The 72,089-nt window shown below is 37.7% G+C and overlaps 3 protein-coding genes across 15 annotated transcripts in view; 1 reads left to right on the forward strand and 2 right to left on the reverse strand.

Annotated features, from left to right (window-relative positions):
* Positions 1-6,818: 6,818 nt before the first annotated feature.
* Positions 6,819-36,433, forward strand: LOC103705618. 11 transcript variants are annotated; one of them, XM_008789411.3, is made up of 11 exons: positions 6,819-7,217; positions 13,237-13,397; positions 13,923-14,067; positions 14,770-14,860; positions 19,501-19,698; positions 19,833-20,071; positions 20,504-20,584; positions 25,455-25,586; positions 27,158-27,225; positions 34,573-34,634; positions 36,037-36,403. In XM_008789411.3, the coding sequence occupies exons 2-11, from the start codon at positions 13,249-13,251 to the stop codon at positions 36,168-36,170; spliced, it is 1,299 nt and encodes a 432-aa protein (XP_008787633.2). In that variant the 5' UTR covers positions 6,819-7,217; positions 13,237-13,248; the 3' UTR covers positions 36,171-36,403. The 11 variants fall into 11 exon arrangements, with proteins under 11 accessions (XP_008787633.2, XP_008787634.2, XP_038972610.1 ...); XM_008789412.3 differs by having other exon boundaries at positions 6,819-7,180; XM_039116682.1 differs by lacking the exon at positions 6,819-7,217 and adding an exon at positions 7,224-7,371 and having other exon boundaries at positions 36,061-36,433.
* A 3,265-nt stretch (positions 36,434-39,698) lies between these two features.
* LOC103705619 (translation initiation factor IF-2, chloroplastic-like) lies at positions 39,699-52,443 on the reverse strand. 3 transcript variants are annotated; one of them, XM_008789418.3, is made up of 13 exons: positions 52,279-52,442; positions 50,482-52,080; positions 50,342-50,374; positions 50,070-50,183; positions 49,728-49,877; positions 49,544-49,642; positions 49,383-49,445; positions 49,130-49,285; positions 48,894-48,959; positions 47,212-47,448; positions 46,781-47,056; positions 46,487-46,675; positions 39,699-40,323 (listed from the first exon to the last, which is right to left on the reverse strand). In XM_008789418.3, the coding sequence occupies exons 2-13, from the start codon at positions 51,961-51,963 to the stop codon at positions 40,162-40,164; spliced, it is 3,027 nt and encodes a 1,008-aa protein (XP_008787640.2). In that variant the 5' UTR covers positions 51,964-52,080; positions 52,279-52,442; the 3' UTR covers positions 39,699-40,161. The 3 variants fall into 3 exon arrangements, with proteins under 3 accessions (XP_008787640.2, XP_038972615.1, XP_038972616.1); XM_039116687.1 differs by lacking the exon at positions 52,279-52,442 and having other exon boundaries at positions 50,482-52,237; XM_039116688.1 differs by lacking the exons at positions 46,487-46,675; positions 46,781-47,056 and having other exon boundaries at positions 52,279-52,443.
* A 6,680-nt stretch (positions 52,444-59,123) lies between these two features.
* Positions 59,124-72,089, reverse strand: part of LOC103705620 (syntaxin-52-like) — a 13,283-nt gene continuing 317 nt past the window's right edge. The window contains exons 2-7 of the mRNA XM_008789420.3: positions 70,826-71,045; positions 61,453-61,554; positions 61,127-61,227; positions 60,949-61,049; positions 60,747-60,791; positions 59,124-59,469 (exon numbers count right to left, since the gene is read on the reverse strand). Of these exons, the coding sequence (XP_008787642.2) occupies positions 59,338-59,469; positions 60,747-60,791; positions 60,949-61,049; positions 61,127-61,227; positions 61,453-61,554; positions 70,826-71,043 (699 nt within the window). The 5' untranslated portion in view covers positions 71,044-71,045 and the 3' untranslated portion in view covers positions 59,124-59,337. The remainder of the gene's footprint in view (positions 59,470-60,746; positions 60,792-60,948; positions 61,050-61,126; positions 61,228-61,452; positions 61,555-70,825; positions 71,046-72,089) is intronic.

Below are 72,089 nucleotides of genomic sequence, written 5' to 3' on the forward strand. Positions count from 1 at the left end.
ATAATCCTTGTTCCGATGTTCGTGGTGAATTCCTTGCCCTAGATTCCCCCAAACTGATATCATTTTAATTGCATTTTCTTTTATTAAATTTTTTAGTTTAATTTTCTTCACAAACTCTTTCTTTTAAATATTTTTATTTTTAAAGAAAAACAACTGTACCCCAATCTCTGTGGATCGATATCCGTAATCACCATCCTACCAGATACGTGCTATTGCGTGGTCTTTAAAGTTGACTATCATGTCCCCATCACCCGAGCTGTCAAAAATCCTTCTAAGGAGAAAATATGACTAATCTCTGTCGCCTGTGCTTGGGCGCTCTCTGCCACGAGCCTTGGCGACATGCTATGTTCGCCGAAGGTTCGAGCATTTCTTGCCAGCCATATCTGGTATGCTGTGCAGGTTGCTCTAATTGTGTCCAGGCATGTCAATGGGTTGTCCAACCACCAACGGATGGTTCGTAAGAACCGGTCCCCTTGAGACCAACCCTCCCACAGCAGCTCCGCCGCACACCATGCCGCCCTCGCCTATGTGCACTGAAACAATGCATGGTCCACCGACTCATCAGCTCCGCATGCCCCACACTCAGGGGGCAGCCTCAATCCCTATCCACTGAGTACTGCTCTCATCGGAAGTCGATCCCAAACAACCTTCCATAAGAATAGTGCAACCCTCGGATGGAGGCCCAAGCGCCAAACCCAGGCACACTCCAGACCTGGTTCATGCTCTGGCCGGAGCACTCAGGAGAGCTCCCCCACCTTAACGTCGGTCCTACACGACGTGCTCCACACTCGGGTATCCAGACCCGCATACCCTGTAATCGGAAGGGATCGAACCCTCTCAGCTAGGTGTGTCCCAAACATATGACCCAATCTAGCCTCATCCCAACACTACAGGAAAACCAAGCTATCCCGGCGCTTTTTGCGACTTTTAGCAACGCTTATAAGCATCGGCTAAAGTTCCGCCGACGCTTCACGAAGCGTCGCCAAAGCATCGGCGATACCGAAGTTGCTAAACTTTTTGCCGATGCATAATGGAAGCATCGGCAAAAAAGCGTCGACGATAACCCGACGGACAAATTCCTCACGGTTTTCCTCCTGGTTTTCCCCGATGCTTTAAAGCGTCGACAATTGCTGACGCTTTGGAGCGTCGGAAGATCCGCATTTGCCGATGCTAATGTAAGCATTTGAAGCGTCGGCATAAGCATGCCGGGGTTGTGCCACGACGTCTTTTACCGAAGCTTAAAAGTGTCGAAAGTCATTTTTTTTAAAAAAAAATAAAAGTACCAATTCATATTATAAAACACACATTATAAAACATACATTATAACAATATAAACCTGTATTACATTGATACATTGACACAAACACTCAGATCATTCGAAATATGAATATTGTTATATCTGATTAAAAATTTGCTTAATAAGTTTAGAATTACAATGTACTCTGAAAAATAAGAAACATATACATATCAAACTCATAAAAAATAGTCTAGAAGGCATTAGGGACGAGAAAAAATTTATTTATTTTGAATATTATATCTGATATGACAGTAAATTGTGATTTCTTATAACCATACTGACCTGCGATACTCGGATATTAAGTCATTGTGAAGTAAAACATAACGATGTGCCTATGCCAATAATTTGTGATGAACTATAATACTTTCAGCTTTTTCCAGAAATCTTCCACTAGATAAGAACTTGTACTCCTCTGCATTCTGTATAATATCGTAATTCCTTTGTGGTCGATTAAAAGCAGTTTCAACACCTTCAAGGTATCTCGAGCAAAATGTCAAACACTCATCAACAATATATCCCTCAGCAATCGATCCCTCGGAATAGGCTCGATTGCGTACATATTCGTTTAAGCGCACAAGATACCTTCAACAAAAAATTTTAATGCTCAATATCAACATCGAGGAAGATAATAGGATATATATTCATATTAATAATAAATATGGACATTCGAGTTTAAGAATATCACCTCTCAATAGGATACATCCAACGATAGTGAACCAGTCCACCAAGTTTAGCTTTCCAAACCAAGTAAATGAGTAGATGAACCATAATAGTAAAAAACCTAGAAGGAAAGATCTTCTCCATATGGCATAGTGTTAGTGCAACATTAGACTCCAATTGATCAAGCTCCTTGGGATCAAGAACTTTGGAACATAATGCCTTAAAGAAGGATGATTACTGAGACACAATTGCAAGAATTTGTTTCTGTATTGACGATCTTAAAGCCAATGGAAAGATATCTTGCATCAAAATATGGCCATCATGACTTTTAAGATTCGAAAGTTTTCGTTCTTTAAGATTAACACATCTTGAAATATTCGATGCATACCTATCTGGAACCTTCATATTTTTCAAAACTATGAGACAAAGATCTTTCTCTGGAGTAGATATTGTGTAACATGCAGGAGGTATAAAATATTTATCATTGAGTTGTTCTTTCGGATGAAGCTCTTGTCTTATGCCCATGTCTTTCAAATCAAGACGCGCTTTCAAGTTGTCTTTGGTCTTTCCTTCAAGATTTAACATTATTCCAATCAAATTATCACAAACATTCTTTTCTATATGCATGACATCAAGATTATGTCGAAGAAGATTATACTCCCAATAAGGTAATTCAAAAAAAAATGCTCCTTTTTTTCCTTAATTGCTTATGTGTAGATATCGAGTTTGTGCCATCGTCATTTTCTTGTCCATAAACGCTATCATGATTCTCGAAGTTGTCAGCGTCTTCAAAAACCTGTGTCATTGAGCTGCCAACATCCCCCCTTCCCCGCTTCTTTGAACTGTTGGATGCCTTACCGGGTATATAGTTAGTGCCATGAGTTTGTTTAAGAACTTCAGTTCTAGTTGGCGGAATAGGGGCAGATCGCAACTCTATGGTACCATCAAACTGATTTTTTCTGATGTTGAAATGGATGGTTTGCTTCTAACCATCGACAATGACCCATATAACAGAATTTTTCTCCATGTTTTAACCAATATGAATGAGATTCAAGGGCATGCAATACACCCCTTAGTGCTCCAACCGGATAAATTAGCATATGCAGGAAAATCATTGATTGTCCAGATAAGAGCTGCACGCAATTTGAATGTTTGGCCAGTGAAAGCATCAAATGCATCAATACCCTGCCATAACCTTTTCAATTCATCTATTAAAGGCTGCAGAAAAATATCTATATCATTACCTGGGCTCTTATCACAGGAAATAACCATTGACAGAATGAGTGAAGATTGTTTCATACACATCCATGGTGGCAAATTATATGGAACCAAAACAACTGGCCAAGTGCTGTATGTAGAACTCATCGTTCGAAATGGATTAAATCCATCAGTTGTCAAACCCAGCCTAACACTGCGAACATCAGAAGCAACTTCGTAATGCCTATCATCAAATACTTTCCATGCTAAACTATCCGCTGAATGTCTTAACATTCCATCTCTTGTACGTCCTTCATCATGCCATCTCATTAAGAAAGCCGTCTTTGATGATGCATACATCTTTTTCATCAGGTATGAGAGGACAATACCTCAAAACTTTAGCCGAAATTTTTGTAGACTGTGCAGCATCCACTTCATTCGACAAATCATGCTTGTCTTCATTTTATTTTTTTCATCGTGAAGATCCATATGTTCGGCACGAATCTTCATTAATATTTTCACCATGGTATAAAATACAGTTATTTAGACAACTATGTATCTTCTCATATCCAAGATTCAAGTCTTTTACTAGTTTTTTGGCTTCATAAGAAGTTGACGGCAAAATAACACCTTCTGAAAATGCATCTTTTAATAAATTGAAGAAGCATAGTAAAAGACTTTCCAGACCATCCATTCAAATATTTCAAATGGAATAAATGCACCATAAAAGAAATCTTCGTAAAATTCTTACAACCCGGATATAGTTCTTTATCACAATCTTTCAGCAAGTTATGATACCGAGTTGTGTTATCTTCAGAGTCTATAGGTTCCTCAACATGTATAGATTCAGTAACGGTATGCTCATCACCTATTGGAGCTCCTTTTTGTTCTCCACTAAAATCTGTTAAATTTTTAATATTATGTTTAAGAGCATCTCTGAGTAAGCCCCTCATATCATCTTCTACAACAGGATTTCTGTCTGTGTTACTAGATCCAATACTAGCAGTGTGTTCTATAATTAAGGGTTGGTTAAATGAAGACGACAATTTAGACTCTCCATAAAATATCCATTCTGTATAACCCTTCAGAAAACCATTCCATACCAAATGTTCTTCAACAATTTGTGGAGCGATAGCAAAATAATTTACACATTTTTGACATGGATAAAAAATATTTCCATTCATTTCAGATTTTTCAAAAGCAAATTTAACAAAATTCTGAACTCCATTCAAATATTCGGCACTGGATCTCGACTTATTTATCCAATTTTTGTCCATTCTATTAAAATACTGATTGAACTGCAACTAATATAAAAAAATAATAAACAAAATTAGGGTATGAATCACCAATATGAACTCATGGTACAAAAAAGGGATATTGATCCATTGCATTATTGTTGCATGTGCTGCTAAAAGTAGTCATATTAAAGTGAAAGGGTGCTATACTAAATCCAATTCTTAGCCTGAGGCCTTATGAATCATCAACCTTTACAAACACTGAGGACATGTCATTCTAAAAAAATGCCGGCATGAAAACATAGAGGCATCAATGATCTCATAGGCCATTTTAAATAATCTTTTCAAACAATTATTAAAAAAAATTCTAGAGGAGGAGGAGATCATCATCAGAGCTGACCTCAAGACAAGCTAAGGTGATTAACTCATGATGGAATATGGAGGTGTGGTCAAAAGAGTTTGTTGTTTATAATATCACTATTAAAACAGTGATCTTACTCTAACAGTGATCCTCATGAATTCTAGAGGGTGTATTTTATTTGTAATAAGAAAGAATAAGTCATCCTATCTAAAAATCTGAATGAGAACATTTTATGGACTAATGACTGCTATGTAGGTCACACCATGCCTTTCATTTTATCTCACTTTAAAGTTAAAATACAGATGGATGTGCTGATGCTCGATCGAGGGTAACATATAAAAATTATTAAAAAAAATTATATATCAATATCTTTACTTATCTCCCCCATCCCATTCATTCACACCACTTTAGCATCTACCAATGCAATTAATTATACAGAGTGCAGCAAAAACCAGATATTATGAGAAACACAATGGATTAATGATGGTCCAGAGTTGACCTTAGAAACAACAAATAGGAAATATATGAATGACATGAATATATTTAAACATGTATATTCTTGTAAAATTATATACAAAAGGGATGGTTGTATACAGAAGAAATGTTAGACACTAATCTTCATGTTAACAGAGAGTATGAGGATCATGCAATTAATAAATGCGAAAATAAGGAAGAACATTACGAAGGACTTGGGAAATGTGGATAAACTATGAGATCAAACTCCATGCCACTGTAGGAAACCGGTAATGAGGAGGAGGAGGAGGCTTACCTCAGACGATGGCGAGGTCGACGGTGGCGGAGAAGCTAGGGCTCGGGATGGAGGTGCAATGTCGGCGCGCAGCTAGGGCATCGACCAAGAGAGGATGAGGAGAGGAGGCCAGGCGAGCGTTAAAAACAAGAAGAAAACAAAGAGGAGGAGAAGGAGGAGGAAGAGGAGGAGGAGGCTTACCTCAGACAACGGCGAGGTCGATGGCGGCGGAGAAGCGGAATCTTCGATCGCCGATCGGGGCTAGGGATGGAGGTGAGATCAGTTTGATGTCGGCGCACAGTTAGAGCATCGACCGAGAGAGTATGAGGAGAGGAGGCCAAGCGAGCATTAAAAACAAGAACAAAACGAGGAGGAGGAGGAGGAGGAGGAGGCTTACCTCAGACGAGGGAGAGGTTGACGGTGGCGGGGAAGCTAGGGCTCGGGATAGAGGTGAGAAGTCAGCGCGCGCGCAGCTAGGGCATCGACCGAGAGAGGATGAGGAGAGGGGCCGGACGAGCGGTTGGGGGGTTTTATGTTTTCTAATGACGCTGTTAAGCGTCGTCGTTTCTGGAGATTTACCGACGCTGGGTGAAAGCGTCGACAAAGGTTGGCGCTGAGCCAAACTTTTCCGACGCTTTCTCCTAGCGTCGGAAAAACACAGTCGGCAAAACTCACATTTGTTGTAGTGCAAGCGGCTCTACCAGGGACAAAGAGGTCGCAAACCTGCAGTCCTCCACTGCCTCAATGTCAATCATAGTCGACCAGAGTCTTAAAGTTAGGGCATCCACCCATAGGTCGCTAACGACATCGATACTTCGCCCATCGCCTATCAACCATCTAGTATTCTCCACAACTGTTGGTAGATATCTTGCGATCTTTCGCCACATAAATAAGCAGCGACGCCCACTGTGAATCGCCCCTACAGTGCCCATCCAGTCATATCTAACAGCCATGGTTTGACTCCAGAAACTCTGCGGCTCCAGTGTGAATCGAGCTGCATGTCGGGCAATCAGCGCCTCGCGCCTCTCTAGAAGAGACAACACACCGATGCCACCCTCCCTCACCGATAGGCAGACGCTCTCCTATGCCACTAAGTGCATCCCGTGACCCCCTCTATACGATCCTATAGGAAGCTCTGAAGTAGCCGCTTGATCTTCATCCGCACTATTTTCGAAACCACTGTGTTTGCCATGAAGTGGACTGGCATGAAAGCTAGCACTGATCTAATCAGCATCAATCTATTCATCATAGAGAGTGAAGATGCCCTCCAGCCCTCTAGTTTGCTCTAAATCCTTTGCACCAGACTAGAGCACTCGGCCATCTACAATCTTTTGCGTGTAATGGGTACTCCTATATAGCTCCAGGTTACATCTTTAGTATCCTTCGAATCCCGTGTCTGACCCTATGTTCAGTGCCAGGGCTGAATAAGATGGTAAAGAAACGAAGGCCGATCTCCTCTTGGAGGTTTTTTTGTTCCTCCCTCGTTTGAAGGGCACGGAGGATCCGGAGGCGACTTCTTTGAGCCGGCACCCTTTGAAGGTTTGGGAAGCGCAGATCTTGACGGCGATCATCGGGCTTGCGTCATCCCCGCATCTTCATCGTATCTCTGCTCTGTCTCTGGGACACATCACGCCCTCGTTGAACCGTCGCCCAAACTCGCCCGTGCTCGCCACCCTCGACAAGTCCGCTGCCCTTCTTTCTTCTTTTAAATTACCACCGGTACTTTCTCTCCCTGTGTGTGCGTTTATGTGTGTGTGCCGCCGCGCCCCCGAAGGTCTCCATTATTAATATTGGCGGAGCAACGATGGGAGGCTGCGGCATGGTGGCAGCGGTGGGATGGGGAAGAAAGCCGCAGAGGAGAGGCGTTCCCTCAGTATTTTGCTTTTTTTCCCCCAAAAATAAATGATTTTTTGAAGAGTTTGAATGAAGATAGACTGATGCTTGTTATATGCTTGATGGAATGCGAACATGGTTTTTTTAATATTCTTGAATGGAAGATACAGAGTTCTGTTTGTAATATGCCTGATGGAATGCCAACATGGTTTTTTAATATTCTTGAATGAAGGTACAGAGGTATGTTTGCCATATGCTCGATGAAACACCAATAAGGTTTTTTTAGCATTTTTGCAGGAAGATACAGAGTTATGCTTGTTATATGCTTGGGGGAATCAAATGTGTTTTTTTTGGTTTTCTTTCATTAGAATAATGCATGTTGGTTATTGGAATAGTAAACCAGAATTAAGGCTCTAAGGTTGGAGTGTGCTTGATTCGGAGGTTATATGTGATGAGATTTTGTAATTTAACTTTTGAATTTGAATGGTTTGAGTATATTTTTGATTTAGGTTTTAGAGTTTGGGTAATAGTGAACTTGATTGGAGTGTTATATGGAGAATGATATGATTTTGGGTAGTTTAGGTCTGTATAAAGGGGAGGGGTCCTAATTTGCAACCCAACTCATCAGAGTAGAGAGCATCCTTGAGAGAGGAAACTCCCCAAGTATCTTGTACTCTTCCTATTCGTAATTGAAGCCCTTTTCGAATCTTTGCCTGCTCTCTCTTCCACTCTCTTGCAACTTCTTTTGAAGCTTTTCCCTAAGAGGTGGTGAAGCCTAAGATTTAGCTATGAATTTTCCACATCTAGTTCCCCTTAAAACTTAATGCTTGTTTTAATGCTGCATTTAGAAAATGCACACACTTTGACCTAACAACTCTGCTAAGAGGAAAAAATCTCTAGCAAGCCAAGGATGCTTTGCTCCTAGACCAACTAGAGATGTCAGTGGGCCGAACACAAGTGATCTAGGTGTAGCTCAAGCTTGGCTTGTTTTACAATCGAGTTGAGCTTTAGCAAACTCATTTAATTCCAAGCCAAACATGGGCTGTTTACGAACAACTCTTCTAGGAGATCTAGTTCTAGGAGATCTAGTGACAGCTTGAGATCTTTCATGGCTTTCATTTATGTAGTTTTGTCTCTTTTTTTCTGATCATGTTTCAATCTTATAGTTGAAATATATTGTACTCTTCATACACTGCATTAATTTATAATATCAATAAATTTAAAAATTAATTTCTTATATTAATAGTAATTATTAAAATATATTTTATAATATAATTTGTTCATATTTCGAGCTACATTGAGCTTGAGCTTGAATAAGCTAAGATTGGCTCTACCTCGACTTGTTTGCTAACAGAGCAAGCTGAACTCGAGCCAAAAATGAGCTGGTACAACTCGCTTTTTTTCTAGCCTTAACTTAATTTTCAACCTAACATAAATTGCATCATCTAGGTTTGGTTGGATAAAACAAGGTTTAAGGTATGTTGGGTCTAAAGCTTAATTGCAGAAATATGGGTTACATTCAGGGTTTGTTTCGTTGCAAGGAAATATGTGGAGAAGGAAAAGCAAAAAATAGAAATTTTCTATTAAAAAATTGTCCCCAAATATAGTATCAAAATTTCTGATTTTTGTTAGTTTTTCTAAGGAAAGCAAGCTTTCTATATAATTTTCCTTGCAACCAAATAGACCCTTAGGTTTCTTTGAGCTGAGAAAACTATAAATAATATCGGTTAGGATCATGGTATGCTGAACCAGCTGGTACGGGCCGGTTCAGCCAGTACCGGACCGGTCCGATTTTTGACCATCCGGTTCAAACGTGGAAAGGGCCGGAACCGAGCAGTACAAGCTCGATGACCGGTTCGCACCAGTACGCGCGCCCTGGGTAGCGCATCCGCATGGGTGCAACTGGGAACCGCACCCGCGCAGGGCATTTAATGCCACATAGTGGCATTAAAATGCTGTTGCACTTCTGTGGACTTTTTTTCGTGCGTTGCTACCCTCTATTGGCACCGGTATGTGCACCCTGGGCAACGCACCCGCATGGGCGCGAGCTGGGAATTTAATGCCACAGAATGGAATTTAACGTGGCGCACGCTACTGCGGACTTTTTTTCCCATGCCGTGCCCTCTGTTGGCCGGTTCGGTACTGGTTCAAACTGGTCCGAACCAGAACTATACCGATCCGGTAGGCGACCGGTATGCATATTGGTACCGGTACGGCATACCTTGGTTAGGATAGTGGTGGGTTTGGTTATTTGGCATGGGTTGGGTTTGGGGTGGGTTGGTTAAATTTTCAACCTGAACCTCAACCCAACTATAAATCTGACGTAGCATTTTTTAATCCAAGATCAATCTGAGTTAGTTATATTATAGCCAACTCAACCAAACTACAAGATATGGTTTGGGTTGCCCAGCCCAAGTTGTAGTCCTTCATGAAGCCTTTCTCTAGTCAACACCTAAGAAAATCCAAACAGAAGACTGTAAATCACATCTTTATTGGATGTGTCTCTTCATCCTCTGAGTTATAATGCTGTTTCTCCAAGTCGGTGTGTTCTCCAAAAAGTCTCTCTACATGAAGAAATTTCTATGGCATGCTAGTTGCTTTTCTCAATGCCTACTGATTTTCGGGCATAGAGATATGTTCTCATTTAGATTTAAAAATCTGTTTCATCCTCTATATATATTTTTTCTTTTTTCTTTTATTAAAATATTATAGTTCTAGATTGATGACTGCTTGGGTAATGATAGTTATGTCCAATACCCTATGACATTTAAGAATCCTTGTTAGATTTTTGTTCATATATACTTCCTCACTTAGAGAAAGTGGCGTATCAATACTCGGCATGCCGAACCAACCCTCATTCTGGACATATCGATATAATAACAGGGTGTATGAGGCTCGATAACGAGACGACATACCTTGGAAAAGAGGAGAGTCAAACAACAGATCATAGGCTTCATGCACCATTTTTTTGGGTGAAAAAACTTTGTTGTATTATGAGAGTTCCTACTAGTGGTCAACATGCATAGATTTGATGCCCATGGATAAAATGGTTTATGGTGATGCAGTTATAGAAATGCAAGTCCCATGTGAGTCATGGATGTCATGGCCATTGTTGTCGAGATTTTACAATTGCGATTAGGATTGTATGATCCAGATCAAGTTGACTTTAGTGCTAGATTGGGTTCCTAGATTGGGATCAGTAGGGATCTTGTGATCCAAAACCAAATCAAGGTCGTGCTTTTGCAAATTAAAGCTATTAACATATCCATCTTTAAAGATTTTTTTTTTTTGACTTTTAAAGTGACCAATTCTTCCTTGATAAACTTCCTAAAAATCGAATTGTTAGTCTCATCTAAATATTTGACTTTTAAGAATGAAGAAAAAATACATTTAGCTGTCTAATTTATATGCTGTCATTGCAAATATTGTCTGAGAATGCCACATTTACTTATCCACCTATAGACATAGTTCATAGGGTTCTCCACATTTGTTATGTTTGATAGCCAAATTTACTTATCCGCCTATAGACTAAACAGACCACATATTCTAAAAATAACTATCTATTTGTATTTTTAAGACAATTTCTAAGCTTATAATTTTGTTTAATAATTATTAGTTAATTTTCATCAGCATTTATAAATTTCTCCTATGTGAAATGCTAAACTTTTAATTAGAAGTTTGGTTAGTTAAAACAACTTTGGTGACAATGTGATCAGGAGATCACATATAATTCTAATAAAAAAAGAGAACATGTTAAGACCTTCTTCACAAAAATAAATATCTTATTCTCTTTAAGGTCTCAGGTTAAAATACTTTTTTTTTTAATTTAAAGTTAATGATGAAACTATGATGTCAATATGGATGTAAATTATGAGTGTTTTAATATGAAAGTAAATTTTATGATTTTTATCTAGTTGCTCAATTTGCACCAATTTTGTATCATCATGCTTAGATGGGAATAAATCAAATTTCTTGGTAATGAAAGTACAAAATCATTGCAAAAGGTTAGATAAAGTTCTGTTATGATGTTATTAAGGTTGTCATTGCTTATTTTGGTCTTTTAGTTTATCAGGTTTTTGCAGAGTTTAGCAGTCTACTATGATCTAAGGGTTTGTTTGGTTGGGGTATATTAGATTATGAGATAATCTGACAATTTCTGGGAATCATTTATCTAGAAAAATGTTTGTAGGCGAAAATAAAATTTTTACCACATTTGGTTGGTGGAAAAATTATTATGAAAAATGCCACTATAAAAAGATTACTATGTTTGTTTGAAGGTAATCTTATATGGGAAAATTGCCAAATTTTCAATAATGCCCTTGAATCAACAATTCAAGTAATAACATTTTTTCTCGGTCCATTTGTTGGCCATTTATGGCCCACTTATATAAATATTGTCAATATTGGCTACTTTGAATATTGAAATATATTTATATGAGTTATACATATAGTTATATAAACACTATTTAATAGAAATATTTTTAAATTAATTATAAATATATTAAAATATATATTTCTTATTATAAATAAAATTTAGTATGATTTGGTATATAAATAAATATATTACTTATTAATAAATCTTATGTTAGGTTTATTGATAATTAATAACTACATGTTAATTATTTATTAATAATTAATATTTATTAATAAATAAATTAAATATATTATTATTTATAAAATATTATTATTCAATATATTTATAGTTTATTAATAAAATATTAATATATTTAATACTAATTATGTAATATAATTAAATATTAATATAATATAAGTGAGGCATTTTTGTCAAAAAATGATATTTTCAGATTATCTCCACTTGGTAATCCAACGTGGAAAAATAAATACCACTCTTCTGGTGGTATTTGTTTTATCTTCTCTATCAGAAAATAGACATGAGACCCATTATTTATTTTACTGTCTTTTATTTACTTTTCGTACCAAACATGATAATCTAATATAGAATTTATTTTCCCATGCTAGATTACCCCCAACCAAATGGGCCCTAAATGTTTTTGTTTTTTCCCTGGTTCGTGGTAAATATATCCCATTTCTTTGAAAGATAATTCAACCAACTAGTGCAAAAGGCAAGAAAGCTTTCAATTGTTTTCCTTCTCATATAAACTAAATTTCATGATCTTCCATGTGCATCATGTGTGGATATACCAGTTCCTGAAAAGGAGAAAAAATTATCAAAATTGCAGACAGACAAGCCTTTTTTTTTTTTGAAAAATCCCCTATAAAAAGTCAAATTTGAATTCAGATCAGGATATATATACCCGATTAAAGTCCTAAATCATTTCACCCCTACCTTCACACCTAATAATTAAAATGAACTTCAGCCTGCTGAAGAGTTGAATTTGGAGGCAGGTTAGTTTCCAGATCAGCATAGTTGCTCTGAAGGCAAGACGAGGATCTAGGATCTTGCTCTCACTTTCAATTTCCCTCCTAAGGTAACTCTTGAGACCTCAAAAACCCTTCCCAATATTATAACCTAGGTTGAAATCCTTGTACAGAAACTTGATGGATCTATCATTTTAAACCTTCCTAAAACTAGAATTGTTCATCTCCTTCCCTTGTGCTGGAATCTGCTGCTATTCTTTCACCTCTCCTCCTTCAATTCAAAGAATAATCCTGACTAATTCATTGAAGACAACTGGCACATCAGCACAACTAATCCCACCACTCAAGTTGCATGATTATAGCTGATATATATATAATTTGTATATATTATTTTACTACAATATTTGAAACTTTTTACGATTCATATTATCTATATGCAAAATAATGAATTTGATTAGAGCCATTTGCTATACATGCACTTCTATATTAAATATGAAGTCACACAACATTTTGCAAAAAAGATGCAACCTTTATCATTTTTAAGTGATTGTTCTTATGGCTTCAGGTGTTTCGACAGATGTGTTCTGTAGAGGATGGCTTTCCTGTTTCTGATCAGGAGCAGAGTGTCAGCTTGCCATTGCCGGGTGCTTTTCTTGACTTCCTAAACAACAATGGGTTGGATCCATCAATATATGCTGTAGCAGATACTATTCCACGCTATGTAAGGTAGTAGAAATTGGCACACAGTAATTCGTCTTGTGCATGTTCATGCCATCTTGCTGGAAGGCCGCATCATGAAGCTACATTCTTTTGGCTTGTTGGTGTATTTGTTGTGTTGAAATGATAAACTTGGCATTAGCAGTCTCTGCAATGTGACTGTAAGGCACATTTGAATCCAAAAGTGAATGTATGCCTTTAGAGCAAGGTTTGTTGTACAGATCCATACTGCTTGGTACTGGGTGTATTGTATAGTACTGGTAGGGTACCAGGTCTTGATATGATACTGTACTTGTACATGTTACAGTTGTATCTCACTGCCAGCAATGCACAATGTGTCATTATGGGGGGTGTACTGTACCGATCTGTACCATACTGGTGAGCTACCAGAACAGTGCTCAGCACTGATGCAACATACTTTGCTTTAGAGTGATGGCCAGATGGAAACTTGCATGATATGATCATTCTATGCTTCATCCTTTCTTCTTTCTCCTTAATAGATCCTTATGCTGAATGTCTTTTTCTTACTGGAAGGCTAAAACCGGGCTGTGAATCTCTACTTGCGGATATTGAAGCTGAACTCAGGTGTAAACTCGAGGAGGTTGTTTGGCTACCAGGTTTCTTTTCCATCCCACCTCATATTCAAATTGCCGGTTCAAAGGCATATCAGCAAGGAGTGGTGAGAAATACTTGGTTTTGCATGTAGTTTTTGTAGCATGGTGTCATCTTTAGTTTATAAATTTCCTGCAAGCCCAGCCCATGACTTTACCTTCTTAATAGAAGTTTTACGTCCCAATATAAGTGTATAATTTAATAAGCATGAACCCCAAATTTTCTCATCACAATACGAATGTAGAGTATTCATTAGGGAATGCAGGCACCAACACTTTTCGATATGCATATATCGTACTGGAGATATTGTCATATAAAGCTGATTTATTGCATCTTCTAACAAATTTCCTGTTATCTTATACAGATTGAGAAGTAATTTTTCTATATGTATGAGGTTATGTTAGATGTGGTTTAGATACATCAGCTATAGCTATATCTAATAGTCAGTGTAGAGCTTAGAATCCTTGAAATTCTCTAGGTAAGGATAGAGGATGAGTTTGTGAAGCTGGTAAGGGACCTCAGGTAGAAAATTCCTTTGACTGTAGGAATTAGTAAGAGGACTTGTGGAGAATTTTAGGGGAATCTGCAACCAGACATAAAGAATATTAGATAAAGTGAATTACATGGTTCACATGCACGCATAAAAGTGGAGAGTTCTAAAAATCTAGTTTATTTGGTTGTTGATAGTGGACTTTGTTTCTGCTTTTTGTCTTTTGAACAAGTGTTCTTGGTACATTCAGCAATGCATATGCTTAATGCTACCATGCAGATATATGGAATGGATGCAGCTTCAGGGGCCGCTGTTTCAGCTTTAGATGTCTCACCAGGAGACCATGTTCTTGATTTATGTGCTGCTCCAGGTAATTATGTATTTTCCTTGTTTTTAAAAAATAACATCTCATTTTTCTGGAACAACACACTGTTTTCTTTTGGTTTAAATGAAGATGCATATATCAATTATTTCCCTGTATTCCTGTATAAATTATTCTGCTAGATAGTGTATTACTAAATGTTGTGTCAATGTATCAGTGTGAAATGAATGAGTGGAGGAGCCTAATATGGTGAAGGGCAACACATACAAGCAGTTTCATTTGCAGTCTAAACTTTTTATTGTGGAGTTATAATTTTTGTCCAGTGGGGCTTTTGGACTACAAATTTGAAGCTGCACTCTAATTTTCATTATAAAAATGCATACCGGCACAGGTACTATATATAAAAACATGTTGCACCATATGTAAGATAATAACTAGATAAAATCAAATGGCAGATGTATTGATAAAACATCCATAATCGTAACTATAACTATGCTCATCAAAAATTGTCCTGACTATTTGGGGTCTGCTTTTTATATGCTAATTTGCCAAGCTTTCTTATTCAAGGCTACCTCTTGAGTTATTTTGATCTTTTTCTTATCATTTCTTACTACGTCCATGTTACTTTCAGCCTTCCATTCTTTTCTTATATCCTTCATCATAGAGTAAAACTAGATGTATTGTGAGTATCATAAATGCATATGCCTATGCGTATATTATACCTCTAATTTTTGACGTAGAGGGACATTGAGCTTAAGCATGCTAGCATGGGATCTGAAAAGTAGGTCCAAATACAGTAGAGTTTCGACTCTGGAGTTCCCAGTAGTGTCTTGGTGGGAAGTACATTGTATATATTGGAGTGATTATGATCTAAAAATGTTGTTTTTGTCACTTATTAAGGACACCTTGGAGTGAGTCTTTGTTGGAGTCATAGCAACAATGAAAGAGTAAATACAATAACAGAAGTTGATCTATAACAAGCCTTGATACGGTTGTAGGAAAGGTTTTTGGTATTTTGTTGTTGGTTTATTCTTGTATGATTCCTCCCTTGGTAGGCAAAAAGATGCTTGATTAAGGAGTGAGACAGAAACACCAACAAGTACGTGCTTGTGTGTCTGCAAGGATCCAATAAATTAGCAGCATCAAAGCTGGAAACTTGTAGCTGTAAGATTATTTGTTTTATATTTTGAGGAGAATAAATTTGTGGTATTCTTCCATCAAAATTTATGTGGTACATAGCATTACACCATCAAGCCAAGTCAGCAGTTTGAAGATTGAAAATGAAGTTGTCCTAAAAATTCACACCAAATGTAGCATCAAAGTTTTGAGCTAAACCAACCTGACTTGATTGTTGAATTCAGCCCTAAAACTGGAGGCATACTCTATTCAAGCTCATAAGGTTGACAAGTAAAACACCTTTACATGAAGCCCCTGCAAAGGCCCATTCCACAAAGCTCATATTGTGAATCCCTCTGTATTCTCAACCATTTACTGTTTATTATATTAGGTAATAGTTTAATTAAGAGTCATGTTGTTTGTGACAAGTAATGTTATGGTTAATTGGTATTGTGGTCTCCCAAGGAAAGATAAAAAAGATATTTTGAAAAATGTCCTGTTATTAATCTTACATGTATAGAGCGAGAGTTGTTCCATCTTATGCTTACATAAGGACTAGCCATTTATGAGATTGTAACTTTGACTTGATTATTTGAATGACAATTTAACCTTTGGGTTTTTCAAGGAGTTTTGTTTTTATCTTCTTTCTCTCATTCGGAGCTGGAATCTTTAGGATGAATAGTGTCTACCTGGTTTTCACTTGCGCTATGTCCTCTCCTCTCATTTTCTGGCATCAACCAGAGGCACGGCAGGTAAAAAACACCTGCTATTTATGTAGCCTTGGCTCAAGCCAAAGTCATCAAACCAGACTATGGGTTCTAGTCTTTTTCAAGTGGTCTATGGTGTCAGACCAATGAATGTCTCCTCTTCCTACTACTCATTGCTTTATTGAAGATGTCGAAGAACAAGCCAAGGACATCCAGTGCAAGCCCAAATTAACAAGCAAAAATCGAAACTGTCGAGACGCCGCCAACGAGCATGGAAATCCTGCAGCTTCAAGGAAGTGGATTTGGTCTCAATCCAGCTTTGGAAAGAATGCTTCACATTGGGCACTATGGCAAGCTCAAGCAAAGGGCTGATGGGCCATTTGAAGTTCTTAAAAAGGGCTAGGGCGAATGCCTACAAGGTCAAAATGCTGGGAGATTATAATGTTTTGCCCACCTTAATGTAGTAGCATCTCACCATAGCATGGAGATGAAGTAATGAACTTGATGAGTGGTTCTTTTCAATTGAGGGAGACATTGAACTGTCTACAGACCAGGCCTGAGAAGAAGCCCTCAAGAGAAGTATGAGTCATGAGACCATGTCATTGGGCTAGCATTCCATCATCCCCATTCTCAAGTTTGAATTTTGAAGTCATACCAGTTGTCATTAATATCTAGTTGCTACTTGGGTCTATGGTTAAGTCTCTTGGAAACTCAAGATGACTATTTTGGCAGTTGTTTCTTTGATGATTGTATTGGGAGTTGTCACTAATGCCCCATGGGAGCATGTCAGTAGTATATGTGACTCAGTAACTAAGCTATGCAATAAAGTGAATAGCCTATGTTTGAATTCACTTGCAAATATCTTTTGAGGAGTTATTCTTCTTCTTGTTCCTTCCATTCGTGGTGGATTCCATGAGGGTGTGAGTGCCTACCCCAATGTAGACTCGTGATACCTCTCCTCTCCATCTTCCATTGTCAAGATTGGGATGATTTGTGTAGAATTGAATCTCAATGGCAGATTTTGATCTGACATGTATAATTTGAAAATTTGCATATTTACTTGCAAGACTTTTCTCAATTTCAGAATTTGGAAGTAGTCCAGTTCTTTTTGGATCATTTTAACTAGTTTAGGTCTTGGCAATGTTATGTAGTGGTCTTACCACCTTAGGTTACTACCTCACACAAATCCTTGGTGTTACTGCATATCCTATGGTGACAAGCCTTATGAGCTGCCATGTAACTTCTGAATCAAGTATTATGGATCTGATTACTTACAGCTTGCTTGACTGAACCACAGTCATCTCAAGGGTACAACTAAATACATCTCATAGAGGCCTAAATCCCCTTTATTTTGCATGTTCATAGAATTTGATACTCAGGTTTCCTAGCACCATGCTTGGTGTTGGTCAAAGTTTTACTCCACCATAATTGTGCTATACTAGATGTGATTACACGATCCCATCCCTGCCCTTGCCTTGCCTCCATTAGTCCATCAATAATATCATTGTGGTCATCCCCAAAGCTATGCACATAAGTTTCCATTTTATTGTGTATTTCTCATCTTAATTAAAGAATCATATGGCCTATTAGTGTAATATGTTTTGTACTCAAGCTGAAGCATTCTTGCTCCTTCATGGACTCACAAGCCTCTCTAATGTCTCATTGTCATGAGCTCCTTCATGGACTTCTAAGCCTCCCTATGTCTTATTGTCATGACCAATGACCATGATGCGCATGCTCAGTTCTACATGCTTTGATTAGTTTTTGTGCACCAACTCCTAGTTATGATAGAGAGAGAGCGCATTTGAACTCTCCGTGTCATCTGCTCATTTGTGCCTGTATTAGTGCAATTTCTGGGAATGTTATGTTTTGCCATCCTATAATTGTGGTTATTTGTTGCAAAGTTTGTCAGAGTTGACCCTATTGTGGTGTCCTTTGTATCCTTCTAGTCAAGTATTGCAGGATTTTGTCTCAAGTTCAGAGTATGGTGCTGCCAAGATATGCATCACCCTAAAAAGTTGAAAGTGCTCTTCTAGCCAATCCTATGAACGGGCTTTATGCTTTTTCTAAACCAATTGTTAGGAAACACAGAAACAACCTCGTCGCACGAAGGGATAAGGCTGTATACATTTAACCCTCCTCAGACTCTGTAGTTGTGGCAGCCTCACTGGAAGCCCTCTTTTATTCTTTTTCTAAACCAAATTGTAGTATGTGTACATCCATGAATATGTTTATATGTAATTACGTATACTCAATGCATATGTAGCCACACAAACACATTTTTTTTGAAGATTAGCATGCGGTATGGTAGATTATCTATATAACATCTTCTAAGAGATGGATATGTATACTTTCTAATAATTGCTTTATCTTGGATCTAAGGAAATTGTTGATGTTTCCACGACTTTTATAAAGTATAAATCTTTAGCTGAATATAATGAAATAACCCAAACTAATTTGAAAGTTGAAACATTCAAAAACAGTTCAAACTACATGTCTATCATTCAAATTTGTTGTTTCTCCCCAAATTGACCTGGTTTGGAAGGTGGGAATGGTTTTCAAGGATGAGATGAAGTGAACTGCTAAAGATTTTTTGAGAAAATAGAGTTACTGCAAACTTCAGCTTGTTGAACTATCCAAGCCAAATGACCTAGTACATTATGCAAAACATGTATGAATCCCACCTATGCTCCAATGCAGCATCTCCTTTGACATTCTTCTGGTTTGATGTCCTTTAAAAAGATGAAATGCGATTGAAATGTAATTTCTTTTTGCTGTTCACAAGACATTAACAATTTTCAGAAAATTATTTTTTGAATAATATTTAGCTTAATCTGATAATTGCATACCTTCTTTTGATATTAGGCGCTAAGCTCTGCATGCTCTCTGATCTACTTGGTAACTCTGGATCTCTGACTGGTGTTGATATTGCAAGACATCGCTTAGCAGCTTGCTGTACAATGCTTCAGAAATATGCTCTTGGAGATTGTTGTCGGCTTTTTGTTGCTGATGGAACAACATTTTCTCTTCTACCTTTGAGGTCTTGTATGGACATAAAATCAGGTAACGAAATTCGTAATCATATCTGTTTGTTTGTTAAGTATAAAAATAGACTAGTTAAATTCTTGTCTTTCATGTTTTCATGCACTTTGCTTTTTTGCATCTATTTGACAGCAGTTTTGTCCTGATCTCCACAGGTGCAGCTTATGGCGCAGATAATAAAGATATATTCACAGAGTGGACTTCAAAGAGATCATGGAAAGATCGAAAGAAAGCATTTAAAGCAAGAAATGCTAATAGTTCACATCAAAGTCAATCGACTTTAGAACCAGAATTGATATATTATGGCAGACATTCTGGAGTGGTTGGGTTATGTAAAAGCGAGTTGTTTCGTCCACGGAATGACAACGAGCCTTCAGTTTCAGGTTATGATAGGGTATGCTACTTTTAAGCTGTCATAAGAACATCTTATGCAAATCTGTCTGACCAACTTATGTTGCACTCTCATTAATTCTCATTAATATTCAAATACTGGATGTTAACATATACAAAATAAGTTAGCAATCGCACAGGATGTACTCTACTGTAACGAAGCTAAGTACCTATATTTACCTGATTTGCCGATCAGATTTTTGAGTAGAAAATTGATAAAGTAACCTATTTTGCTATAGAGTTTTGTTCCCTATCATTAGAATCAAACTTCTATAACTTTCCATTAGTCTCTCTTTTTATCTATCTTTATGGGCTTCCTTTCTTCTTGCCCAAATCTTATAATTTTTTTCTAGACATTCATATAAATATTCATGAATAGAAACATGCCATAATTTGTTATTATGTCAAAGCTAATGATGGAACTATTTTCACTCAGGTATGCCATCTCGGTGCTGGGCCTTGTATGCTCAGTATGGAGGCCGGTTCAGCATACCGTCCGTTTACCGGTACTAAATCGGTATGGTACGGTATGGCATACTATGATTTTACTTGAAAACTATAAATTATTGGTATGAGATCAGATCCTGAATGAAGTGAACCTAAAAAATCAAATAATTTGGTTTCCATTACATGTAGCTTATTATGCAAATTTCTTCCTAGCATATTCTGATGATCCAAATCTCTCGAGATGAGCTAATCAATACTTTTGATTAATTTAGGTATCTTAATGAAATCTTAAGTTCCAGGTCTGCTAAACCGGTATTGGAGAGCATATTGGTTGGTGAATGGTTTGGCATGGTACAGTTCGTATCGTGCTGTTTTAGTAATACTGAAATAGGAAGGGCCGGAGAGGAAGGGGGAGAGGGAGAAGGAGAGAGAGGAAAAGAGAGGGAGGGAGAAGGGGAGGGAGAGGGGCCGAGAGGCTGTTGTCGTCTTGGGTGAGAGAGAGGGAGGGAAAGAGAGAGGAAGGGAGAGAGAGAGAGGGGGGAGAGAGGAAGAGGTTGTTGTTGTTGAGGGGGAGAGAGAGAAAGGGAGAGAGGGAGTGAGAGACTTCCTTGGAGAGTTTGTCATTGGTAGTGGTGTTGTCGTTGAGCACCATGGATGGAGAATTAGGGTTTCAAGGGAGAGGGAAGGGCGAAGCTGCGATTGAACGTGCTGGACTAGGGTGAGCCGAATATATATATATTGAACCATGCTGACAGTTGATTAGTCCGGTTCGGTATGCTCTGAACCGGCCGATTTGGCATGGTCGATGAACCATGCTCTTAATAATGTAGTATCCTACTCAAGACATGAAAAATAGTTTTACATGCGTTCGCACTTTGGTTTTCTCTGCATACTATTTACCCCATTTTTTTAGCATATTGTGCTATTAATATGAATTAAAACTTGTACAACACTGCAACACACTAAACCAACTGACATATATGGTGTCATTGGATCAGTGCAGTTGCAATTGGTCTTCAATAGTAACTCGATTTTTCTTTGGTCCTTGTATGAGATTTATGCTTTATTTTACATTTGGAGTGGCCTCCATGACCAAATTTTTAATCTGAATTCCAGTAATGAAAAATGGCATAGAAATTTCAAATAGCTGGTTTCTATATACTAGTAAATTCTGCTAGAATAACAATGCAAGATAGAATTGCAACTTTGGTACTTGGAAGTTTGTAGTCATATCGTGCCGTTGAATCCTTAAAGTAACAATATTAGTAGACTGATATGGACAACAATTTTCTCTCAATATAGAAATATTGAATGATTTCATTTTCTTTTTTCTGGAAAAAAGTGTAGGCTTATCTGTAGTTTACCTACATAGTTAACATATGATAGTTTCATCTAGTCTGTGAACTTGGCTATGGGTTAAGGGATCAATTTTTGTAGATTGTTGTCATGTTATCAAATACAAGGTTAAGGGATCAATTTTTGTAGATTCTTGTCATGCTATCAAATACAAGGCCTGTATTTCTATAATTTAACGATTCAAGGCAATACTATACTCCAATTTATAATATGTTCTTCCTGTTCTCTTGTTTACTTTGCAACTGATCAGCTCTCTGAGTTGATTGTAATGACAGATTTAGAATTTCTTGCTGTTTGACAGTTTGATCTTCTGATTCCATTGACTATGAGCATCAATGTTTGAGGCCATCCGACGGGGGCAAGATATTGGTCCTATCAAGGTCATTAAGTCATCATACCAAAATGCTGGATCTTTTCTCTTTACCCTGAAACATATGAATCTTGTATCCAAAACTTCTAAAAGGTCTGTCAAAGATCCAGCTGATATCGTATGCACGAGAAATAGAGAAGGATTGATGAAGTAGATTAGGGCGTTTGGGGTATAATATTATCTAGAGACTTATTCTTAAGAGGTCTAGCAATTGGATGTTCAATTTTTATAGTATAGAGCAAGGATCACCGAACCAGTACCACGTGTTGTACTGGTTGGCCATCGGTACAATACAATATCCATTGGTCTCCTGATTGGTATGCTATTTTCTTTAATTTTTATTTTCTCATTTTTTGTTTTTTCAATCTTTTCTTTCCACTAACTATTTTGATGATTGTGGTTGTTTAATTTGTAATTTTGATGATTGTGGTTGTTTAATATAAGTGCCACCTGTTCATCACAATCTCTCCGATGGCTTTATACTACTGCTCTGCATCCAACCTCCGCCTTTTTCTTGGCACTTATGGCCATCTTGAAATTGTTTAATTGTTTCTTTTTTAGTTGGATGATCTACGGATATTTTCGGTAGGCAAACATGTCGGGTTAACCACCTCCAGTAGTGCCGGCCTGAAAGCATAACTTCGGGATCCTAACTAATGTCATGCTCTAGCTCCTTTTTCTCTTCCCTGGATCCATTCCTGCAAGCTTAACAAACACATACATTTTCTACATCAATTGACAATTACTTAATTATTTAAAAATTAGTGAAATTACAATGGTAATAAAAATTACCAAATTCTTTCAGAAATTACTTCTACGTTATCTATGAATAATACAAAGTTTTAATCATTTTATAGTAAGTTAAATATTTTTAATTAATTTTTAGATAATAAATTAATTTTTAATTATAAAATATTGAAAATTAATTCTAATTTAGATTAATGTAGAACCTACCAGGGATGTTACATGTATTCATACCAGGGATGTTGTATATATTTTTATCTCAATTATTCACTATTTTATTTTTATTTAAAAATAGTGAATTTTCATTGTAATGCAAAAATTAGATTTTTACTGCAGAAAATAATTTTGAATTATCTATGCATAATACTAATCTTTTATATTTTTTATATTTTTAATTTGTATTAAAAATAATATAAAATATAAAGAAAATTATTTTTACTTCAGATCAGTGTAGCACCCTACTAGGGGTGCTATATAAATTTTTCTTAGCCCATAGGTATACACAAACAATTACTTATTTGGGAATTTATTTCAATTTGGGCATAGGTCTCTATGTGCATGATTGTACCTAGATTTAAACAAATTATTACCAAATTTAGATAAAAGTATCACGCATACCTCCAAACATACTACCAATTTATTGAAATTTTTGATTTTTATTTTATTTGTTATTATTTTTAATCTGAATATATATATATTTTAAGTAAATTAAAATTTTGGCTGCATTTGCATAGATCATTTGTGGATCCACAACATATCATGAAATCATGCCGAAATCCAGAATTTTGGCACGAACTCTCCTTATTTTCTCCATTTTTGATGATTTTCAGTGTGAAAAGAAAAAAAAAAAGAGAGGAGAGGAAAGGGGAGAAGGTCCTTTACCTGTTTACAGTTAGATCTAGGATGAAATCCATGAAAATTCCTCCTTTTCTTGATTTTTTTTTGGTTGAAAAAAATTAGGAGAGGTGAGGTAGAGAAGGCATGGGAGGCCTTCTCAGCTTCCCTCCCAACATTTAAGGGAGGGAGAGAGAGGGCTGAACCACCTTGAACCAAGCTGAATAAGGATTGTTCAACTCGGTCCGACTTGAACCATATGGTCGGGCCTTGTTCTGAACCGAACAGGCATACCATTCCGGTTCAGGGGTGGTATGGTTCGGGGATAGAACGTCAGATTGGGCTATAAAGAGGCTCGTACACATAGTATATCTATGATTAAAACAAGAATATTGAGGTGACTGTGTTAATCCACTAAGTATATAATTGGAAGTTGGTACATTAGAGGAAGTTTGTGTAAATCATGGTGTTTAGAGAGGTTTGTATTTGTGCAGGCAGATTAAAGAACAAGAGGGAAAGATTTAAATTTACTTGAATGGAAATCATGTAAACGGATTTGAAAATCTTTTCTCAAGAAAGGTTGCTTAGGATTTATGGTATGCTGTACTGGACGGTACTGGGCGTACTATACCATACTGGTTCAGTATCGGTATTGGTGGCGTACCGACCTTCGGTATGCCAAAAAAATTTTGTACCGTACCGTACCGATACTATGCTAGTGTGGCACTGGTACGGGGTCCGGTACCGGTACGGCGAACCTTAGGAATAAGGCTTTGACTTTGTTCAGGTATTGGCTTTATTTGTAATATCTTGTTTGTCCTAGTGTTGTGATAACTATTTTGGAGCTGAATATATACGTTGACCTAAGCATCATGAGACTTTAAATATTTAAAGCTTCACTTTTAGCAGAGTGAAATATTTTTTGGCAATAAATGTAGCTTTTGATGGAACATCTTTAGCTTGTTGCAGATTGAGTATATATTTGTTGGTTGAGATACTGCATTATAATTGGGGTCTATTGAATAAGTCCTTGCGATTCACTGGTGGATTGATTCTTGAGCTATTGAGATCATGAGTATTTCTAGATTGGAGGCGCAGCTATTTTTCAGTTACTAAAGGCATTTGAAACCAAGCCATGTATACTAGGTGTGAAAATTGACACTTCTAGTCTTTTCTAGATTAGGCCTGAGTTAGCTGTAGTGTAACCACTACCTAAATTTGTTAGATGTTGTTGACACATTTTTAGAATTCACATTGTTAATTTGTAATAGTTATTATTTGTCTCACATAGTTAACCTATAGCAATTGTATTCATCCAAGTTCTACTTGATAATATGCATACAGTAAATTAAAATAGGGGTCTGGAGGGCCGAGCCCCTTCGGGATCCCTTCGGTGTCCCTCCCTCCCTCCCTCTCCCCTCTCTCTTTTCATCTCTTTCCTTCTCCCTCTCTCCTACCTGCTAGTTTACTGTTTTGAATACCGGAACCATTCCGGTCCACCGTCGGTATGGCTCGGTATGCTCGAACTGGGCGGTTTGGGATGGTTCTGCATTCCTTAGACTTTCTTTCGATGATTTTGTTACCTGGTCTGTCATATTTGAGATGCTAATATGTGGTTCTTTGAAATTTTTTATAGGTCCTTGTGGATGCAGAGTGTACTCATGATGGATCAGTGAAACATATACAGAAGTTTGCGTTTTGGGGATGGAATACTCTACAGCATCGAGTACTTGATGCGAAAAGAACAGACACACTAATGCACCTTCAGGTAATTGTTTTAATTCAGAGAAGTTCTCAAGTTCATGCCTTTTTCATTAGTAAAGTTCTTTTTTTAAGAAAAAGAAAAAAGAAAATGAGATTCATCTTAAGTCAAGATATTTAAAATACATATCTATACGACACTTTTTTCTTTATCTTTTTAACAAGAAAACTTCTTAGTAAAAGCCTGAAATGCAAAATTTTCGCTTGTAAGATGCAATCGTTGACTCATTGGGATATTATAGCAAGCATTTCCTCCAACATCTTCGCCAATAGAAGTAGTCGTAGGATTCCAAAGCTTCAACCTTACATTGTAGATAAGTCTCTTCAACAAGATATGCCATCTCATACCGGGCCTCGTACTGGTGCCCCCTATCAGTATGTCGGTACGCCTGGTACGGGGCCGGTTCGTTGGTATGCCCCCCATACTGTTTACTAGATCCGAACCGGTATGGTATAGTACGTTCTGTACTGTCCAGTTCCGTACGGTATGGCATACCATGCTCTTCATGATATCTCTATTGTCTTATTTTTCATTTTTGAAAATTTCTTATGGTTGTGTGTTCTCTAGCTATTCCACCCAACTATTAGAAGAAAGAAGAGTTTTCCTTAGATTAGACCATGGAATTCGAAGATTACGAGAGGAAAGGATAACTGCAAATATTTTTTTTTGTGTGTGAGTACACTTCATTTTGAAAACAAGTTACATCCTTTTCTGAGCACATTAATATGTGTAACCAAATGTAACTCTTAGCAGACTGCAACATTCATGATCTACATTGCCCTGAGAGGCTTTTCGTATTATTGTATGTGAGAAGTAGCCATGGACTACACAGTTCCATGGTTATTGAAACTACGACGAGTTTGACTCTTTTATATCTAGACAGACATTACTAAAACATCTGATTGCAAGTATTTTTGGATTGGTCACACTTCATTTTCAGTGAATATGGGTTCAAAAATGATTTTTTTGACCATTTTTTGCTAGTCCATGATGCTCCAACATCATTGTCAATCATCATTAAATGGTAAATATCCATTGTAAATAGAGAAAAATACAATACATAGAAAAAAATATCATTAATATACATTGTAAATTTGGAACTCTTGGGAGTGTCTTATAAATCCAATAGGTCTTTAAAAAATAGTAAGAACTATTGAAAGTAAAAAATATAACAAGTTAAAATTAAAAGAACTATCATAAATGTTACATGCTAGAAAATTATATAGCACATCACTTTAATTTGAAATATATAGACCCAATATATACATTCATGTTGAAATAACAATTTTCTTTTTAAGTTTTGTGAATTTTGGTTGTTTTGTGATATATCTTAAGATATAAGCAACATTTAGAAGACCTTGATTAGTTTGAATCAATTTAAAACATCTGAGAATTTGAGGTTCCCTTTATCTTCTTGCAATCCAATATTGTATGCTTATAAATCCACTGAAAACTCTCAAAAGAATCAAGTTGAAACTCGTGTGAAAAAATTCATTTGGCAAGCTTAATTTATTACCAAGAGTGTGCTAACTTAAAATCATATGCTTTTGTTGTTTTTCTTTTTTTCCTAAATGCAGTTACATCTTCTGACCAATGGTTTCAGATTGCTAAGAGTTGGTGGATCGCTTGTGTACAGTACTTGCAGGTGAGTGATATAGAAAGTTGTTTCTTGGTGGAACATAATCATTTGCAGCATTTAGCTGGAAACTATGATTATCAGGTCTTAAATTGCTTGATGCTGTTTTCCTGAGAACAAGCATGCTAATTATGGACAAGCTACCTCTGGTCTTAGCATAAGCTGGCCCTATCTTTGTCATCACTTCTAATCATTCTACTTGTGATATTTCCATTTCTTTTCGGCTTTTCTTTTTAATTATTGATAGCAATGAGGGCAAAGCTCCAATTGGTTCCTGACTAATAGAACACCACAGGTAACAGCTTGAATCAAAGGACCTGATCCCATCGAGAAGCCAACGAGTCATATGTTCAGCTGATCCTAGCAGTAAGCCAGTCCAGCAAGAATGTCAACTGGTTGATTGATAGCTTCTAGGAAGCCTTTAACATTTTTCTTGTATGAGTTATTCCGGTGAGATACAGATGAGCAAACCATGAAAATGTGTTCATCAACTAATAACTGCCCATGCAGCAGCCAGTTCCACCGTTTGGACAGATGAAATCACTATTGGTGTTTTACCAGCTGCGAGTAGCAGCCCTCAAGGTCTCTAATGAGAATGCCTACACCATCTGTGCCATTTTGTAACGGCCCATCTAATTTAGCTTCTAGATGACCTGGTCATACGGGAACCAAAGTATCAAAAGACCAAGGTTGTCAAGTAGCCTAAGTGAGGCCAAGCAGTGGAACCCTGTATGGCCTAGGCAGGCACCTAGGTGCTTATGCAGCGATCTAGGGAGGAAAGGCCTCCGAGGTTTAATTATGTTCACCTTTAATGGTATACATAAATAAGCATGCATATTTAGTATATATACCCTTTTCTTTCACCATACATGTCATCGTTAAACCTACTTTTCAGTCTTAAAGGTCCAAAGATCAAAATTCACAATAAGAAGAAGACTAGAAGAGCAGCAACGAGACTGTTGTCACTGCAACATCCATCAGGCTGTATGGGTGTGGCTAGGTAGCTAGCCATACAAGTAGGAAAAGAGGAGAAGTGTAAAAAGACAGCAACCAATTGACTGCAGGGCCATAGATAAAACCTATCAGGAAAAATGAGAGGATTAGGAGGCAAGTAGAGTATATGCTTGCTAGCAGAATAAAGGGAAACAAAAAACAGGGGAAGCATGGATAACAAAAGAAGAAGAAACTGTAGTGGAAGGAAAGATACCCTTTTCTTTCACCATACATGTCATCGTTAAACCTACTTTTCAGTCTTAAAGGTCCAAAGATCAAAATTCACAATAAGAAGAAGACTAGAAGAGCAGCAACGAGACTGTTGTCACTGCAACATCCATCAGGCTGTATGGGTGTGGCTAGGTAGCTAGCCATACAAGTAGGAAAAGAGGAGAAGTGTAAAAAGACAGCAACCAATTGACTGCAGGGCCATAGATAAAACCTATCAGGAAAAATGAGAGGATTAGGAGGCAAGTAGAGTATATGCTTGCTAGCAGAATAAAGGGAAACAAAAAACAGGGGAAGCATGGATAACAAAAGAAGAAGAAACTGTAGTGGAAGGAAAGATACCCTTTTCTTTCACCATACATGTCATCGTTAAACCTACTTTTCAGTCTTAAAGGTCCAAAGATCAAAATTCACAATAAGAAGAAGACTAGAAGAGCAGCAACGAGACTGTTGTCACTGCAACATCCATCAGGCTGTATGGGTGTGGCTAGGTAGCTAGCCATACAAGTAGGAAAAGAGGAGAAGTGTAAAAAGACAGCAACCAATTGACTGCAGGGCCATAGATAAAACCTATCAGGAAAAATGAGAGGATTAGGAGGCAAGTAGAGTATATGCTTGCTAGCAGAATAAAGGGAAACAAAAAACAGGGGAAGCATGGATAACAAAAGAAGAAGAAACTGTAGTGGAAGGAAAGAAGGAAGAGAAAAATAGAGGAAGGAGGAGAAGAAGATAAAAGCTAGTCTGAAGAAGAAGATGAATGAAAGAGGGAGAGATAGAGGAAAATATATAGTGTTGGCACTAGTGCTAGCCACTACTATCATTGCTGCCACCTATTGCTGTTGGTGGACCCACTTGTAGCCATTGATCAGCCCACCAGCTGCTGCCGGGTTAGTGGTAGTCCTTGCTTGTCTCCTAGATGTCCCATTTGAGGCTCAAGTAAGGAAAGAAATGAAAAAGCAAACGAAACCCTTGAAGTAGGGTTCAAGCAGGCTTCCCCTAGGTGGCTTGAAACATTTAGGTGCCTAGGTGGCCGCTTTTAACAACACTAAAAGGAGGGCTTGAAAGAAAAGAAGATGGATTTTCAAAGTTGACAAAAATATCAGTATGAAGATCCATAAAGATAGCTGAGCCTGACTGATATTCCTTGGCTAGCAATAGTTCTAATGGGACATAGTTTAGGTTGGAAATAACATGACTTTTGATGCAGCTTCTTGTACCTTTCTTTGCCAAGACCTAGTTATTCATTTCACATGTTTGGACCATCTTACTATGTTTTTTAATCCTTTTGTTCTCAATAGATGCAAATTATGCACTTGGACTAGTATAGCGCACCTATCTCTATTCATTGTAGTCTTGCCATTCTTCTAGTTTTACATCCTAAACTTTTACTTTGTTTGTCTTGTCTGTCTATATCCTTCTATTGCCCGAGTGCTTGAACTGTACAACATTGTAGACCTCATTAGGATTCTATAATTTCTTTTTCTTAAATATTTATAAGTACCCATCTGCACTTCACTTATTCAAGTCAAATGTTTTTGATATATACCTCCATTATTTTATGCAATAAAACCAAGATGGTGGAACTAATTAAATTCTTCTATGTCTTGGCCATCAATTTTGTGTAAGTCTCCTAATTTTATTTTATTTTATTAAAATTGTATTTCAGGTACTCTATTTTTATGGTACTAAAATTAGGTCCTTATCCTTTAATTTTTCCCATGTAGTTCCTACACCTAATGGACCCGATTAAGGGCTTAGAGAAATGTAAAGGGGTGTGCATGTTTGTTTTTCTGATTGAAGTTTCTAATGTAACACTTTAAATTGATCCCTAAATTTAAAGCCATTAAATATATTTCCTACTTTAAGGATCCAATTACTGCATAAGTTTTTTATACAAAATAAATTGCTTTAAATTTACTAAAGCCTAGATTAAAATTTAAGAATAACCGGATATCTCCATGACACTGCTTCCATATAAGATATTTGACTAACCTTACTTGATAACCTACATACAAAGAGAGCAGAGCATAATAGATAAATGCCTTAAAGAGTGAGAAAAAAATGAAGTAGAAGAAAATGAAAAGAAGATTGTAAGTTTTTCTTTTAGTTCTTCCTTTTATCCCAAAAGTAATTAATTTTTCTATTTTGTTTTATGTCGGAGGCTTGTTAAAGCTTTTCTATTCTTTTCAAAAATAGACTGAGTTGATGTTTCAGTCATGCAGTTCATTATTATCATATATTCCTTTTAAAGCTTCTCAAATCCCTGTACTGTCTAATGTTTGTTATGGCCATTAGAATTTTGCTTATAATTATATTAGATGTCATTATAATATTATCATAATTATATAGCATATAATGTTATTTAATAACATCATTTGTTATATATAATTATGATATAATAAAATAACATAATTATATTATTATACATATTTATTCTGGTAATAATATTATGTAATATGGTAAATATTATAATAACTGTTATAAAATTACAATAATTGCTATAATGTTATATTTATTTTAAATATCAGTAAGTTACAATAATGCATAATTTTATTATACATTATATAACTATAAAAGAGGTCAATAGTTGGCCATCTGTTGGTCCTATGTCATAGAAAAATATATAGTTCCTTACTTCTAAAGATATCACCTTACCCAGTATTTTGCTGGGTTAGCACACCTCTTGCAACATTATACAACCAAACAGCTGCAAATAGATATGCAGTTTCAGTCATAGGCCCCCAAACTAAAAGTTTTTGCATCTTATTCCAATTGCAATTGCTCTCTTACAACATCTGGAATAATTGGAATTGCAGGCAAACAAATGACCCGTTAAGGAAGGAGGGAGGGTGGAGGGGAGGTCCAAGAGAGGAAACAAGAAAAGATGGAAGGAGGGAGGGTGGAGGGGAGGTCCTTTCAAGAGGATGCACCACAAGGATAATAAGGTGGAGCAAAGGCACAAAGAAAATTAGGGCATGCAAAGAAGGCAATGAAGCAAAAAGTGGAATTAGAACATCTAAGGATCATAGATTTTGGAACAATAGAATTGGAATTTTTAAGATTAGAGTGTGGGTTAGGTGGAAAGAGGGTTTATGTTCACGGGAAGAAATCTATATAGGGCTATCATAGATATTGAAATGTAAAAGGTCCACAGTACCCGAACTAGTACTTGTGCTGATAGGCCAGCGGTATGGTATGGTACGCCCTCATGCCGTGCCGTTCTGGCATGAACTGATGGGAAAACCAGCAAGGGAGGGGGAGAGGGGGAAGGAAAGAGAGAAAAAGAGAGGGGGAGGGAGGGAGAGGGAGTGGGAGGAAGGGAGGGAGAGAGCGAGAGAGGGCGGTGGAGAGAGAGAGAGGTAGAGGGAGGGGGAGAGGGAAAAGAAAAGAGAGAAAAAGAGAGGGAGGGAGGGAGGGAGGAGCGAGAGAGGGAGAGGGTGATGTTGAGCGAGCGCCACTAGAAAGGGCCGAGGGAGGAGAGAGGGCTTCTCCCTCCTTTCTCCTCCCTCCTCCCTCCTCCCTCGGCCCTTTCCGGCTGCCCTCGCTCATCACCACTCTCTCCCTCTCTCTCCCCCTCCCTCTCTTCTTTCCTCTCCTTCTCCCTCCTCTCTCTCTCTCTCTTCCACTCTTTCCTTCTCCCTCTCCCCCTCCTTTGCCGGTTTCTCGATTTCAAAGCCGAAACTATTCCTGATCCGCTGTCAGTAAGGCTTGGTATGCCTCGAACCGGTTGGTTTGGGATGGTTCCGCCATTCTTGTGTAAGAAAAAATAGAAAACTAGTTATATATAAGTGTAATTTTCTAATGTGTGACCCTTTTGGCACTTTCTTGAAGAATGGAGCTTTATGCATGGTTTTGTCCTTGGCAAGGTTCTTGTGAAGCTTAGTTTTTGATAGCATCATCATGTTAAAAAATGACTATTATGATTGTTATAGCAGCTGCTACAGCTGTTTTTGTTAGAAACTACTATTCTAACTTCATTGTGGTGCCATATGGTGCTTGGTTATAAGGTGCTTGATATATTAGACAAAACCCGCTATAGCGGCTGCTATGCTATGAGCTCAAGAATAGATCATGGCACCTTTATCTTGTCGATGATGTTGTGTGATTGTGGTCATCTTTATCTTATGGCTGATGTTATTATGTTTAATCGATGATGCTATTATGTCATTAGAGTGTAGAGCTCTAGATTTTTTGAATGTTAACATTGTTGTTGTTTTGTTAGGTGGATGATGTTATTATAGCTCTGCCCTTGATGTTTTTCTATTGTTTTTTTACCGAGCTGATACAAAATAAGAAAAAAATGCTTAGATGTTTTAGTAGCTTACCTTAGGTTCATGCTGCTTGCTATCCATTGTCCATCAAGATACCCCTCGGCCACTTACATGCCCGTTATCCACTTTTTAATACATTGCATGGCTTATTCTCTGGGACTCCGTGAATGCAAAATTTCTATTTCAGGAGTTTGGTAGGCAATTTGGCCTTGTGATATTGAGAGCTTGCATGGGTATATAACCAATTCTTATATGAAAACCATAGGAGGGGTCCCTATTATATTCATATATTTCTGAGTCTTTTTATCTGGTTTCCATTGGATCAAGCCTGGATATCATTCTACTTGAGATCCCTTGGAGTTAGATGATCAAGGCTGGCGTCGTGATTTTTGAGTCTATGGATGTTTTGTAGGGGAGTCTCTATTATAAATATAGGTTCATGTAGGTCTTCATTTCATATGAGATTAGGTTGGGATGCCAATCTATATGGTACCTTGATTCAACAACCTTCGTGGAAAGGCTTGTGGTACTAGAGTGACAACAGTAGTGTCTTTATTAGATGGGGAATACGTAAGTGAAATCAACTTGAAATCCATTGGCTATTATGAGCAAGAAAAATATGGGTACTACAGGAATTGAAAAGTTGGAAAATTTCAGTGATAGGATAGGATTAGGATGTATATGTTGGCCACCCCAAGGGGAAATTTCTCATTTCAATCGAATATATTAAGTTTAAATCTGAAAGAGAATTGGAAATTTCAGACGAGATGACATACACCACAATCTATATTCTTGAATATTACTAGGAAGTATGTTAGTGAGAATATCTTAAATTTAAACCCTAATATATGCCCACAACAACTGAAAATTCACCAATCACCACAACTTCTCTTGATATTTATCTTACCACATCAATCATTATCCTCAAAGGCATGGATATACCATCATACACGCAACCTTCTTCTTTAATTCGCATCAAATCACCTCTTAGTATCTATCAAGTGCGTTTCCCAAGTTGATAAAAACCACATGCAGACTCGTTTTCCTTTATCTATATTTTTCTATATTGTGCCTAAGCAAGAGGATGGCTACAATTCAGGCCTTCATATAACATAAAACGAAATTAGACTTTGAAAATGTTGCCATTTTCTCTTTATGTTTGTCCATTATCCTTTTCCATTAGTTTACAAAGTAGCCTGTTACTTTTGTTTTGCAATGATATAGTTTGCTATACTACTTCTATACCTATGGATGGATATCATTTCACTTTTCCTCTAATCATTTGGCACTATCTTGATATTCAAGATCTATCAATAAAGTCGAGGTTCTCCGTTTCGGTACCGGACTCTGTACGGGTGCCTAGCTAGCATTATATTGGTATGATACGGTACGAGATCTTTTTAGCATACCGAGTGTTGGTACGCTATCCGTACCGGGTACTGGTACCGAACTGGTATGGTTCGGTATGCCTCGTACCGCTTAGTTCAAGTTGGTATGGCAAACCATGGATAAACTAGTTAACCAAATTGGTTCCATGATATTCCAATCTGAAATGGTATTTCATCTGGTCGCATTGCCTTACCACTCTGTATCCTTTTAAAGGTAGTTTCTACTTCAGTTGTTTGAGTGGAAATGAAGAAACACTAGGAAACTTCCCAATCTTCAAAAAAAGTCTTCTGATCATGCTTAGGCAATAAATAGATATGTGTCTGATCTGTATCAGGAATCTATTTAAGTAGTTAACTGTGGGTAGATAAATTGATGCAAGTCGAAAAGTTGAAATTTTGTGTATTTTGAATATAGTTTCTATTTCTTTTTAATCTGTGTAAACTTATTGGAGTTGTTGTCATGCTTTTCTGAACAGTTTAACAGTTGCCCAAAATGAACATGTGGTGGAGCATTTTCTCGCAAGAAATTCTTCAGCTGGTAGTTTCTATTGCTGCTATTTGTATATGATTGCAGTTCCTATTTCATTTTGGTTCGCTTTTAAAGATTCACTTGTAAAAATGTTATTTGCAAAGCCTGCATCTCCATGTATTAAAAATTTAGGTTTACCTCTTTGGTGATATTCAGTATGTAAATTGTAGTGTGCTAGAAGGTTAAAATGGAAAAAAAATACTTGAAGGGCACAAAAGGTAAATCAGGACGAAAAGATGCATCTCTCTGCATAAACATTATACGTGATTGTGCTTCTATGTATACAATTAGGAAATTAGACTAATATGACATGGGATGTGCTTATGAATAATATGACGTGTACTTGATATATGCTGATTTAGTTTGATGATTTTGCTAAACTTATGCCTTGTGTTAATTTCTTTTCTCTGTATTCACCCTTAGCACTAACATCATCCCACAAATCAATTGATTAGTGATAAAATGAAAATATTTTGAGGTTGGTCCATTTTAGTCTTTAAAAATAATTGGAAAGTGGCATATCATAGAAAGATTATGTAGCATAGACATAAATAACGTGATGAAGATCCATTGAGATGTTTAACCGCAGCCCATCTATGCAGAGATATGTTGACTGATTGGTCAAAAGGGTTTACAAAGAGGAATGGAGACTTATAACTGCCAAGTTGGAAGAGAAAAAAAAGAAAATGAAATTTCTCATCTTATATATAACGAACGATGTGTCCAATGTAGCTAATCTAACCGTTGAGCCAACAATTTTTTAATTTGTATTGGTCACTTCTAATCTTTCCTACATCAATCAAATGACTGTAAAAAGACTGAAGCAATAAACACATATAACTAAAGTATACTATGTTTAATATATGTAGAGTTAATCTTGCATGTCGAAAGTAAGGAGGTAACCTTATGCAAGTGCAAGTGCCATACATATCACCCTAGGAATGCTCCTTTGGTGTTTGTATTGATAGCTCATATGCTCCCCCCCCCCCCCCCCCCTTCTCGTACCCCACCCCCAAATAAAAAAAAAACAACAGCAACAAACTCCATCGAGGAATAGACAATTCTCAAAGTACATTGTATGAATTGGGCAGCTAGCTGTATCATATGAAGGCATCTTTTTTAATAGTTATTGCCAACTCTGCATAAACTTTAGTGGCTTCCATTACTCAACATTAAGAACCTAATTTTTATATTAAATATTTTATTAGATTATGTCATTTCAGTCTTGAGAGCTGATTATCGGAATTTTGGGCACTGACATAATTTAATAGTGTGAATCGGTCAAATTAGAAACTTTATTTTAGCTTGCAGATATCTAAATTTAGTAGATGTTTTCTCAGTTAAATTGCTCATCCTTTTATGTTTGTAGTGCTTACCTTTATCTGATTATCTTGTTATCTGCTTTTTATAGAATTACGGGAGGTTGATCTTGCAGATAAGTGGCCTTGCAAAAGTGGGAGAATTCCTAAAACCATACGCTTCGATCCTACAACATCCAAAACTAGTGGGCTTTTTATTGCAAAGTTCACTAAATTAACAACTTAGTCATGCTTTGCTTCTTATCCAGCTACTGTACTGTTGGATAAATATGGTTGTATTTGCCTTTATGCAATAGGCAAATTATTAGTTATGCTGCATCATTCTGTATTTTGCTGAATGTGTCGGAATAATTAATACCAATTTTGACACAAATTTGTGATGTGTGTCAAGCTTGATGGAAAATGTCTCATTATTATTGTTGTATTCATCAAATATCTGTTAGCCGATTTTGTTTTCTACTTGAACATGTATCTTTCAGCTTCTGCTTATATTACTAAAGTTGTCTTGATTGCTATAGGTGCAATCTCTATATTAAGGTTCGTTGTCTTGGTATCAGACCCCATACCAATGCCACATTAGCACTGTGTTAGTATGGTACGGTACGATATTTTTTCGGTGTACGAGTGTCGGTACGCCACCCGTATCGGATATTAGTATCGAACCTGTACGGTACGGTATGGTACACTCCATACTGTTCGGTTCGGCGAGCCATGCTCTGCATCACTATTGGTAGCTAACTTAGGTATGACAGGAGACTCTTTAAAACACATGAGAGGGAAGCAAGTAGATGTATGTTAGGCATCTTTAGTGCAATGTGTGTGATTTTTATCCTAGGCACTGACTATTGTCTTGAAGATTATGTTGTTCTAATATATTTGAAACATTCTTTGCCTTTAAGTTTCTTATAGTTTGATCTTCCTTTTTCTTTTTTTATGTATAAAACTCAGAAAGTATTGAAAATTTAGGAGATTGGCATTTGATACCTTTTGCTGAACTGTCTAATAATATCCGTAATTCTTGGCTACCGGCATGACTTAAGAGCTAGACCGGTTCCTTTCAATGCATAATTAGGTCCCTTCCCAGAGGTCCCCATGGTTTGGATGGCTGGTTTCAAGTCATTGTGGTCCATGGATGCCCCTCGACTGGTAAGTGCATTGTGCTGAGAACTACAGCTGCCAGAGGTTTGTTGATTTGAATGTTAATACATTCTCTGAAGGATGAATACTGACCCAGCCATTAGGGATTTGCATTAATTGAATTTGAATGGATTATTGATGCGTGACAGCATTTCATTTCAGTCCATGCCACAAAATATCTATCTTCTTTGCTGTTCGTCATCTGCCATCTTCTCTTTTCATGGTCACTGGATTTTTTTTCCATGCTACAACCACCATCAAGATGTCAATATTCACTCTTGCTGTGCCTGCATGCATGTCTCAACATTAATAAAAATGGATGGACTTTGGATCCATAATGTCCTGGGCATTTCAATTAACTGGATGAAGGTTGATCCCCAGCCAATTGATACCCCGTAGCCTCTTCATTCTAGATTTACTTCTTAAAGAAGAGATACTTGTGCCAGACTGTACCAATCTAAACCGGATGGTACAGAGTGTATCATAATGATTCGGTACCAGTACGAGAGGCGTATTGATTTTCGATATGCTAAAAAAGATTCTATATTGTATCGTAACAACATAGTGCTAATGTGGCACCGGTATAGGATTGGTGCCGAGATGGCGAATTTTGCTTTGAGTTTATGGTTTAAGTCTTTTTATTTGGAGAGAAGCCTATATTTTGGAAGAATGCCTACTCAAGCACACATGCCATCCATTTGACATGCTCCAACCATGCAAACCATTTTTTTTAAAGATCTTTGCATCAAATATCAGCAGATGTGGGGGATGTTTCCCATAGGGTGCCTGCGATAAGGGCATGAATATTGTGGTACACACTACTTGTAGTGTTAATGCACTAATTAGCATCATGATTAGGACTTAATCCTGTTGCACTGCTGAAGACTGACTATGTGAAATGATAGGAGTCAACTAATCAGACATGTAATGGAGCCACATTAGTTGTGGTGGGCGACACAATTGGTTAGCTGCATCCCTACGGCTATTGATTTGGAGAGTGAACTGTGAATTTTACTGTGGCAGGTGTCGTAATTGGTGTGCTGCTCTCTCACAAGGTAGGTGTGAAGGCTTTAGAACCTGGCCTGGCTCAGCTATTGATTGATGCTGATGGAATAACCACTCTAAATTTCATCTGAGAGAGTGAGACGGTCAAACGCAGATGTACACCTTGATCTGAGGTCTATCTTTTGCGTTGGAGTATTTAAGGCTCTGCCATAAATAGGATTTCTTTTCCTAACAGAATTTTACGGTCGTGACAAACTGTCACAATTTTCATGATGTGAATGATCAAGTCCCTCATTGCTTGTCTAACAAATGTATTGATCACATTGCCACGGGCTTCGGTTATTGATCATGCTCCAATTAATTTTTTATCCAATCGAATCCTGAAAATAATGCACTGCATGCATGGTTGAGGAGTACAAAATTTGAGGCTAGACGGGCCACCATAGCAGAGGACGCATGCCATGTTTGTTTCGTTTAGAAACATTGACATGCAAAGTGGAAGCTGAAATGGGTAGGAAAATCTGATGAAAGTTAAACACAAAGCCTTTTAGACGAACATAATATTGTTAATCTTTTAGTCATCTCAACCACGTTTCCCAACATTTTGCCCTGTTATTCTCTATTACGTTAGCCATGCAACGGTGGCTTGTCTCAAGCCTTTGTTAGCACTTGGTGGCTGCTCGAGACTGGGACGTGCTCTACCTCCTTTGGGGTTCTCATAGTACTGATTCTTATCTGCACTCTCCTATGGTTGCCCAAGTTCGTTGGCCTTGAGATATGGCTCCTCAAATGATGATTTTTGTGCCGTCTGTCGGGCTCTGCATCGATGATGCGAAGGCCATGCCGAAGGTCACCCTGCCCCTATTTTATCCGGAGGAGCTGTGGCAGAGGGCATGCCGGGTTTTCTCAGGAGTTATGAAGGGTCATGGTGGAGCCCTTAGGGGATCATATGGTTGGCACCGAGCTGAAATTGTTTAATAGAGATGAAAGTGCATCGAATAATATCCATCCGAATCTATTTTCGTATTCGAATTTATTCAGATATGTGCAGAAATTTGAGCATACGACTAATATCCGTATCCTCATTCATATTCGTCAATAAAAAATGAATATGGATATAGATAAATAACAATCCGACTCGTATTCGAATATCCAATCCTCTTTTTAACCCTATTTAATTTTATATAGCACTCATAAATTTTTTTTTTTTTTAAAATAACTCCATGAACATACTATTAACTTGATTTATCATTCACTTAATAATATTTTTGATTATGTAGTTATAGAGTTTAATTATCCAACTTATATCCGTATTTATATCCATATTTTTCAGATTTGTATTTATACCTATATCTGTATTCGTCGAATCAAACAAATACGAATATGGATATACTAGTATCTGATCTGTATCCGATCCAATTTCAACTCTAGTTGATATGCAGACATGAAAGGCAACACCATAATTAGTATAATAGACAATAATATAAAATATTATGTAGGTATAAAAGTAAAAGAATTTACAAATGTTGCATAAAAAGAGTAGCAGCAGAAGATTTAGAAAACACAACTGCACCAGAATCAACGAAATTCCATGAATGTTGTCAAACAAGAATTTCAGAATGGTAAGTAGAATAGTATAATTTTATATATTTTTTTCTTTGCATTTTGTTTAGTACAATTTGATGTCCCAGCTGATAAAACATCAAACGATAGATATGACCGAGGCATCAAATAAACTGTATGATGCAATCATGACAATGATTCAATTGTCATTGGATCTATTACAGGTTGTTGTGATCAAATCATCAGAAGGTTAAATAAATGCCCTTCTCTACAAAAATAGAAGGAAAATTTGCAGCTGAGATTCTTTATGTACATTAGCGTACAACATGGGCTGCAGCGGAGCCAGACTTCCAAAAAATAAAGGAGTGGAGAATGCCATCCAAGCTTAGCCATGAAAGATATATTAATTACTTTGCAGCTGAAGACAGATTGTGAACTTTGAGTCAGATGCACTCAGGTCGATCATGACCAATGACTTTGCTCCGCAAATGTTCTGCACCATCTAGCCTATTTCACAACTCAACACCCGCTCCAACTAATGCAGCTGTCACCGAAGCTGATGCCTCTTCAAGTGTTCGTTGCTTCTTCACAGTATTAAAAGCCTCAATGACATCTCCAACCTCCCAATCGTCGAAGCCATTCACACCAATGCCACATTCTAGTCCAGTACCAACCTGGAGGAAGGGGGAAAATTGGATAGCTGGGTAAATATTGCTCAAAACAGACAAACAAACTGACGAACAGAAATAATAGACCCAGCTCAGTGAAAATGCAACGTCCATATGTATCCAAGAGTATTTACTGAAGGAGCCACAAGAGAAGATAATAATGACTGCTAATGAGAACCCAAACAGTCAGACCTGGAGTGGTTATTTATTCCGAAGGATAAATATTCATGATTTCTATGTGCTAAAGAAAGATCTATCTCTTGATCTCAGATGTGGTGCTCAAAATTACTACAGTATCTATATGCAAATACGAATTAAATAATCATTGTGTGCAGCTACCACGGCTACTACGTCTGTTTCATAGTTACACCTGAACTGTTGGCACATTATACTGAACAAGAAAACATAACCTTTGTAGCGTATGTAGCTCTATAGAAGTTTCATTATCTCTTTATGCCAATCTATCTCACCGTCCACCCTTTCTATCCTTGTCTAAGGAACACAACACATCTATCAATTCGCTCGATTTCATCAAGAAAGCAAACGTTGATACTGGACTGCAGCAAAGAGATAAATGTCCCACTACCTGGCAGCCACTCTTTCCGTTCATCGAATACCAACCATGCCAAAAACATGCTAGAGACAGTAAGTGTAACGTTTCCATTTTCGTCAACAAGATCATGAGGCAACATGTCTGATTAGGTCCTCCCTTGTATATGCAAGGTTTGCAATGTCTTATCTTCCAGTAATTCAACACTAGCAGGAATAGGGGCAAGTTACTTCTTGCCTCAAAGCAATAAATATAAACATGAAGATCAAACCACTCTCTCTCTGTGTGTGTGTGTGTGTGTGTGTGTGTGTGTGTCACAGTGCATGTCCCAGCTGATTTCTAATGCAAGACTTGTTTGTATTTAACTCTAATATGACTTCAAATCTCTTCTCTTCTGACAATTTCCATGAAGTTTGGTTGGGTTCTCAAGCCTGAATATGGGCTGTAAGTGCCTAAAACTTGTACTCATTCAGAAGATCTCATATTCTATCTGCCTTAAAAAAGTTTCTACCAGATCTAACGACATTCAGAACTTGCACATTAGACCAAAGATGTATCTCCATTTCATCTACCCTGCTCTTAACATAATTGAAATCTTCCAATTCCCTCCCTATATTTATACTCATTCAAAAAAACTGATAAATTGACAGGCATATGAAAATTTAGCATAAGCTCCAATGGTACTCAATGATTTCTTAACATTTGAAAGGCACATCACTACTCCATCCACTTTGCACTGATGTTGAAGAAAAAAAAATCATATAGAACATAGGCTGCAACAGCAATTATTAAGGAACCTGACCATCATTTCTTACTGCACCCTCAACTCCAAATAGTGATCCAAGTTGCCATCCATGAAACCCAAACATATGTTTTGAATTTTGTCCAATGTCTCATCGACCACTAAATCTTAGTCCCAATCAAAGGTTTTACATATAATGTTTTGAAAATCACATTAAAGATAGATGATTATTCTATTTCCATTATGATTGTCAACAGTTTAAAGTTTAAACCCAACTGTCAATATGCTCAAAGACCATCACTTGAATCTCACCAATTGAATGGGAATGTGATCACCATATATGAACAATTGGTTTAATATCATATGTAAAAAGGCTTCTTAAGTTTTGAAGCATGTGTGTGTGTATACAGAACCTACTGTGGTTATGACTGATCCAATTGGGGAGAGAAAAAATTCTTCCTCCAATCTAATCAACTTGAATCTCACATGAAAAAAGGCAGTAGAGAAAATGAATTCCATAGGAAACTCAGAGGCAAGATTTTACCCTGTTTACTTTCCTCAAAACCAATATAAAACACTATGGTGCAAGGCCTTGAAATTTATGCTAGTGAGGTCAACAACTCCAAATCTGGGTAGAAATCTTCCTAGCTAAGAAATTAAATTTCCTAAAAATAGAACAAAATACAAAAACTGCTAAAATTGGTCAGAAGCCGGATCTCAAATCTATATCATCTTTGCCTTTTATTGCATTGGCCAATTTTTCATAGATTATGAGTTGTGCTCCAGTCAACATTTCCTATATAAATCATGGAATCAATAATCGCTAGAACAGGATGGTATCATCTGTATTATACCATTCCAACATGAGACCAGCACCTATATGAGCACAGGGATGTTGAAGCCATCTGTATCTATATGTACTAGCTGTTCCAGTTCATACCAATGTATATCAATGGCATTGTACCAACCAAACTGGTCAATGTTGATGGCTTTTCAGTCTTTTTGATGCTGACAGTTTCAGTATATAGTATATAGTATATACTGTCGATACTGATAATGTACTGATATCTTACCATTCTATGAGGTTCACCACCAGTATTTAGAACCTTGCTGTAAATAGGAAGTCGAGTTCAATAAGGCATTTTAGAGCCCTAAATAGCCTTGAACTAGGGTTGTTTTAAGTCCAACAAGCCTATAAACTGGCTGCCACATTGTAGATCTTGAAAAGTTACCAAATTTCCACAAAAAAAAAATAAAAATAAATCCCACATATGAAAATTATACCCTCCAGAAGTTTTATATCATAATCAAATTCAAGATGTGGAAATCTTGCTAAAAGAGCCTGCATAGACCTGCTCGAAGTGGCCTATTAGGCCCACAGCAATTCTGTTGATCATGATGGATTAATGACTTATGACCATATATGGATCTTTGGATTGGAACAATCCAACCTACACAATTAGAGCATCAAAGACAAGAATAGCATAATTACCAATAAATGCATTTTCAAACTAGGTTATGGTTTCTGAAGAACTGTGTTTGCAAAATGAATGTGACTTGTTTGAGATTACAAGGGACTAGCTTACTTGGCATTGCCCTTCCGCTGTCCATCACATACATCTGCCTCTTTCTTTAATGGTTCAAGGTCCAAACCCTAGATTATTAAACAAGGCAAAGGGAATCACAAAAGCCCTAGATGATCTCTAAATGACAGGGAGGAGAAAGTCAAATAATATATTTCCGGCATGGCTTGACGAAACCGCACACCTTAATGATCTATCACAATGTTATCATCAAAATAGAGTGGCCTTTTCTCTAGTAATCAGCAATAGTGATTCGTAGTAGGATGATTTTTGTAATACTTGATAAAGTAACTTTCTGATATCTTCCCTTCTTCTTTCCTTCATTTCTTTCTTTCTTTCTATTTCTTCTTTCTTTCCTTCTTTCCTTTCTTTTTCTTCTACCTTCCTTTTGTACTTTCCATTTTCTTTCTTTTTTTCTCCCTTCATTTCCTTCTTTCTTTTTTCTTCTTCTTCTTTCCTTACATCATTTTCTTTTCCTCATCTTTCCTTCCTTTCTTTCTTCATCTTTCTTCTTCTCTCCTCGCATGGATGGGTTTTTGGAGTCCCAAACCCTTCCTGGTCCCGTTTTTTCATAGGAACGAGACGAGACTGTCGGCACACCCCCAATCCCATCGGGACTTAAGACCTTGGTAGAAACCATAGATAATATAGCTATTACTGCAGATTTTCTGGTTAGGAATGTAAATTCCCAATGGAAGCTCTATATCATGAGGTGGCTTTGCAGCATTGGAAAATTAGAATCCACTGATGCTAGGGATTTCCTACTTGTCTAGGAAACACATCACAACAACAACTTTTTAACTAAACATATCTAATTGTGATAGTTTTAGGAAAGGTTTCTTGAATTACTAATTCACTCAAATAACCAGAATTCTATGACTAGGAGAGGATGTCGAAAGATCTCTAGTCTACATGTCCAGCTCACAGCACCTATTGATTAGAGAATAACAATTCAACTCTAGCAAAGCCATAACAGGTGACTAATGAAAATAATTGTAAGAGCATGAATATTGTATCTTCGGCTTCTCAAGGACCTTTTGAGACTATCTTGTTTTCTATATTAATGCTTTGCAATTTTATTCATCAAAGGTCTATATCTCGAATAAGTCATGCCTGGGCCAAGATTTAATCTGCAAATGAAGAAACATTACAAGAAATCTTGTTGCATTCATGTCAAATGCTATTTTCTTTTTCTAAAGCACAAAGAACAATGAATCTCAAGAACTTCCTTGGGGTCAATCTAGAACTGAATAAGAGCATGTTTGGTGTTGCTTCTGCTTGAGAAAAAGAGAAGATAGAAACTTGGCTTTCGAACTTCCCTTAAAAGCACTTTTATGACTTTATCTTTTTGTAGAAGCACTGTTTAGATGATGCTACCAAACAGTTATTTTTTTTTATGAAATGCTTTTTTTGCTTTAAAATTTACAAAAAAAAATTTTAAGCAATACCAAACACACCCAAATGGGCCAAACCTTTAGATTAGGGGGTTCAATAATGGCTATCCTTGTCAAGAAGGCAATTTTTGGCATTCGGATAGTTTGAGCTACCTATTCTTGTCAAGATAGCCCTATGCACCTTAGCCAGCATATCCATTTCCTCGATATTAGAGGTGATCACGGGCCTTCTGGCCCGCCCAGCCCGTCCGGCCCGGCCCGAAATTTTTCGGGCTTGGGCATTGAAAAAGGGCCCGTTGGTCGGGCCTGGGCAGGAAAAGCGGCCCGACCAAAAAAATCGGGCCGGGCCTGGACACTTAAAAAAAAGCCCGATTCGGCCCGGCCCGACTATAAAATACTGATAATATTTTAAAAAAAAAAGAAACCCTAAAACTAAAACTAAATCCTAAACCCTCTCCTCCCCTCGCTGAGAGCCGCCGCGACCAACCCCCCACCCAACCCCCCCCCCCCTTCTTTCCGTCGCTGAGAGCCGCCGCCGCCCCCCTTCCTTCGCTGAGAGCCGGCGCCCCCCCTTCCTTCGCCGAGAGCCGGCGCCCCCCCTTCCTTCGCCGAGAGCCGCCGCCCCCCCTTCCCTTCGCTGAGAGCCGCCGCCCCCCCTTCCCGTCGCTGAGAGCTGCCGCCCCCCCTTCCCTCGCTGAGAGCCGCCGCCCCCTTCCTTCGCTGAGAGCCGGCGCCCCCCCTTCCTTCGCCGAGAGCCGGCGCCCCCCCTTCCCTTCGCTGAGAGCCGCCGCCCCCCTTCCTTCGCTGAGAGCCAGCGCCCCCCCTTCCCTTCGCCGAGAGCCGCCGCCCCCCCTTCCTTCGCCGAGAGCCGCCGCCCCCCCTTCCCTCGCCGAGAGCCGCCGCCCCCCCTTCCCTCGCCGAGAGCCGCCGCCCCCCCTTCCCTCGCCGAGAGCCGCCCCCCCTTCCTTCGCCGAGAGCCCGACTCGGAGAGGGAGAGGTGGGGGGGGGGAGCGGGAGAGCTCGGAAGTTCCGAGTCGGAACTCAGAGAGGGAGAGGTGGGGGGGAGGGGGGGGGAAGCGGGAGAGAGGGAGGGAGGTCGGGTCGGGCCTGTCGGGTCGGGCCTGGGACCAGATTTATAAGGTCGGGTCGGGCCTGGACAAAAATTTAAGCCCGACAGTCGGGCCGGGCCGGGTCTGGGCATAGCCATCGGGCCTAATTTCTGCTGTGGAGCCCGGCCCGAGCCCGGCCCGACCCGGGTTTTGATCACCTCTACTCGATATTACTGGACAGAGGTACTTATGGTACTAGATATCACTGGACAGAGGTACTTATGGTTCGTACCAGGCTTTTCCACCCAGTTTATTGGAAAGACCAAAAACTCTCCCTCACCAACAAAAAAGTAATCTTGTTGGCAATGGCAAATATCTTGTCACCAAAAAAAAAAAAATAGCCGCATACCATCACCATTAAAGGCTGATACCATGGTATGCCAGCATTGCAAACAAATGCATATTTCATTGTATGCAGTGATATCCTTGGAACAACAACTCCCTCTATGAATTTCTAGGATATCTATAGTTTTCCAATTTTTTATTCAACAACCAAATTGAGCCTTAATGGATTAAAATTCTTCAAAAGAGAATCAATAATCATCATCACTAACTCAGAAGAATATTGACTTATTCTGCTTCTTCTTCCCCTAAATCATAAGCCATGTAACAAACAAATTATTGTCACCTGATATATCAGCTCATTGTTGACAGAGTGATTATAATTCTGTAATCTCGAAATGTAACAGGTGCTTCAGTAATCATCAAAAGCATGATGTCATTTAAGAGCTTTTTAAGATGTACCAATTATACCTCAAGATGTGATCCACATATATCATTTAAAAACATACCTCTTTCACCTCTTCTTTCACTCGTCTCAAAGAATCAATATTGCCTGTGTGAATTTTCTTCCCATTTCGAACAATCCAAACACCACAATCTTTCACCACTTTCCCCTCAGTGACCATGCATCCAGCGACACGTCCACTACCACTGCTAAATGTGGCTCGAACATCTGCTGATCCTACTGGAACTTGTTCCTACATATATAAAATGTGAACAATATTTAGTATAAATGCTCATCTATATAAACACCAATGCATCAGAGATGAAGTCCAATTCACCAATTATAGCATCATTTCTACCTCAACAGGCTCTAAAAGTCCTTCCATTGCATTCCGCATATCATCAATAAGATCATAGATGACCCTATAGAGACGAATTTCAACATTCCTTTTCTCTGCATAGCTCTTAACTGAACCTGGTGCTTTCACATTGAAGCCAAATATAATGGCTTCAGTGGCAACAGCCAGATCAATGTCACTAGTACTTACGTCACCTGGTGCTTGAAGGAGGAACTTCAGAGTAACATTATCCTGTGGGAGAACTTGAAGAGCATGTCTGATGGCTTCAATTGAACCCTATTATTGATGAAAGTGCTATCAAGTCAGTTGGAAAATAATATATCTCCACATGATGATCACATGAAAGCTGAACCATAGGCCAATTTGACAGCGAACAAATACACTGTGATGAATAAGCACTGAAAGACATGATGCAAGTTCACAAAACATACCTGAACATCGACTTTCAGGATAATATTTAGCTGATGCATATCTAGTCCAGATTGTCTTCCAGCTGATACAGCAGAAGCAATGGAAGAGAGAGTGACCTTTCCCTCCCCAGCCTTTGCAGATATTCGTGCAACCCTTAATGATTCTGCACGTGCATCTGCCCTTTCACGTGCAGCAACAAGGGACTCAACAACCTCAAATTCATCACCAGCAATAGGAACACCGCTCAAGCCAATTACCTGCGGAAGAAATATTGGGAACAAAATATAGAAAAAAATGTCAGAGCAATCGAGAACAAGCAACTAAGATAATTATAAAATTTAAGAAGATTTAGGAGAAAGCTCTGGAGAAAAAACATAGCACAAATCACAGAAACCAAATCATTTTAGCACATCCCCTTTTCTGAAGGTCAATCTTTCCATTATCCAAAGAACCTTTGAAAGCTCATCCTTCAAAAAGGTCCCATCTGTTTGATCACATACATAATTTTACTGAGCATTATTTTTATAACTAATCTCCATTGGGTGTGCAATCACTGAATCTGGAAAAAAAAATTGTTGATACATGTCATCCAGTGTCCAAATCAGAGCAACCTACACCGTGTGAAATCTTTCAAGTCACCAATCTTGAAATGAGTATTTCTCCTTTAGAAATATGCAAAAATTTGCAATTTCATTGATGGATTTGTTTGTAACAATCCACAAGTTTGGACAATTTGTCTTTGACAATCAAAACTATACAAGACTAAAAGGTTTGCTTTTAATCTTCTAAATAATTGATGATGTGAATGACAAGGTACCATGCAGGCATGAGAAATCTGCAAGGTCGAACCTTCTATCATTTACATTATAAATCCGTCACGTAGCATCTACCAGGTTTAGAAAACCATAACAATGAAGATAATAAATTTATTGTTTAATTCTCCTATTCTTTAGTTATTTTAAACGTTTATCATGTGCAGTTCTTCCATCCATGTCAAATTTGAACACTTGCAATTGTATCTGTGTCACATAGTATACAAACCATTGCAAACTCTGATGAAAAAACCTGTTCTGCCACTTTTCTATTAGCAATTAATGCTGACAGTTTCCGCAATAAACACATCTTCTTTCAATTTATTTTTCGCTTCTGGTGAGGCAGTGCAAAGGATTTTAACCACTCAACTTACTAAAGTATAACTGGATCCCTCAGTGGAATTAAAAATCACAATTTTATGCCGAATAATAGTTTCACTTGAAGACTTAAAGGACTGGAAACCAAATGCATGGGACTGCTACTCAGTCCAAGCCTTGGCTAACAGAACAACAGTGACCTCAACAGAAAAAAGGGGAACATATTAAATTTTATATTTAAATAATTCACTCATCCTTGGACTGGTTTTGCATTAACATAGAGCATGGGCAAATGACCTACTAATCTCTCATGAAAATAACACAAGCAGCATGCCATACTATAATGTTGTGCCAAGCAGCTCTTATGAAAAGAAGGCTGCACATGTATCCTATATATATTAAGTGTGCCAAAGAGAAGAAGACTTTAGTATGAAAGAATCAATCCGGAACTGGTTAGTTCCCTCATATTCATAAGGGTCATCAAACCAGAAGACATTGAATTTCCAGATTTAGAGATATCAAATAGAAATTGATGACGATGAATAGTAGCCTTGAGAAGAAAACAAATAAACCTGCACAGCCATGGATGGTCCAGCTTGGTCAACACGACCTCCTCTATCATCAAACATAACACGGACCTGCTCATGGAAGGAATTTGTGCACGGGCTGTCAGGACTATAAGTCAACATAGAAAACAAGGTCTACACACTGCAGAATTTTGAGATTGTGCGGAACATAGCATTGCAAATAAGTTGCCGTTTGTGTTTCCCTAAAAGTTGCAATGCCAGTGTTCATTCAGGAAACTAACCTTTCCAAAGGTTTCACCACACACAACAACATCACCCTTTTTAAGGGTTCCATTCTGCACAATCAGTGTGGCAGTGGGTCCCTTTGATTTATCAAGACCTGCCTCAATGACAGTGCCCTTTGCATTTCTATGAGGATTCGCCTTCAATTCTTGTAGCTTTACAATAAAAAAAACAAATAAGGTCAAATATTCACCCCGAAAGTCAAATTGCTAGCAGAAACAAATAAACAGAAATCAAGATAAATTCACATACCTCAGCAACAAGCATGACTGTTTCCAACAATTCATCAACATTGTCTCCCTTAAGAGAACTGATCTGATTTAGGTAATAACTAGATATCAACTCTCAATAGTTGTTTTAAGTGTCAGGGAAAGAGGAGGATAACATGTATAGGTTATTGTGGGAGAAGCAACCTGGACCATTGGGATTTCACCACCCCACGCTTCTGGCATAAGGCCAATAGAAGAAAGTTCTTGCATAACACGTTCAGGATTAGCTCCATCTTTATCTACCTGGGTACAATAACTACCAGAGTTGAGAAATTTTTTGTGAAGACAGTACTGAAAATGAAACAACAATAGAGATTAATTGGCATGCCTTATTTATGGCTATTATAATAGGCACACCAGCTGCCTTGGCATGAGCTATTGCCTCATTTGTTTGGGGGCGCACTCCATCATCAGCAGCTACCACAATAATGGCAATGTCAGTCACCCTTGCTCCACGTGCCCTCATGGCACCAAATGCCTGTAAAATCCAGATTATTAATGACAAATTATATGTTGGTGAAGATATATTGAAGATGAAACCTCAACATCTTAAGTTACGTAATTGTACTTTGCAACATGTTGAAACCAAAGCGATCTTAAAAGTTTATATGCAGAAAGAAGATGTCAGCCAAAACTAGAATGGGTTGGCACAACAACTGATATCACACACCTCATGCCCTGGAGTATCAAGAAAGACACAAGCCTGAGCCTTTCCATCAACTGGGATGAGAACTTTATATGCTCCAATACCTTGGGTTATTCCACCTGCCTCAGTTGCTACCACCTATACATACCAATTGGTCAGACCTTATTATTTCAGAAAAGCCATAGAAACAGAAATGTGGAAAATGCTGTGCATATTTTAAGCTTTGCAGTATATGCATGAAAACTACATATGAACTAAGGCAGATGCGTGATACCAACCGAAGAGTTAGAAATTACCTTGCTCTTACGAATATAGTCCAAAAGTGTTGTCTGTCAATGCAAATTACAAGAAGCAAAAGTTATCACAAAGGAAGATACTGAGGCTTGATCCTACTCGAACCAAAAACAAAAAACAAATACTGCTCAGAAGATAATACCTTTCCATGATCAACATGACCCATTATTGTAATAACTGGAGGCCTATCTTCCAACATGTCCAAATCCTCCTCATCAAACACTTCTTTCTTCTTTGCCATCTCTTCCACCCTTATGGGATCTATTTCTAATACTTCCACATCATATTCCTTGCATATCATCTTGACCATGTCTTTATCCAGAGTATGCACTGTATCAGACTTTATTCCTTTTGAGTATAAATATCCAAAGATATCTGCTTCGCTGACTGCTAATTTATAAGCCAGATCCTCAGTCAACATGCCCTCCTCACCCACCTCCAGAATCTCTACTTTAACGGGTGCTGCAGCTTTAGCTGCCTCGAGTCTAGCAGCCTTACGGCTTGCCTTACTCCATTTCCTACCTTTCCTTGCCCCTGTCACACCAGGAATAGGCACATCAAGTTCTGAAGCATCCTCGACAGGTATCTTAGCATCATCCACCAGACGCCTACGCAGACCCCCAGCTGCACTTGATTTCTTGCGGCGCTCTTCTTTGGCTTTTGATGGAGCAGGTGCTTTCACTGGTTTTGTAGGTGCTAATAATGCCTCCGCTGCAATGGGATCGACAATTGGCTTCTTGGAAGCAAACCTATCTATAAGAATTGGCTTCCGGTCTTTTAAGTTAGCAGGTTTCTTTACTACAGGGGGAGCTGGAGGTGCAGGTGGAGCTACAGTAGGCTTCACTTGTAGCTTTGGAACAACTTGGGGTGGCGAAGGCATTTGGTTTTGCAAAGGCGCAGCTGGAAGAGCTTCAGGTTTGTTTGCTTCTGTCACTGGAGAACGACCTTTCTGCCCTTGCCCTTTCTCCTTTTCAACTCTCGGCATTTCTTTTACCACCTTCTGCACATTTGCCACAGGGTTCCCCTTTCGCCACACGCTCTTCAGCGTCTTCGACTTCCTCGTTGGTGAAGTTGTGTTCACTGGTCTACTAGGTCTTGAGCTACCATCGGACTTGCCACTGCCCCTAATCTCTTTCCCATCCAATTTGACCGTCTTTGCTATCTCAAGCTTTTCCGCCTTATCCAAGACCTCCCCAAGTGACTCTATCACTTTCTCTCTATCTTCATCTCTGGTCTCTGGCCTCTTATCATGAACAACTTTGTCTGGAGACCACAATGCTGAGTTCACAGGAGCAGGTCCATTCAACCTTGCCTTCAAGACAGGCTTGGGAGGAGGCTTAAGGGCAAGATCAGTATCATCTTCTTTGCTACCACTACTACCCCTAAAAGTGGATTCTGAAGAAAACGGAATTCCCTTCTCCTCAATCAAGTCGGTGGTGACGAGACACCTACAGACTCGACCAGGGGCACGGGACCATCGCTGAACACCACCAACACTACCAAAACTAATCCTAGAAATGATGCGAATTCTCCTAACGGCTACAGGCAGAGCAGAGATCTCGAAGACGGCCGACGGGTTTGGCCTCACGCTTCCCAGAGTAGCAAGGGAAGCAGGAGAAGTCATTGCTTCACCCTTGAAGCCGCATACAAAGAACAAAGAGCTCAGGGCTCTGGACCAGTCAACAACACCGAACCCCCCGCAATCCGTATCAAAATCGAATATTTTTACCACAGCTCGATCCTGGATGGCAGAAAAAACATATCCAAATTTGAATTTTGTCTAAAAGAACACCTTTTCGACGAATTGGGATCGACAGGGAGGGGTTTAGTACCCTTGGAACCCTAATTTAATGCCCAGAGGAGAAATGAAAGCCTAAACTGCTTCAAGTTTAACTGAGAATTGGCGACTAATAAGAGCTCTGGGAGAGAAAGTGCTTACCTTAGAAGTGCCGATGTTCTTTTTTGTTTTTTTAGCTCTCCAGAGAGGAGGAGAAGGAGAGAGAGAGAGGAGCGAGGGGAGGAAGAGCTATGTTGGCTTTGCTTTGGTTTTCTCAAAAGTGGAAAAAAAATATTTCTGGTGGCAAAAGGTGCAAGCGTTGGGGGCATCCCCTGAGGTACGTGTGGCTCTTGCTCCGCTTGTCAATTTGTATGTGATAAGGTTTTTGATAGGAGGAGAGTCACTCAAGGTGTGGAATCCATCTGATGGTTGCTGGATGGCTGACAATCAGGGGCTTTATGTGGTAAACCATGGGCCACGTTAGTCCTCTTGTGTGGGTCCATTTCCCCATAGGCATGCATGCTCCACGGAGTTCATTAGGGCAATGTGCTCTATTTTTCTTTTTCATCCGCAAGGGAATATGCTATATTTTGAGATCAACCAAAGATGATAAATGTTTTGAACAACTCGAGGTAGGCTCAGCCAGGGTTAGAAAAAAGCTCAATTTTGGCTCGATTCAAAATTAAACAAACCAAGCTTGAATCAATAATCTAGGCTTGAATTTTTTTTTTTTTTAAGATATAGGTTCGAAATTAAGTTCCTTGAGTCAAATGGATCCTTTCTCGATAGCCCTAGCTCCATTAGGCTCAAAAATATATATTGTATACAAAAATTTATAGATAATGATTGTTGGATCAAAGATCCAATTGTCCACAATATTAGGATCTTTTCAAACTTGAATGTCTATTTAATTTTTGAATTTATTAAAATATTACTTCATATATGAACTAAGATTAAACCAAGCTCGAATAAAGCTTTAATTTAAGCTTGAATTGAGCTTAGTTTCAAGTTCGAATTAATTTTTAGTTTGATTTTTTGGAATTTTCATGTTGATCAATTAGACCCGGGTTTAGCTTGGTTTGAATTAAGCTCAAATCAAGCTCCAAATAGTAATCAACAAATCAAGCTTGATCTCAACTTTCAAGCTTGAAATTAATTTCAAACAAAACTTGACCAGACATGGATTCAATCAAGTGTGTCTCAATTGCACCCCTATTTGTGATGCTGGTGTTCAATAAGTACTATAATTTTATATGGCTGACAAATTACTAGAGTCAAGTATGATGATCCTGCTACCATAGAGATACATACTAGATATATGTATTAGGTGGAATTATATAGATCAAAATAGTTGGCTCATTGTGCATGCTATTTTTGTAAGGTTCTTATTTCTTTGAGACCAAATTCACAAGCTTCTTTGTTAAACAAATTTTACTAGCTTTGATTATAAGATTTCATTTCATGGCTTTAATATGAGTTGAAAAACTAATTTAAATGTAAAAATACCCACAACCAAAAGTCAAATTCAATAAATTAGGAAGTTATAATAAAAGGAAATGAGCTAAAAAAACCTTTGAATTGATCTTACCAAAAAATAATTGGAATCATATTTGCTCTTTCAAAAGGAAAGAATTTGGCAAGTTTTCCATTAGACAATATTTCTTTTATTTTCAATACAAACAAATTATGCAACAATAGAGGCACTTATACTATATAATACTATATAACTAAGCAACAAGGAGAGAGAAAGTTCACAACATGGAGAGAAATTTTCTTACTTTTTATAGAAAAGAGGAGAAAAATTTGACTTCCTTGCTATGCTTTCCTCATATAATATCATGTATATTTGAAATGTGGTACCATGTTCTTCTACCTCTTATGTTAAAAAAATTTAAAAACTTCTTTCAAACCTCTCCTTTGATTATTATTCCTATTATTGCCTCTCACTCTTTCTAACTAGTCCATTATATGCAACTTTCTCTTATAATCTCACAATGAATCTTCTTTCTTAAATTTACAACTTGATGTGATATTAGTTCACTCCATCCTATATTGATCCAAACTTAATGGCTATGATTCTATGTTGGCTCTCAAATCTCTCCTCCACCCCTGCTTTCTCTCCCTCTCACATTTCCTACCTTCCTCGCTCTCTCTTCATATTTTCACTCTCCGCTTAACTTGTGTGTTCTTACTCCTATGAACTATTTTCAACTATTTTTACCTCATCTTCATTCCCATAGTATGCCCTTTAATGAATTTTTGTTGAAGGTGAGAGAAGAAAAAACTAGAGCAAGAAGAGTTGTTTCTTACTCCATATCTTACAACTCTTCTCATTTTATAATATTACAATCTCCAATGTTCCCATCCATCAAACAGATTTGGTAGCAATTTATTTTGCGTTTGCACTCTATCCAAATAAGTTCTATTTCCTGAGGTTTTGGGATAGTAACATTGATTTGATAAGAAAATACTGCCAAATATAAGTTAGAAAAGAATAGTTGAGAAGAAAGAATGTATATTTAAGTGCTGAATTACAAAGAATTATGCATCTATAGTAAGCCATCCTCTCTCAAGTAAGTTGTATTATTGGTATCTTTTTTTTTTAAATAGCCAACTAGGAAAATATAATTATCCTTTTGGGAACTAGTGCTCTTCAGATGTATATAATCCATGCAAGTTGCTTTCTTAATAGGTTGCATCCCATCACTATTTATCAACATCTTGAGGATAGAAATTGTTTGGCAATAAGTTGAAATCTTACTAAGAAAGCAGGTGTTTGAGAATGAGTTGATATTGAAGAGAGATGGTTCGAATAGTAGAACAAGTTCCAGATAATATCTGACCTGATCAATCGGGCATCGACCAATTACTCATCTAAATTCAACATGAAGGCAAAGGCAAAGGGAGATCGACTTCAAGCAATAATGGCTCCGTAAAGTTGACCTCAAACCAAACTCTTAACTTGGCCTCCTAAGGCTAGGAATGGAGGGCAAGAGAACTGACCTCAAGCTAAACTCTTAACTTGGCCTCCTAAGGCTGAGAATGCAGGGCAAGGGTCTAGCAGCCATATTAGGCCATAACAGCTCTCAAGATGATCTTAGGAAGGACTGTGATCTCAGCAATATGATCTTAAGCTCAACGAGACGACCTCAAGACTTGGACAAATTCTTTACTATAAGTGTTAAAGAAGATCTAATTTTATTTTTTCACTGATTAAATTCTCATATGTAAAAAAAAAAAATTTGAATCCCTCTAGCTATGAAGGCGGCTATGGCCAACTGGAGGGTAAAAGCAAAAGAAGAGCCGACCTCAGGCATTTAGGCTTTCAAGAAACCTATCCAATAGGTGCTACGACCTCAACGAGCTGACTTCAAAATTAACAGTATGGCCTAACACACTTCATGCAAAATAAAAGCATGAAAGAGGGAAGTACCGAAGAAAGATAATTTTCTATTTCATTACTTAAGTTTAAGTACAAAAGGATAATTAATAAGCCGACTACATCTCAGCACAAAAAGAAAGGAAAAATGAATAGAAATACAAAAAGGCCATAGGCCAATTGCTTGGTTGGGGGAGGCAACTTAGTGCATGGGTTAAGGCTGCTCAAACTGGCCTTGGGGAAGAGCACTTCAACTTGCTCCTTGCAAATATGGAACCCTTCTAAGTACAACTCGACAGCATATAAGTTTAGTTCCTCTCGAAAACTCTCGAGGCCTTATATTCTTCTATAGCTCGAGCATCCCTCCCTTTGGACTATGCAACCCTTTGCTTGACCTCTACAGCCTATTGATTAGCTGCATGTAGCCAACCCTCAGCAATATGGAGTCCGGCCTCAAACATCACAACCTTCTGCTCGCCTTGCTCCCTCTCTTTCTGCAGCTCAATCCTTTCCAACTATAACTGATCTATCTCAAGGTTGAATATTTTATGATGCTCAGCCATGACTGCCCATAGATCGAGATTCTGCAAGCAACATAAAAATAGATTAAAATAAGGTAAGAAAAAAGTCCTATAACTAAGTATTAGAGCTTGGATTCTTACCTTTATGGCCATCTTGAAAGTCGAGCAAAACAAGGTGTTGGTCGGGTACTAGGACAGGTTAGCTTGGTTACTCGGAAGCAAGATATTGTAGGCAAGCTCCTGAGTAACCTAGGCCCCCTTCATCCCCATGTCAGTGGCCTTGACTAAATTTGGGATCATATATCTCAATCCTTCGAGCACTGGGCTGAGGTGATGGGGACAAAATCTCTACCTTAGGCTACAACACAGCCTAAAAAATTTTAGTTTCAACTCGGACCTCACATAGGGTCGAAGCTGGGTGGCTCCTCTTTGCAGGGGGAGCCGACCTGCTACTCTCTCTCGCCATCTTTCTCTTGATAGCATTCTTCAAAGCTGATCTATCGACAACCATGTTTGTAAAAAAAATACAATATAGACACTTCGAATGAATTACATCTCATATAATAATTTAAGTAAATGATAATTACCATTGGACCTGGCTAGACCTAAACCAGCATTCACTAGGGTTGGCTTGGTTAGAACTTCTCGCATGGAGGGCACCTCAACTCCACACAAACCGGCTTAGTGCCTTCTGCTCGTCCTTGGTCAAACTAGAGGCTCGGTTCAAAGACTTCCTAGGTGGTCCATAGATCATGCTGAAAACCCATGGTTGCTTGTACAACACGAAGAAATAGCAACCCTTCTAGTCATGAGCTGAGGAAGGGCTGCCCTCTATTAGTTGACATCCTTTCCAAGCTAAAAAGTGACACTAACTGTTCTCGAAAGGGTGCTCCTTCAGGATGTATGGAGCTTTGAAGAGTTCAATGCAGAGCAGGACTAACAAGCTACTCAGTATGACCTATCACTACATCCTATGAGGAATTGAAAGAAAGGTGCCTAAGAAGGACTCTAAAATCTTACAAATGAGATGAAGGTGTTGAGGCCTACCTCTGCCTCCTTTATATAAGCACTCAATGACTTAGATCAGCCGAGATCAATGCACTTGATCGCATTTCTGACTTGATGAGCTGCCACGTGTTCCATTATCATCAATTAATCATCATGTCATCTCGGGTGTATGAACCATTAGGTCTTTTTGGAATTCTAAAGTCTCTTTAATTGCCTGCCAAAAATTTCAAGTCCTTGCCCAAATTTTCTCAAATAAGATGGGCAACTTGTGACCTAAAGAGATGGGTAGGATGAGGTGAGCCCTAGCCGACACTTTTAACTAATTTGGCTACTTTTTTAGTCCATGCTAAGAATGGCTCGAAGTCAAAAGTGTGGGGCATCTAATGTGGCCCAAATCTGATCACCCAACTATAGGCTGGCACATGGCATCAAGAAAACATATTTAAGTTGGGCTCGGATTCCTAGGCTGATCCAAAATACGAAAAGTCGAGAGAGAACTCTTCTCTTGATTTTGGACTCCAAAGTGTCCAAATCCAATGCTTTATCTATAAAAAAGGCTCAATACCCTAGGTATAGATAAAAGATAGAAGCTCTCTACACTCTCTTCTCCTTTGTCATTTTACATTTCCTATTCCTTAGAGCTTTGTCTGACTTAAGCATCGAAAAGCCCCCGATCGAATCAACAGGCTCTTATTCTTTTTCTATAGAAATCTTCTGGCCTGGATTAGCTCCACCAGTTCCTATGTAAATCCACATGTGACATTCCAAATTGAAGATCTGGATTATTAGATCAGATTTTGGAGGCAACAATAACCTATTAATCTTATCACTAGGTTCTTTATTTTATATGTTTTTTGCAATTTCTTTTTTTGCTTTATATAGATTAATAATTATAATGCTTAGAGCAAGCAGAGGAATGGAAGGGCTATCTAGGAAGGTGCAGTTGGGAAAGGAAGAGTGGTGAGGTAGACAAAGAATAGGTGATTCATCATGTGCGGCCGTATGGGATTAGAAGAGGCAGATTCAATGGAACAATTATCCCTACTTGATTTATCTCCATAGCACACATTGTCCAAATTTTAGAAGTATCAATATGATTCTAATATCATAATAAATTATTTTAGCACTTCAACATAACTATAGATAATGGTTAAAATGCGGGAAACCAAAAATTGGCACCTAGAGTAAGTTTGGCATAAAGTTTTTCATATAGAGATGAAAATGAATTGAATAATATTCGTCCAGATCCATTTTCATTTCTGAAACTATTTAAATATGGATAGAAATTTGAGCATCTGACTAATATCCGTATTTATATCTATATCCATCATAGAAAAATGGATATAGATAGACAACTATCTAATTCGTATCCAAATATCTGATTCCATTTATAATATCTATAACACACGTGCATGCACCCACACGTGTACGCATGCATGCGCCATGCGCCGCCTATGCATGCGCGCACAGCCACCCGGCCACCCACCCATACATCATAGAAAAATGGATATAGATAGACAACTATCTAATTCGTATCTAAATATCCGATTCCATTTATAATATCTATAACACACGTGCATGCACCCACACGTGTACGCATGCATGCGCCATGCGCCGCCTGTGCATGCACGCACAGCCACCCGGCCACCCACCCATACGCGCGCACACACCTAGTCCAGCCTACATAACTATGGAATAGAATACTCGGTACCGGGCCATATGGTCCAGTACAGCAAACCATCATCAGTAAGACCATGTAATGATTTTAAGTTATTTCGCTACTAGAATAAGTCAAGCTAACAAAGAGTTTTGATATTTCCTTGCAACCTCGGTTCAGTCAGAACAAGCCATAATATGAAAATATTGTCCCAAACTCAGAACAAGTAAACCAACTATTTCTATGAAACTTTAACCTGAAGTAAATGCATCATCCCCCACCTTCCTCGAAGTTGTACCCTCAAGGCAGGTACACTGAAACTTGCATTGCACGTTCCATAGTCCAAATATTTAGCAGCGTCATTCTAATGCGCATAAAGTGCAAAAAAAATGCATTCTGCACCCAGAAGCAAATGCCACAAGCAACAGACTGCACCTCGTAGCTTCAAGACAAACACACTCTTAACATTACAATCAAGTGTTGATCCACAATAAAGTATTCTCTTATAAACATCATTTTCCACGATTGGTTTGCTTTAGCCAGGAAAATCAAATGAAGCCTCCGCATCGAACACACGAGGCTAGCTTCCTATTGACTCTTGCAAATTATAGAGAAAGCTCACAGTGATGAAGTGTAGTGACAATTTTGTGCCACTTCTACAAATATTTGATAAGAGCCCAAACAATAACAGCCAGAATTACCATAGCAACAACCGATAAGAGCAGGCACATGCACGAACAACCACCTTTTGTGCGCTTGTTAAGAATTGCTAGTCTCCTTTGCACTCGCTGCATAAAAAATAAAATAATAGTAAGTTGAGTAACACCTGATGGCTGAAAGATGGTTAGCTTGCTTAATTTTGGCACATCCTTAGGAATTAAGCTTTTATTAACTTGGGATAAAAGCAAAATGATAGGACAATTCATAATCTTTGGGTTTCATATGGTTTAACAAATCAAGCTTTTGCAGTCAGAAGTTGAGTATTATTTTCTTCATGAAAAAAAGTAGGCCTTGATTGCATCACTCTGTACGACTCAATACATATGCCAAACTCTAGCTGCACAACCCTGTCACCATATGTCACAAACAAATAGCTATTTTTTCTTTGGGCCGACCTGTAGATGTCATTTAACCTCAGTTGTATAGATTAGGGCTGTCAAAATGAGCAGGCTGTTTGCAGCTCGTGTTCCACTCGAAACTAGACACCATATGAACCACTTGGCCAGCAAACAAGCTGAGTTTGAGCTAAAATTTAAAAATCAAAATATAGATGAGTTGAATTTGAGCTAGTAGCAGCTTGCTTGAGTTCAGCTCGATTAAGCTCAATATGAACATACGAATACAAATATAAATTTATAAATATTATATAAATTTATGATGATTAATTTATATTTGCTTATAAAGTAATCTTCTATATTTTTAATTATGATTTAAATCAGTTAAACTATAAATTACATAATTTATTCAATTATGAAGTTTAGTTATATCTCAACCAACAGATATTTGATGGCTGAAATGGCCACGTAGCCTTTTGGAGAGAGATCAAAGCTAACGACCCCCCCCCCCCTCTCTCTCTCTCTCTCTCTCTCTCACACACACACACATTCTCTCACTCTCGCACGCACGCATGAACGCACACACTATTTGGCCCCTCAGCTTTTGCATTTGCATTGAACAAGCTGAGCTTGAACCAGCTTGGATGTGAACAAGCTGATCTTGAGCTTGGCATATTTCAGCACTGTGACAAGCGCAAGCTGAGAGATCTAGCCAGCCTCATAGAATGCCAAGCTGAGCTCAAGCACACCCGAGCTCACTTGAGATCAGTCGTTTATACCCCTAGCATTGATTTGTCTAATGCCACTTATCTAGAATCATATTTTTGGGGAAAAAAGGACAATTCGGCTATCTTTTGGACCAAGTATTTGGAATTTTCTGTCAGAGCTGAGAAAGATATATAATTTAGATCTTCAATACATTTCATTTTGTCTACAAGCTAAGAAAGAACAAAATCAGTGCCATATATGGAAATCAAAGAAGCCAATCTAGTGAAAAGGAATGATACTACCTGGAGCCTTGAACCGGTTAAGTCCACATGATGGTCCAAGTTATCCTGTAACAGGGCGTGAAAAAAGAGTTCAGATGCTATTATGCATGACTAAAAACAATTAATCAAAAGGTGAAACTTAAAAAGTTCAGATGCTATTATGCTTGACTAAAAACAATTAATCAAAAGGTGAAGCCAATCAGTGTGTTATAGTGGTACATACGATCAATCTTGTATGCAGATCCAACTCCTCATTAACTGTTAATGCAATATGTTTTGTGCTCAGCACTGTCTCTTCCAACCTCTCAAGGCCCTCGTCTTGCTCTGTATATCACAGGAAACAGCACAAAAGAATCAAATGGTAATTTAAATTATTGAAGACACCAATGAGATGAGCATACCTCTCATAATCTGCCTCTGTAAACCAACAACACCATGATTATCCAATCCTGCAGTTCTATTTATCTCATCAGTTGATTTACTTTGTCCAAGCAAGTCTTCCCTAAATTTGACAAAAGAGTTACCTTCATGTTTACTTGCACGTAATCAATTGTAACAAAGCATCATGCCCATTAAAACTTCTCAATGATAAAATAAGATTAAAATTATTATTATTATGCATATCAGAGAGAGTGGAAGGCAAGTATACACAATAAGAACCCAAAGGAAAAGAAGTGGCAATATAGACAAATTGAAACCAAATAGAATGCTAAAATGGAAAGCAAACCTCTTAGCAAAGTTTGACATATTTAATGTAGAGGCCATCTGTTTTGCTTTAGATCTCAAATTTGAGAGCATGTCCCGGCGCTTATGCAACTCCTTATTTGATCTGCATAAGGCAGCAAGTGCCATAAGTGAAAGGAAAAATGGTCTTCATGTTTAATTTTATAGAAGGAAACCACAGACTATATAATTTTAAATGCATATACAAGTTATAAAAATTCATTCTGCCTGGTATACATGATTGCAATGAAAGATGATGCATGCATTTCGAAAATAAAGATACAACATGTCGAAACAGATTTCAAGCATACCATTATTGCATGTATATCGAAGGGTTCTACATTAGGAGGGTAGTCAAAAACAAAAACAAAAAAATTTCAAGACAGATTTTTTTCAAACTATTGTATATCGGGATTGAACAACAAGTTGATGCATTCAGCTTCTAGAACAACATTTGCTATTAACTGTAGTACTAAACAGATGGATATATGCAAACTATCGGTCTAAATACCTTTTATCCTACCCACTAATATGTCATCATCATCAATTTCAATACCATATGCTATATAAGGAAAGTACTTTCACAGCCTCATTTATCACAACTCCAGTAATCTTTGTGATTTTGAGGCTTGTTCATGGCACATAAGTTGCTTGACATGGACAAACTGACATCCTAGATTCGGCTTCCCATTTTGAGCAGGAGACCTGTTTTCCGGCAACAATTTCTGGGCATAAAGACCATGGCATGCACCATATATTTCTTTAAGCAGGCAGGTGAGAAAACTTTTTTTTAGAGTTTAAAAGGACAGCTTGAAAAACCTGATCTGCATTTTTTTTGCAATGGAGTGAAGAGGTTCAACAAAAGAGGAACCTGATGAGATATTTTTTTTCAAAAACTGAATACCGTATAATGCCTAAAAAGTTGAAAGTTGGAGGATTTCAGGGAGATTGAATTATGCAAGATCAAGTTTTTGGGTGGAATCATAACTGAGCAAAGGATAAATGGAAGTGAAGATATGGAAGAAATAATACATCAACAGTCATTAATGAGATAGAAACCCAAGGCATGTGGATTTAAGGTAATAAGAATATGTCCTTTTTCCCTTGATTGTGGATTTTTCAAATGTTGCTTCTTTGAAGAAAGAAGTAGGTTGTTTCTAAAGACTGAAACTTAAAAAATTAATGCAGAAGTAGATATCTAATCAATTATGGAGTTAACAAAATTAAGAGTATGATTTTATGTCATTGATCATCTCTATAGAAAGGAACCTATGCTTGGTGCAATGGTAAAGGCTTGGTCTGACAAGAGCAGTGGTGCAGGTTCAAGTCCTGGGACAGCCATTTTATGCAAAATAACGCCAAAGATTAAATGTATCCCCGGTCTACCCCCCCCAGGAACCGGGTCACTAGGACCATAACTAGGTAATGTCCTTTTTTTTATCATCTCTATAAAGCTCAAACACTCACAAAGTGGACTTATATCACACCATTCCATGTTGGCAATTGGCACAGCCTAGCATGGAAAAATAAACATTCAGAAGAAAGGCACATTGAGATATGCTACAAAATCCTACTCTTTCAGGCTACATCTTTACATGTTTGAGCGCTCAATAAAAAAAACTAAAGGAGATGAGTAGATGATTCGTCCATATAATATAGTGACAGGATATGGAACCAGCCTAATCCTATTGCAGTATATAATAAAGGATATATCATAGATCAATACGTATCAATCGACATGTACATAATATGCGCCACTCTACTATGCCAACCTCCTTGCAGCATATTACAATAAAATAAAACTTTCCACTTAAATCCTTATCATATTATCTCAAGTCTCAACCAATGCTTTTTAGACCAACTAGGTTAATTTCTTTGTTTTTTTCAGGAGGGGGGGGGGGAGTGATTTACAAAGGTGGCATGACGGAAATAAACAGTTTGAACAGCCTCCAGGTTATGATTCAAGAAAAATTTGGGTCTCTATGGTGCATATAGTCAAGGTTAATTTAGAAAAGCTATCTCACCTAGCCCAAGCATCTTTTGGCCCAATTTAGAATCAGTCCAAGCTTGGGCAGTGATTTATAAGCACGATATCCCAACCTAGCCCGACCTATTAGCTATATAGCATGTATATTACACAAATATAGTAAAACTATAATACTAAAACTTGTCTGTCATATAGCTAAAGATACTAGTCATTTATGGAATCTGTCATGTAATCAAGGATTGCATATAAATTATTGATATAGATTTGGAAGTATAAACATGACAATAGAGGGGAATGAGAGTGACTATTTATGAATTTAGTTACTAATTTGGGCTGGCCCGATTTCAACACAAGCTCACTTGTAACTTGTTGGCCTGAGCTTTGACCCACGCATGTCAATTTAAGTACAGACCGAGCTAAGCTTGGGCTAGATGTCCAGTAACGAAGGCTAACCGCAAGACCACCTATAGGCCCCTGCCCAATATGTATCTCTATTTACAAGCACGCTGAATCCAATAAAGAAAAGGTCCTCAAGGCTTTATTTTGGATTCAAAAAAGGCTCAGTGAAATATATTGAGACTGCCCAAAGTTTAAGACACAAAGGTGGGGGTTTTAGCTAAATGCGGATTCATTAAGCGTAAAAAAAGCATCTCCTATATGTCCTTCTCAACTTTCTTTCTTCCGATTTTAAGGTAAGCAAGTCTTTTGGGTTGATTACACGCCAAATAGCTACCGTGTGTCCAACATAACAACTCCCTAACCAATCTGGAACCATTTGTTCCAAAATCTCTTGAAAAGCTTGGTCCAACATCCAAAAACTTGGTGTTAATTTAGGTAATAACTTCAACTTTGCTAGTTCCAGTTGAAAATTATCAAAAAGCATCATGATTTTTTTAAGAAGAGAAAGAATAAATAAAATTAAATAATGAAAGAAAATAAGTTAAACAATCATTTTTGTGGACATAACTTTGCTTTGGGCCTTTGAATGTGTCATTTCATAGATTTTGCACCATGACAATCAAAGATGATTTTTAAAACACATATCATTAAAAAGTCATGACTACTAACATTTGTATATCATTTTATTATTTGATAGCAATCTAACAGAAGACAATCTAAACACCTATAAGATTTAAGGTTCTCAATAACCATAGTTATGTCAGAAACTTTAGTCTTCTAAACATCTCTTTGGATCATAACATCTCAAATATTCTAAACGGCTGCAAAAAAAATATTTAATCTAGAGAAAATGCTTTCAAGATTGAAAGAAATACAGAAATGACAAAAATTGACATAGATAGCTCATATATAAAATGATTTTAGACTCATAATTTAGTTTAGGCCAAAAGTTTAAGACTGGTCCTAGTTTTGTTGGATATGGAGGTGATTCCATTTAAGAGTTTTGGGTGAACTTAAAACCACAGCCTTTGTCTTTTGGAGCCTTCCCCTGATGGGTATGCCTTTATATTGAAATGCCTGTGAGACAACACACTATGTTTAATTATGAAACATCTTCCAGCAAATTTCCTGAATAAAAGCTGAAAAATTTAAAGTCAAAAAATACATGCATTCAATAGTAAGACAACACACTGTTTAATTATGAAACATCTTCCAGCAAATTTCGTGAATAAAAGCTGAAAAATTTGAAGTCAAAAAATACATGCATTCAATATCCTTACAGCATCAAGGAATTTGTTTTCACCAAAAACCTTTTTTATTTTTTAGTACCACTCAAATTGCTTCATTGGTTGCTACATTGGTTCTAACACTAGGCCCATGCGGCCACAACCATGGTTCTAACATGGTTCAAATTGCTAATATGGTTCTAACCTTACATGGTGAGGCCTCACGGGTGCCTAGCATAAGTCTAGGCTACCTACATGGACATCACAGCCTTCCAAGCCTTAGGTGTCCACTTAGGATAGCCAACCCACATCCATTTTGGCGGGCTTAATGAATTTGACCCCTTGCAGCTAGTAGTAACAGTGGTGCCAGCAGTTGCAACATGTGGCAGCTGAAGAGGTAAGGGATTTTTCCCCTCCTTTTTCCTTCTCCGTTTTCCCCTTTTTATTCTTTTCTTGTTGGTGATATCCCTCATTGTCAGCAATAGCTATGCGCAGCAGTGGTAGTTGTTTTATGATCCATTTTCCATTCATTTCTTTCTATTTCTCTTTCCTGTCACCCTTCTCCATATAATACAATTTTTTGGATTTTTCTTTCTTGGGAATCTTTAAGCTCTGCATGTCTGACGAGCCATTCCCAGTCCCTAGTTGCCCCTCTGCTACCTAATGGTCTTTTAAAACCTTTATGACCAATATTTCAACTTTAGGAAGACTTACATGATTGCACTACCCAAGGTTTAAAAAGTTAGTATTCATTTTGGTTTTGGCAGTTTTGCTCCGAGTTTCGGAGTTGCGGTCTAAAAAGTTAGAAAAAAGAAGTTAATAAAAATATAAGACAAGTTTATCTAAAATCATAATTTTTTCAATTCGAATAATTTCTAGCTGAAATTAAACTGTACTAATGCATAATCCATTAAATATATATATTTTTCTCTATGATTTCATCTAATTTTTATAATTTTCTATAATTTTCTCTATTTTTGTGATTTTTCATATGTGCTCTAATTTTTGCATTATAATAAACTTGTCTAAACTTTTAACTTCAATAAACCATAAGTCCAGTAAACAAGAAAATTACTGTCCAAATAAAAAACAATTCCATTTCACCAATTTCATTTATTTTGAGAAAGAATTACACCTTAGGGCCTGGTTGGATGATTGGGCTGAAAATTCTATTGGATTCGTGGGTTGGGCCAGTACAACCAGCAAGATCATTAGATTATAGCTGAGGTCTTTTTTCTCCCTATGGGATTCGGGCTGACCAACTCCAAAGCAATTTCTGGGTATTTATGAATATAGGCTTTTCCCAGCTTGTAATCCAATGATCTTGCTGGTTGTATTGGCCCAACCCATGAATCCAATCGAATTTTCAGCCCAAATCCAAATAAGCCCTTAGTTGGTTTTAAGAATATCTATCAAAAATCATAACTTAGTTTTTCTTTTTCAAAAATGATTTATGTAAAGAAAAAAACTATAGCATAACTATGTTCTCTTATTGGGTAAATCATTTTTGAAAATAGAAAATAAAATAAGTACTCTACATACCTCTTGCTAAGTTGATAATGTACGATAATTACTCAACCTGATGCAATGTTGATGTTGTTGACAATGGAGGAATAGTATTTAGGAGAAGAGATTAGCTCAAGCTTTCTAATTTCCTCTCTCTCTAGGTGGGAGAGGAATGAACTTTGTTCATTCTTTCAATGTAAATGGTCCTTATCTTCCCCCAAAGATTACTTCCTCATTTGTCCCAAAGGGCTGAAGCTTTGAAATGAAAGCTTTCTATCTTCCCTCTTTTCTTCAACAACGAAGTGCCAATTGAATGGATTAGTAATTGCTCATCACAATTTCATACAACAACAAGAAGATTATATGATATTAAGGAATAATCAAGAGGAATAACCCAATAATAACAAAATGTTTGATGTATGGTAGCATGGTATGCGGTACCGGTTGGTACCGGTCGGTACCGTACCCGTACCGATGGGTACCGGTATCGGTACGCCAATGTCGGTACGTCTGGCGTACCGCATACCGTACCGTACCGACACTCGGTATGCCTATCCTAGTGCGGCACCGATACGAGGTTCGGTACCGGTACGGCGAACCTTGTATGGTAGTTTAAAAAAATAGATTTAAATAAGTCATTAAATAAAACATTAAAAATATAAAACATTTATATACTAAACAAATAAAAAGGAAGATAAGAGTTTCAGTTGGCTTCGGCCAAAATTGGTCAAACCAAAAAAAATGGCCAGTTTCAGATCAATTTTGGCCGAAAGTTTCAGCTGAAACTTCAAACTTTGACTCTACCAACTTCTGCAGTCTTAATCCTTCCCCATCATACATCATGATCCCACCATGTCCTGCTTTGAATCCTATTACAGCATACTTCCAAATTAACTTTCTTCTGACCTTTAAGACCTCCTTTTTCTTTTCTAATGCACTAACCTATTCCAGGTTTTAGCATTTATTTTGCTGGAGCACATCTTTTAAACTCTTAACTTCTTGCATAACTTTCTTAAAATATTTGGTGAACCACATACTCCTAAAAAGCAAGTCATTTCCCAGCACCAAATCTTCTAAAGAGTACAATTCGGATAATTCTCCCTCTCAAACTGTAATATTTTTTTTATATTTATTAACAACTCATGACCATATTTTTTTCAAATTTCACAAGAAATTAAGATTCTTACCTTTTCCTTACTTCTCTCAGATTTTTGATGATGAAGAAATGTTTGTAGCCAATGCTTTCTCTTTGGTTGAGGGACAGGTCATATGCAGTTTCCAGAGGGAAATCAATGATGATCTCCTAGAGGAATACTTCAATGCACTACAACATCTAAGTAACTTCACCCCTTTGAACAACATGCTTCCAAAAGAAATCTCTCATTTTCTTCAATCCCGTAAACATATGACACGCAACCATTTTAAAGAGCTTGGGCTTGATAAACCAACCGAATTAACACCTCCATACTAGCCTTCAAAGAAAATTCACTTCCAGCTTATTATACCTTTTGTCATAACTAATATGGCCCACAAAGTCATCTCTTCTCAATCAAGCACCACTCTTGAATACTTTCAAGCTCCAATTTGCTAACTGAGTCCTATAGCTCTAGCCATAATTTTTTAAATATGTGATGTAAAACTGCAAAAAGATCTTGCACTTGATTTATCAAAATATGTCTCTAATCTATCCAGACTTTTACATCCACGAATCCCCATTAACTTTCTTAATTTCATTATAGTCAAGCTCGATATTAATCCAAGAATCATCTGCATATAACAATAGGTAATTTTTCACAGTTTTTTTCCATCAGTCTTGAAGATACTTCTAATGAAAGAAGGCCCCCTCTATTTCAAGCCCTTGCCACTTTGAAAATGCTTTCTAATAATATTGGTCAAAATCAAAAAGTTACTTGTCAAGGGCATCTCCTTTCACCAGCAAGATTTTCAACAAACTTAAAATGTCATACATACAAACATTCTAAAAGGTTTAAAAGGTTACAACCCTAGTAGAAATATGAGCTGCTGCTACTTGTAGTGAATGAATGATAAATTGTTGCTTTCTTTTTCCCCTTTCAAATGGAGACAATTTTATCTTAAATTTCTCCTGCATTGTTTTTACTATGTTACTTCGCTTCATGCCAACTATCATAGGAGTTCTTTGGTAGGTGTGCATGTGTTTGTAGAGTGGAGAATTGTGTATTAACGTGCCTAACAAGAGGCAGAGGTGATATTTCTTTTGGAATTTAGAAAATACCATGGATATCATACATGCATAATCAGGACTTGGGGTGGAAAATTTCTACAAATGAGTAGCCGTCGAAAGGGTAAGGGAATTGATTAGCTTACATATTGTAGGAACTATTTTTTCATATGAGGACCCATGCAAGCATGTGTTTAGTCCCACGTTGGATATGCACGGGGGTAGGTGAGGTCCTGGGTGGTTAGAAGTATTATCATAGCAGACCCGGCCTATGGCCCACGTGGACCAGAGGATGCTGCAGCACGGATCTATTTGGGTTAACCACAGACTATTTGTAGTGTTTGTGATTGAATTTGTAGTATTTGTGATTGGATTTGAATAAATTTGGACCCTTAGTTTGGTGAGGACGTCGGAGCTTAAACAGAAAGAATCCATGCAAGCATGTGTTTAGTCCCACATCAGCTATGCACTGAATAGATCTTGGGTACTTATATAAGATCAAGAAACCCAAATAACATCTTTTGGCTAGCCTTTTTGAATGATGCCCAAGTCATTACAATCAAAATAGGTATCGTTAAACTAATAGTGCATCTAACTAACTTAAGGATATCCATTTTAGAAATTAAGATGCACACGTGGTAGCGACGGTGTAATTCGACGGTGTAATTCGACCAAGGTGAGTTGTCTTTGAAGGATACTTTCTAGGACGTGATGACATGGCGTAGTGCCCAACTGTCAAAAAACTTAGGTGATTGCAGGTTAAGAAACTTGGGCTTTATAAGGTATAGTTAATAAAAGCAAACTCCTTAAAGTGAAGAGGAGAAAAATTAGAATATGATGTCAGTGAGGATCTCCATAAAGTTCTATACCATTTTAACAATTATTGGCCTTCAATATCATCCTTGAAACTGATACAGAACATTTATAATCTCAACTACTTGCTTAGTTACTTCAAAGAAAAATAATTCCTTAGCTAACCTTTAGAAGCAGGATGGGCCAGTACAGTAAATGTGTGAGTTATGAGATAGAGAAGAAAGAGGAGGGCTTTCGAAGGCATGGTTACTAAACTCCTTCAAGTTAGGAAAAACATTTGAGATGTAAGGTCAGTGCAAATCTCTCCACGATACCCTATAACTTCTTGACCATGTTGACCTCCAATGTGAGCTTAAAACCTGATTTAGAACATTTCTAAGTTCAACTACTTGCTTAGTCACTTGATAGGAAATAGTTACATAACTAACCTTTAGATTACAATATGTCTTTAGCTATGACTTGTGAGATAGAAGAGGAGGATTATCACTCTTGTACAATAATTATTATATTTGTACCATATTAAATGCCCACAATTCTACACCACAATCTAAAAGCCTGCAGTTGAAACTTTAGTGTTTGACAAAGCAAATATCTAAAATATGTAGACAAAAGCATATTTGGTGAAAAGCGGCAAAGGTACAAAGGTTACTGAACACCGATAAAACTTTTATGTTCCCTTGCCCCTTTTTATGATGACTTGAACAGTTCATTGTATTAAAGAAAAGCATGCACATAGTCGTAATACTCATTTGCCTTTTACAATTCATAATTATCATCAACCAGAGTTAAAGAAAAAGAATCATGAAACACTAGTGTTATACTGATCATTGGAAAGGCTACAAGAGCATACCCAAATATACTGCATAAAATGCATAGTCAGTGCCATCTGACTAGGCACACCAATGAGCAATCAATGGGCCAATGAGGACATAACTCAGTTTCTTCAAACCTAGTATACCCTATCAAGTAATCTATGATCGTACCTTTAAGAAAAATTTCTACACCTTCAGAAGCCAAGTAACAATATTTACCAAATCATGATAAATATAAGGCTATATCCAGATGGCTTGCTTCCTCCGCAATCAAACTAAATCTAAATGGCAAGCAGCCTCGAATCTTATCTAATTCATAATATTAATGAATCAATGTACACCAAATAAACATATAATACCCTACTAGAGACTCAAAGAAAGCATATGCAATTGTGTAGCTAGTCAAGAGATTTGTAGAACCATAGGTCACATACATTGGCTGTTTGCTAGGAAGCTTGGAGAGCAGGGACTCCAAACTATCAAGTTTAGTCCCAAGAATTGTTATCTTCCTCCGAATGGCAGATGTATGACGTTGGGTATCTGGTCCCGATGGAGGCAGAGAACCTCTTTCAGAAATCATGGCACCGATATCATCTGCGAGCTTGGAGGCTTCATTTAACTCCCTCAACCATGAATCTGAAGAGGATGCCATCACTGCATAAAAACATGAACCAGCATTAGATTCCACTTTAGAAAGAGAATAGTCTGTTTATATATTTTATGAAGTAATTATAGAAAATGATCACATGAGATTTACAAGAACAAGTTCTAGGTAGCATCACGAACAAATTAACAATGAAGTAGCTGATAATATATATTTGGAACCATCGAAATAATGATAGCTGTATATCAAATATAAGTTAGATGCCAATAAAACTATTGAAATCCGGATATCAGAGGATCAAAGCAAGGAAGTCCGCATATACAATATATAGACAATGCTTTGACAATGAATGGAGTGTAAAAAGAGGTTTTGATTGTGAAAAATTAAAACAGATGAGCTATAGCCTATAGACACTTCTCCACCTGGTAGCAGACAAAACAACTACCTTGCCAAAGGATGCTAATTCTTATCCTAAAAGCCACTTCAGGATGCCGATGCCATTGATTCCATTGTTTGTTCAGTTCCAGAGCTCATTAAAAGCAAACTCTTAGTCACACTGTCTTTAGTGGTCAGCTTCTCCTTTTCCCAATAGTGTCTTAACATGAAAGGTGAAACCCTTCCATCTGTGCTGACCTCTTTTGTAAGTGTAAGACGCTTGATACTGTGCTCCAATTCTGAGAGAAAACATCAGAGCTACACATTCTTATCTTATTCTCAAACAAAATTGAATTGTTCTCACAACAACATTCCAGAAATATCCATGAGCTTGCCGCATTGCTGCTCTTCCTTAAAATCCACACAGAATCCTTCAATACAACGCCAAAGTCTCATCTTTAACGAATTACCTGCCAACAAAATCACTCTCTTTCCAAACCCACCAAAAAATTCCTAGAACCTGCTTCTCTTCCCCTTCAGCACCAATTTCCTCGTAGAAAACGCCACAATTTCTATTCAAAAGTAAACCCGCCTTCTGGGACCAGCAAATTGGACATCAAACTCAACTGATGCCCTAAAAGTATCTACAAATTCAGAATTCCTTCCATTAAGAAGCAATGATTGTAATAATTCCCATCAATCTCAAACACAAACCTAAT

The sequence above is a fragment of the Phoenix dactylifera genome, unplaced genomic scaffold (assembly GCF_009389715.1).
Source record: "Phoenix dactylifera cultivar Barhee BC4 unplaced genomic scaffold, palm_55x_up_171113_PBpolish2nd_filt_p 000119F, whole genome shotgun sequence".
Lineage (NCBI taxonomy): Eukaryota > Viridiplantae > Streptophyta > Magnoliopsida > Arecales > Arecaceae > Phoenix > Phoenix dactylifera.

Bases quoted from the DNA above. Each gene is read 5' to 3' on its own strand.
- LOC103705618 (XM_026804082.2), top strand. From the start codon at position 7,303: ATGGGAGGCTGCGGCATGGTGGCAGCGGTGGGATGGGGAAGAAAGCCG. The intron at 13,398-13,922 runs GTAGTAGAAATT...TCTTACTGGAAG, and splicing joins ACTATTCCACGCTATGTAAG to GCTAAAACCGGGCTGTGAAT. The intron at 14,068-14,769 runs GTGAGAAATACT...GCTACCATGCAG, and splicing joins AGGCATATCAGCAAGGAGTG to ATATATGGAATGGATGCAGC.
- LOC103705619 (XM_008789418.3), bottom strand. From the start codon at position 51,963: ATGACTTCTCCTGCTTCCCTTGCTACTCTGGGAAGCGTGAGGCCAAAC. The intron at 49,643-49,727 runs GCATGCCAATTA...TATTGTACCCAG, and splicing joins TTATAATAGCCATAAATAAG to GTAGATAAAGATGGAGCTAA. The intron at 49,286-49,382 runs GTATGTGAATTT...TTTATTGTAAAG, and splicing joins CAGTCATGCTTGTTGCTGAG to CTACAAGAATTGAAGGCGAA.